The following is a 71,574-nucleotide window of genomic DNA, read 5'->3' on the forward strand; positions in this document are numbered from 1 at the left end:
TCAGCGGTTGCCAAAATTTTTCGTTGACTGAGCCCTTTGAAAACTCACACTCGCGGCGCCATAATGAATTCAAAATTTTGCAAATTTTTAAGTTATATTGAAAATGGTATTAAACTATAAAACCATGTTTGTTCAAAATGCAAAATACTGAAATCATTTAATGTGAGCAATGAGCTCGCTGCTCTATGCACATTTTATCAACGGCGGTCAATGTCAATCTTATTGGGGTACTTCGGCTTGATTACTGCTATCGCAGAAAAACCTGCTTTGCACAAACATGATGTTGCAAATGGCACATGGAAGAATGGAAACGAGAAACGACAATTAAAGAATTTCTTTCGGTTTAACGAGGTCATTCTTTCAGACGAGAACGAACTCGTGAAATATTATAGCATGCATGATCCAAGGGTTGGCGGGGTGTCCCCAAGGAGGGGAGATGTCCCCCGGTTAAGAACCACTGCTGTAGTCTGTTGTTTTGCATCTATAATTGCGGTGCTGTACGTATGTTGTTGTAATGTCGCAGAGCAAACATTGTTATTACAAAGGAGTGAAATTTGTTGCGAAGCAGATTTAATATGTAAAATATCTGTTACAAAGTCTCGAATTAAACTTTTGTTGGTCTAATACCAGCTGCATCTTTTGCACTGATGAAAGTACTAACTAATAAACAATCTTGTTCATTTTCGAATAAGGTGGGGCACAGGGTTTACGGATGTGACAGGGGTATTCCAAAGCCTTTAAAATTATCCAGAGTTGCATATGCGGTAGACAGTAATTTAATTAATTGTTTTATTTCTGATCATGCTATTCGTGTAACATAAGTATAAGTTAAACATGCAAAGCGAATATCATGAATTCGAAATAAAATATCTTGTTCATTTTGTTCAAACAACCAACTGGTAAGAATTAAAAAAGACTAAACGTCATCAATCGATGAATGTTGATATCTCTGTTGTGCCACGGCAGCCATCGAGGCTAGGTAACAGCGTGCATGGTGTTATCGTAGGCCTACTATATTTTCATCGCTTAAAAAGAGAACATATAGTACGGTAGCTCCGTGTTATTGCAATGAAGTAGGCAGTTCGATTTTGATAATTCAGTGCAAATGGGTAGAGAGTATTTTTTATCATCAGCATCGTATAATGACAGGGGCATTGAAGAATATACATTATTAGATCAGACGCCACCTTTATACTTAACATGCAACGAACAACCTAAAATGTAAACATTGAATAAGGAAGCAATACAAAGAATATATTAAGATTCCGTGTAATCTCAATGCTAAGTGTTCAATCTGTTTCATTAGATAAGTTGAACAGCTCTGCTTCAGGGTTTCCATTTTATTTTCTGCAGCGACGTAGGTAGAAATAACATTTTAGAGTGGCAAAAGCAACTAGTGGGAGCAAACTTTTTAATATTTGAAATAAAGAGTTTGTTTAAAAGTTTAGTTACTGTACTGAATGCAGCCAAACATTTATAAAACGCTATTGAACATGTAATACAATGTCATTAAAACGTTGTAATAGCATTAAAAATTTAGTTATGAGGAGCAAGATAAACTTACAGGGGAAGCTTCTCCTAAGCTCCCTCTGTGGTTATGTTCTTGCTGTTCTAGATGAAAGTTTCTCACACTTTTGCCGAATAGCATTTCTACTTTTACTCTGAAGGTAATTTTTCTTTGCCAACAGGTATTTAATATCATGGTTCACTTTCACAGCTTAAATGAACGTGATTTTCTTTCAATCTCGTATTCAATTTTAATATAACTAACAGTATTGCAATATAGGTAGTTAATTTTGTAATAACCAAACATTCTTGTCATCAACTCCATGCAGAGGCGTAGCAAGGGAAAGGGGGGAAAAGGGGCAATCGCTTTTTCTGAAATATTTTAAATAAACAATTCAACCAGGGTTACAGCATCTTTTGTCAGAGCTTTACTATTGATTTAGCCCGAAAGTATTCTCAGAATGCTCAATTTTAAGTTTTTTTTCAAAAGTCTTCGTAAGAGGCTCTTCAGATCCCTTCGCCATCGCCGATTCGTAGCCGCGCTCACTGACATGTGCAATAATATTGATTTTCCACAACCCCCCAAAAAAAAAGAAAAAATGGTGCTGGCTACACCCCTGACTTTATGGGTAGCTTCATATTTTATAAGAATCTAAAAAAGAGAGAAAGTATATCTGGCAGCATTACATCATCCACTGTGAAAAAGTTCAGACATTCCAACTCAGTAGCTAGACGTGTTTCAGTATACACTCATCTGGCACGAAAAACTGACAGAAATAAAGTTCAGAATTTTTTTTCAGTTTAAGGGTAACAATAGCTCTGTTTGAAATGAATCTTTCAAGAGCACATTGCATCTTTAATTGTCTTTTCATTACGTGCGGCAACAAATTTTGTTCGATTGAGTTTCTGAGACTGATCCTTTATTGAGAGAAATCGTTTCAGTGTCTTTGTCTTCTTCCCCACGTTGACTTAAATGCTGTAAAAGTATTTCGTATTATTAAAGGTACAACTTGCCCAAAATCGGCCACCAAATCCCATTGTGCAGCCTCCCGTGTAGCGTGTCCAAAGTTGCGTACGTACGACAAGTTTTACGTCAAATAAAGTTACCAATTTACCAAAAAAAAACTTTAAATCCTACTTTACTCTTATTGTGATCTTCACAAGGTTTTTATTCAAATAGAATTTGACTGGTTTTACATTTCTTTTAGATTTTCATAGGTTTGACAGAATATGTAAGCTACTTTTGTATTTATTGCCTACACCAGTTGTTCTCAAACTTGTTTCGGAGTGACGCACTGGAAAGAGTTTATTGAACTCGCGAAGCACTGATGACGTAGATGTACATTGATACAGTTAAATTGTTAGCTGTGTGTGAACCCACAGGACCAAATCTACACTCTGTATCCAAATTTAATGCTTTTCTGTCAATTTTGTTACTAAATAATAAAATTTTTGCCACCTCTAAAACATTTCTCACTTTTTTAATCAATATCTTGTTGATTACAGAGAGTGAGAAATTCTATATCAAATTTAATATCTCATTAAGGATAGACTCTCCGCCCCAGAGTCTCATACGACTAAGAAATATAATATCTGGTTGCAATCACAGACCTGGAAGTGCTGTGAGTGCTGCTAGACTGCTGATTAACGTTTGCATTTTTAAATCAAGCTTTGATCAACAATCTGCTGCCTTAAAAGAATAAAGTTGAATTTACATAACTTACAGTATAATAAATATAATTATCTTTTTTATTTGAAATTTTTTAAGTTGGGAAACCGAACCTTTGTGCGACACCCTTTGAAATGTCAAACAACGCACCAGAGCGTCGCGACGCACAGTTTCAGAACCACTGGCCTACACAATTAATGCGTCCGTTGGTGGTGCGACTGTGCTCGCTGAGCACAGTAACTTTCTAAGACATGTAATTAAAACAGCCTATTTAAAGGAGACACCGATAATATTTTCGGATAGTTAATCTGAATTTTTAACTAGCAAGTACAAAACAAGGATATATGACAAAAACAGGTGCTTGCAAGTTCAGTTGTCGTTATTTGGGTTTCTGAGTCCGAGAGTTTATGCTTTTACCGCTCCACATTATCGATGATTCCAGAAGACAGAAAGCATTTGAACTTTGCCCTTATCTTCTTAGACATACGGATTTTTGGCTCCATCCAGTGGGTGGTGATTGGTACAATCGTTGATGATGTGTTTTGTGACTAAGCTAAAACCTACATTTTGTAAACTAAATGCTATAATACAATAAAAAATACTTGATTCCAACCACTTTTACCTTTTTAACAATTTCATCCAATAATTTCAAAAAAGAATATTCAATATTTATGTTGTCTTTTGCACTTGTCTCGCTGAAGAACATACCGTGCTTTTTAGCCAGCTGCAAAATATGTACAGTACGTTAAATACTAGGCTAAGTTGATTTTGTTTTCATCAGCACGTTATTTCATCAGTATTTTTTTACAGTACGTTAAATTCTGAGTTGATTTTCGTTTTCGTCAGTCGTAAAGCTTTTTCTGGTCTCATTAATATAAATGATGCAGTAGACGTTGATGTCGCTCAGTGGTTACGCGCCCGAATCAAAATCAATTGGCGCTGGTTCGGCTCTCGGGATGTGCGCTTGAGCAACGCATTTCAGGACTGCTATGTATTCAGCGGCACCTAGTGAATGGAATAGTTCCCCAGCAACAAAACTTTAACAACCATCGGAAACATTAATTTGAGAATCTCGGTGACCGGGCCTGCGTCAGTGGTTCAAAGCCTCTACAAGTATGCGAAACTGCCACGATTAAGCTCTCAAAGAAGTTTTCCTAGGCCGAGGATAAAGATCAAATCAATCAATCAAATCTCAGTTCCGGTTTCTTGATGTTACGGGTTACACAAGGATCCTACATTTTAGGATGCAACTGAACGATTGAACATCACAAGGAAATAAAATCAGCTAGGTTTGGGAACTTGTATAAGTTGTTGATAAAGCTTTCGCCACTGTAAAAACGGCTTCTTCATTATCTTATTCAAATAGGATATATTAAGGGTTTCTGAGCTGTCAAAAGTAGACAGCTTTTTATAATTGTTAATCAAAGACCCTAATACAATCGGAAATACTATTACATGTATAGAAATTTAATGACATAAACATTAGTTAAGTCTTTTTTGATTTCGAGAGAAAAATTCATCACGTTCAAAACGATTTGTCAAATATTCAGGCTTGCAAATGTTCAGCAGTATTTCCTCTGTCCTTCTGCCCCGAGCCAAGGTATCTTGGGGTGACACTAGACCGATCGCTCACATACCGCCACCATTTGGTGTCAGTGCGCAAGAAACTGACATCCCGCGCTGCACTACTGAAGCGCCTGGCAGGCTCTAGCTGGGGGGCAAGGGCTGACACTTTGCGAATAGCAGCCTTAGCCCTTGTCTACTCTTCTGCAGAGTACTGTGCACCTGTCAGGTGCTGCAGTGCTCACTGCCACAACATCGACACTGCCATAAACAGCGCCCTGCGCACAGTGACCGGATGCCTGCGTCCCACACCATTGGACAATCTCCCCATTCTCGCTGGCATCCAACCTGCTGAGCTTCGTCGCGAAGAAGCCACTCTGTCCCTCGGTCGACGGGCACTGGAGCCTAACCATCTTCTCCACCACAAGATCTCTGCCTTCCCAAACGAGCACCCCCGCTGACTGAAATCAAGACACCCATTCGTGCCAGCCGCTCGGCTTCTGATCAACGAAGCTGATGAACAAGACATCTCTGTGGCTACTTGGGCGGACCATAAATGGAATTCTGAATGGAGGTCAAGCACCACCAGACTCCATTCATTCATCCCCGACGCCGACACACGCCCTATCGGCCTGACACTACAGAGACAGGCATGGGTGCGCCTCAACCGTCTTCGTACGGGCGTCGGGCTTTTCCGCTCAACCATGCACCAATGGGGAATGGCCTCTTCCTCCTCCTGTGAATGTGATGCCGAGGAACAGACCGCAGACCACATCATCAATGACTGTACCATCTTCAAGCCACCTAACGGAGTGGAAGGTCTGCGCGTCATGGATGATGAAACTAAAGACTGGCTGCTCTCTAGCAGCCTTCCAGTGTAGTCCGGGAACATCGTGAATCTGGGGTGGTAAAAGGATAGACCCTCGGCCCCAGAAGCTCAGACGACGACGAGCAGTATTTCGATGCAATTTTTTTTAATTTGGTTCGAATAGGCTTTTTAAGTTTGATAAAAATGAAATCGCTTCAAGCGTAGTCTTGTTATTTAGACTTTTTTCCGCAATCTGAGTTGTCAAAATCTATCCTTAAATGAAAGAAAGAGTTCTATATACTCCGCGATAACGTTTATCACCTTGCATCACGACACATGTTGTCTCACTATAGAGTATTTTAAACGATCCTTGCGTATCCTACTCAGCGAACAATCCAGTGATTTTTACATTGATTCAACGTCTGCAGGTGTTGAGTCAATGTAAAAAGATTGATTTGCTGATTTGGTGTAAAGGGATCAAGACCTGCCACTAAGGAAGATGAATGGATGGAAAGAGCTGCCTTAGCGGGTGCATGCTGATGTGTGCAAACGTTTTCTCTCAAGCAAGACACATACCCAATGAGGATATGCGGTGGAGGATGCTGTGTAATTTGTGTTTCTTTGAGGAGGCGCTGAAATATGATTTTTGAAATTTGCAAGCTCCATTTGGAGCAGTAGTGAATTATGTTTACAAGCATGGCGTTTACTCCTACAACATTGTGTCGGCGTTCATCGAACCCCAACTAAAACTGCACTATATGCAAAGATATTTAAAAAAAAAACGAAATGGATTGTTCAATACTGCAATGAAATGAAACTCCACGGTGCATGCGCTTGATTGCGTGCACGCATTGTAATGTTAATGTGTCTTTTGTAATGGTAGCGATCTGACAGATTCTTAATTTTGCTTTAGAAGAAATGACCAACAAAAAATTTTCTCGGCTTTTCCTGCAAGCCTGTTTTCAATCGGCCGTCACCGTCTTGTGGACAGCATTTGATGTGGAACTAGTGTGGTAAAGTAGGTCAGAATAGTTCACTGCCAATTTTCTTGCTTTTACAGTCATCGGTCTACTGTATACAATGTTTGATAGACCATATAGCGTAGTATTTCTCACTTTTTTGGCCTCAAGAAGTTTTGTTTGAAATTTATACAACGCCACACAGTAGCGTAGCCAGGATTTTTGAAAGGGGGGGTTTTAAGAAGCCAGCGGCGGGGGGTCTGGGGGCCTCCTCTAGAAAATTTTGAAAAATTACTTTGAATTTGGTGCATTCTGAGAGCATTTTCAACAAAAATGTGGGTATGAATATTCCTATAAAATGGTGCTGTCCGGTGGCATAGCAAAAGGATAAGATCATGTTTTCTTTGGCATTTTTCAGAAATAAAGCTAAGTCTCTATGTTTTCTTGTTGCTAATTTCTGGCTGAGATGTTTGAATGTTTGGTATTGGAAAAACTCGCTCGTTTAATGCAATTTTGTTTAAAATTAGGCAATTTTTTCTTTTTACTGAAAGCATCATTCTGAAACATAAAGAGACTGAAAGCATCATTCTCAATATCGTGAACCCCCAACCCCCCCCCTCCCTTGGCTATGCCACTGACGCCACATCCACAATCTAAACTATGCTCCTTGGCGCTGTACGTGTACATGACGATGATGGTAAAATAACGCGATACTTTCAGTCATAATGTTCAGTAAAATAGATTGTTCAGCGAGTTTTGAATTCATTCAAATTTTCAGCTTCCTTTACATTACAAATAGGTAAATAATTCCAGCAACTGGCCGGAAATAACTGATTTTGTTTACTACGCGAAAGCATGCGTAAAAATAGTTAGCAGCAAATGCTAAAAATGGAAAAACAAAGAATAGGCTATATTAGCCTATTACCTGTGTATTTAATCTCCATAATTAAGACTGTAGGATATGTTTTATTGCATCCCAATGTTTGTGACAGTTTTAATACTTTTTGGTGAAGTGTTTCCATAACTTATTTTATAAAAGTTAGCTTCTTCACCTTTTCTCCTTCAATTCTTTCCACTTCTCGTTTATCTTCCAAGTCGCATTTGTTACCAACCAACATCTTATCAATATCTGATCCAGCCCACTGTAATTTAAAACAACGTTTAATGAGGTAGGTGTGTGGTACAAGTAGCACCTTTGAACCCTGGGCAGTCGCCATGGATTGTTACACCATAGGTCTCGGGGAACACTGGTCTTGATCACACACCAAACTAACAAGTGGGTCCACGTCCCACCTCATGGGCAACAACCTCGACTGGTTGGCTAAAACTTGTTAGAAATCCTGCTGCCTTGCAGGAAATACTTTTTTTAAGTAAAGGCTAGGCCCACCGCCAATAACTGTGGTTAGCGTCAGGAAGGGCATCCGGCTGGAAAATCTATGCTCCAAAATATTATTTAAATGCAGCAAAAGCTAGAAATGGCCCCTAGTCCCCAGCAGCCCTTAGATGGGCAAGGGGTGCGAAGAATCTCTGGGTTCCGAGAAAACAAAAAAACATTGAAAAAAGATTATGGTGTTAGAATCGGATGCTGAAATGTGGGAAGTTTGTGTGGTGAAGGAACTGAAATATGTGAAGAACTAAGAAAAAGAAGGGTGGATATATGTTGCCTAGAAGCAGTAAGATGGAGGGGACAGTCAGCGCGGTTTTTAGGTGCCAATGGGAGGAGATATAAGTTATGGTGGTCAGGAAATAACACGGGAATCGGTGGTGTTGGTTTCTTGGTAAAAGAGGAATTGTGTGAGAAAGTAATAGAAGTTAGAAGAAGGAGTGACAGAGTGATGACAATGGTACTTGCTTTTGAAGAGGAGATAGTGAGGCTAATCTGTGCATATGCACCTCAAAGTGGTAGGGATTACTTAGAAAAGGAAAGTTTTTATGATGTTTTGGCAGAGGAATGGGATTTACGGAGTTCAAAAGAGTTGGTGTTTGGATTAGGAGATTTTAATGGACATGTTGGAAAACAAGCAAATGGGTTCGAGGGCATTCATGGAGGGTATGGTTTTGGGGAGAGAAACATGGAAGGAAGAATGCTACTTGAATTTTGTGATGAAAGAAAACTTTGTATTGCCAACACATGGTTTAAAAAGAAAGAGAAAAGGAAGGTGACTTACAGCTCAGGAGGACATGAGTCGGAAATTGATTTTATTGTGGTTGGGCAGGAACAGAGAAAGTACTTGAAGAATGTGAAAGTAATTCCGTGGGAGTTGCAGCATAGTAGGAACTTAAATATGTAGGAGACTTAAATATAGTAGGAGACTTAAATCTGAAAAAAGTGAAAAAAGTTGTGAAGAAAGAACGAGTTTTTGTGAGAAATGTGTGGAAACTGGAGGAAAAAGAAACGAGAATTAAGTTTGTGAAAAGAGCAAAAGAGCTGGTAAACATGAGTGCGCAGGACTTGTGGGCTTCATTTCAGAAAGGTGTCCTAGCAGCATGTGATGAAGTATGTGGGAAAAAGAAAGTGAGGAGAGATCGTGGAGACACATGGTGGTGGGATGAAGAGGTGAAGCATGCGATTTCACAGAAAAGAGATGCATACAAGCAGTGGCGCAAAAATGGGTCAGAAGAGAATAAAAAGAAGTATAAGAGTATGAAAAAGAAGGCAAAGAGGGTTGTTGCAAGAGCTATGAAGAATGGTGCTGAGGAGGAACTTAATAAAATGGGGGAAAGCCAAAACAAAGTATTCAGACTCATAAAGCAAATGAAAAAGGATGGGAAAGATATTGTAGGGGGAAGATGTATAAGGAGTGGAGATGGAAAGTTGCATTTCAGCCCGGAAAGCAGAGGAGAAGTGTGGAAGGAACATATGGAAAATGTTATGAATAAGGAGAATGTATGGGATCATATGACAGAGGTTGATCTGGTGGAGGGTCCAGTGGGAAAGGTGACTCGTGATGAAGTGGTGGAGGCAATGGGGCAAATGAAACTGCATAAAGCAGCCGGTCCATCAGAAGTGAGCGTAGAGATGATAAAAGCAAGTGGAGAGTTGGGAATTGAAGTAATGCTACAACTTAGCCAAAGGGTATTAGATGGAGAGGGAATGCCGGAGGAGTGGAAAGCATAGTACTGTTGTTCCACTGTTCAAGAGAAAAGGGGATGTGAGAAGTTGCAGTGCATATAGAGGTGTAAAACTACTAGAGCATGGAATGAAAATTGTGGAGCGAATACTAGAAAAGAGGTTGAGAACACTGGTGAAATTAAATGATATGCAGTTTGGATTTATGCCAGGAAAAGGTACAGTGGTTGCTATGTTTATATTGAGAAGAATGCAGGAGGAACACCGAGAGAAGCAGAGAAAACTATATCCGTTTGTGGGAAAAGATTCTAAAACGTTTGCTCGCAAAATCGGACAGTTTATGAAAAGTAAATTTGATGTGGACGTTTTTCCTGTTTATAAAACATTCAAAATCAGTTCGTATTTTCAACTGAAGTCCCAGACGCCTTCGCCTCTCTGTTCAAATGTCGTATACAGTTTTACATGTCCGTGTGATTCGGCAGTGACATACATCGGTATGTCCACCAGACATTTGACCACGAGAGTACGGGAGCATTTGAACTTTAGAGACTTAAAGAAAAGTGCCATCAAAGACCATATTATGGAGTGTTCCTTTTGCACAAATCGAAAATTCTCTGCTGACTCATTTAAAATTTTACGCAAAGGCAAATCCCAATTTGACACAAAAATTCAGGAATCGCTATTAATCAAACGCTACAACCCAAATTTAAACAAACAATTATTTGCTGGCGGCGCGTCCATTCTACTAAACATTTACTAAGTTAGATGGATCACGTTCCCTGTGGTGCTAATTCGTTTGTAGTCATGTTGGTTGCCTTTTTCTAATGTAATTTTGTTTTTCGTCCGTCTGTTTGTTTTCCACACTATTGCTTTTAACCGCTGCGTATTTCTTGATGCTTACAATTAGTTAGCTAGTTACCTTCAAGAAGTTGAAATTTATTGCATTTTATCAATATTTTCAGATTCCTGATGAGGGCTTAGGTTAAGCCGAAAACGTTTGAATGTTAAACTATTTTGTAAATATGTAAAAAAATATATACTGTTGTAATGCTCAACCCTGTGGTATTGTTGTGTCTTGCCTGCCTTTGGTATAAAAAAACAAACTCTCTCCCGAAACTATAAAACTATATATGTGTTTCGTCGACTTAGAAAAGGCATTTGACAGAGTACCAAGGAAAGTGATGGAGTGGGCAATGAGGAAAAGAGGTATACCAGAGGTATTAGTGAGAGCTGTGATGTCTATGTATGAGGATGCAAGAACAAAAGTGAGAGTTGGATCAAATTATTCAAACGAGTTTTTTGTGAAGGTTGGTGTACACCAAGGATCAGTTTTGTCACCTCTGATATTTGCTATTGTGGTTGACGTTGTAACTGAAGGAGTGAGGGAGGGCTTATTGAGTGAAATTTTGTATGCAGACGACCTGGTCTTGACAAGTAATAGTATGGAGGGACTGGAGAGAAAGTTTGAGAAATGGAAAGAAGCATTTGAAACCAAGGGTATGAAGGTGAATCTTGAAAAAACAAAAGTGATGGTGAGTGGAGCAGAAGGAACAGTTGTTGAGAGCAAAGTAGATCCCTGTGGAATATGTGGCAAGAGAGTGATGAGAAATTCAATGCAATGCAAGGATTGTGGAAAGTGGGTACATGCAAGATGTGCTAATGTCAAGAGAGCCGCAACAAGATTGGCGAAGTGTTTTGTTTGTGGGAAATGCAGTAAAGGAAGGAATGAAGTGGAAGGCCATGATGATGAGTTCTGCCATGGCATCGAAACAGTGACAGACTTCTGTTATCTCGGTGATCGGATAGATGGAAGTGGTGGATGTGAAGCAGCGGTGACAACAAGGGCAAGATTGGGCTGGGCAAAGTTCAGGGAATGTGGGGAAATGTTGTATGGCAGAAAATTTTCACTAAGGATGAAAGGAAAAGTATATCGGAGCTGTGTGCGGCCTGCAATGCTATATGGTAGCGAGACATGGGTATTGAGAGAGAGTGAACTAGCAATCCTGAGAAGAACAGAAAGGTCAATGGTGAGAGCAATGTGTGGGGTGAAAACGAGAAGGGAAAAAAGGACTGAAGAATTGTTGGATATGCTAGAGATGAGAGAGACCATAGACCAAATTGCAAGGGCAAATGGAGTAAGATGGTATGGACATGTGATAAGGAGGGAGGAAGGAAGTTTTCTTAGAAAGGCACTAGATCTAAAGGTGGATGGGAAGAGGAAACGCGGTCGTCCAAGAAGAACGTGGAAACAACAAGTGAAGGATGAATTTAAAAAAGTCGGACTGAAGGAGGAAGATGCAAGGGACAGGGTGAAATGGAGAAAAGGGATAAAAACAATTGCTGCGCGGAAACAATCGGCCACCCCCACTAGTGGGGAACAAACCGACGATGGATTATGATGATGATGTTTACGCTAATTTAAAGTTGTAGGCAGTAGCCTTGGCAAGGACACCCAGGGATGCTTTTGGGCCTAGGCCAGAGTAGATTTTAGGGCTCCGTAAAATTTCCAAACGGCCCAAGAACTTGAAGCATTCTTTGGATATCGTGCATTCTTCATAGAAGTTTTAGGTTTGGTGGTCGTGCTTAATTTACTTTCATCTACGTAACCTTTAAATCTGCATCGCATGCACGTTTTAAACTTCTGTGGTTTTGCCACCTTTTTTTGTTGGTTTTGTTCCCGTACACTATTTGTAACTTTATCATTGCTGTTGCTTTCCGACAAAAAAATTAAATTGAATTAAAGGGTTTGAAAAGGGACCCGAAGATGTCATTGGTAGCCTATTGGTACTTGGTCCAAATTATCCTTTCAAGTGCTCTGGTTAGCCTATATACAGTACACATCTTCAAGTTAGGGTAAATAACCTTAGGGTACCTAATACTGACTAATTTTTTGCTATGTCATGAGAGAAGTGACCTACCCGTGCTATGTTGGTTATCCAGCTGGAAATATGATCATACGACTTTCGATTGGTGATGTCGTATACAATAAGAACTCCCTTAGCTCCTCGGTAATAAGCTGTTGTAATGGAGCGAAATTTTTCTTGGCCTGCCGTATCCCTGGTAGAGTTGTATCAAAACATCATGTAGTCAAATTGCAAGTGGACTGCTGTCAGACCGCACACTTTATAAATTTCTATTTTTGCTTTTTCAAATCAAATTCAGAAATTTCACTTTGTTTTTTCAATATTCACTGCATGTCTGTTCAACACATTAATGGTCTACTAAATGCTTACCATATCTGGACTTTTACGAGCTTGTTTTGGACCTTTTGCATCCTTATTTTGAAATCTATTCCTATAACAGTAGAAAAAAGATCATGCAAAGCAAGTAGGCTAACTAGCCTGCAATTACTGTAGTTTGAATTCGGTCTTAATTTCAATACATTGGAGCCCGACGAAGTTTTAATTTTGAAATCTAAAAGTTTATTACTTGTTAATGATGAGATTTGGCACAATTTTTTAGCTTATCTTTTATTTGAACACTCCAGTCGATGTCGCGTCGTAAAAGAAGTAAAAATGTAATTATTGTTAAAAATCAAATCATATTCAATAGCCTATATTTAAAAAGATCAGAACTGCCATTGTAGTCTTGGCTTACCTGCTGAAAATAATGAAACACCACCTAGTCGAAAATCAAGCAAAGAATAGCCTAGCGCTCTAGCCTGCAAAAGCTTAGAATCTAAGCTTTCGCAGAGGTGTGCAACCTTTGTTACAGGAGGGCCAGATATAAATAATTGGGTGAAACCGCGGGCCGCACGTTTATTTAACATATGATTTCTAGTAGTTGCAGGCACAAAAGAGTAGTTTTTCTTGTTATTCATGTTATTCTTATATTAGGGGTTATCTCCTTCCAGAAATAATAAGTTAGGACGCATAAATTTCTGAAGAAAACTGCTATTCAAATTTATTGTCACACTGTCTTTAAACGAGCTCAGTAAGAAGTTTGCAGCTGGCTTCTTTTCCTGACGGCTTTTTCCTAATTTACTTTAATGGAAGTGATCGCAATTCGAAGTCCATTTTTCAAGTGTTGGTCTGTCAGAACCGATCAATAGGGAGATTTCATGACGCCCGTTTTAGAAAAAAATGTTCGCACAAATACGTTGAGCCAAAAAGTGCCATTTTTGAAGCCATGGATTTTTGAAATGTGGAAAGTCATCTTAGTTGAAATGTTTTCGGTAAAAATCGCCAAGATTCATTTTTAAATACTTTGCTTTCAAATCCTTTTTTTCTTGAAGGTCAATCAGTTCAAATTGGATATCAGCTGGTGCTTTGTCAATGTCCGTGTTGAATGGTGAAGAGATTATATCAAACAAATGTTCATGAGATTTGAAGTCCTTGAAACGAGCCAAAAATTCATACAACAATTTTTCAAATTTAGTTTTCTTCTCCGGATGCATTCCATAGTCTCTCAAAGTTGGAAAGTGGAACAGATGTCCTGTCTGTATGTAAGCTTCCAAAGTCGTACTTTGTTCATAATGCCTTTTATGTGACCATACATTTTTAGAAATAATTGATTAAACTACCATTCAACGTTTTATAGGCAGAGAAAACTTTTTCTCGAACCGTAGAAAATTTCATGATCAGATCACCGCTTCAATGCGTGATGGAAAGCTACAGATAAATCTGCATCTGGCATTACAGCGTGCAAAAAACAGTGTTGCAGAACGCGTTTTCGAATATTAAATTCTCATCAGTGCAACTACGTTTATGAACGCAATAACAACGGTTAACTTTAAACTCAATACAATACATTACAAACATTATAAGGACATATTCTCAGTGTTCAATTGAATATTAATAAATCCAGAGACATCAGAATAGAAAATTAAATACAATGGATTGGCGGTGGCCGGTGGGAGACTTCTAAAATGGTTAACAGAAGGTGCGAAATCTACAATATTCCACTCCACAATGAATTGTTCAAATGTACCAGACTAAACTAAATTACCGTATAAACATGTTTCGCGGGCCGCACACAATTCAAAATTGGCACATCTTCGCGGGCCACATAATTTTTCTTCGCGGGCCACATTTGGCCCGCGGGCCGCACGTTGCACACCCCTGGCTTAGATGAATAGACAAAGCGACAAGGAAACAAAAGAGCCACTAAATCAAAACATTGACTTTTTGCTCTTGAATTTCTGTGAAGGCAATTAGTAGGTTTAATCAAAATATAATATTAGAGGTAATTATTTTTTGAAAACTTACCAATTGTTGCAAGGAAGTTGTAGGAAAACTCATCATCAGTAAATCGCCTCATCACGCATGTCTTACCTACATTTGTGTCTCCAATTATAACAAGTTTAGTCACAAAATCTGCTCTTCGCTTACCTCCATCCGTAGCCATGTTATTTCTGCAAAAAAAAATAAAATACGGCTGTGCGTAGTAACCGGCTGTGCGTAGTTGCCTATAACCTTGCACTGCAACGTTATAGGCAAAATTCTTTCTCTCAATCTACATTACAACGTAACAAACTGCTAAAAAAATTAATCCCAGCAAACCCTCGATAACTTGTCTGTGGACGCTTGACCGCTTACTTCTTGTGCACAAAGCAGCAACAAAGGTGCAAGTGCAACGTAGGCTATGGCAAGTTACTTGTACAGTTGTTATTTATATAAACCTCTTCATCAGATTACATACCAAACTGCTTGTTTAACAAGAAAATGACAATACTTTAAAGGTCATTTTAAGCTAGCCTAACTGCACTAAACCACTTGTCTTCTAACCTACATGTTGGGTTAATTGGAGCAACACGACGACTCATTTAAGCAGAAGCAATGCATTAAAATGATTTATGATATCAAACGCCGTGAAGTTTTCAAACGCCGTGATTGTTCAAATAAACCTTGTTGTAGAATCCTTCTGCAATCTCAGTGTGGGCTATCTGATTGCAACCATGGTTTTAGTCAGACGTAAAAATTAAAAAAGCTTTCAGAGACCCATCAAATACTCACAATGGCTAATGTCTTCTTTATGTAAAACAATTCTTAAATTGTTATCAAAATGCTACACGCAGCAACAACAATGGCCGTGCAGAAAGGTACCAGCTTTTTCAGTGGTTAAAAATTAAACTGGTTATTTATCGTCTCACAGAATTGACAGAATAAGAGAGCAAAAGGTCAACACAAGTGTCAAGTTATTCAACCTGACTTTTTGCGTACCCTAAACAATAAAACATGTATAGCATGTAAAGTGTATTGGAATAGTCATGTAAATTTACTTCTAACACCATGTGGAACAAATCAACGCAGTTGTGTTAGGCTATAGGCTACTCAGTTGATTCAAGTAGGCTATTTTGTGACTGTCCGAATTAAGGAAGTTTGTAACCAAATTTTTTTCCTTTTTACTTCAAAAGAAAATAGCCTAAGTTTAGCATTGCTGTGCATTTTAAAAGCAAAATTTGGCCATTTATTTAGACATAGGTGAGTTAGCCTACTACTCAGTTCAAAAATATCTCAAAATTTAGAAATATTTTGGTTCCACCAAAAAATTTTTTTACCAACTAGGCCTACCAATTGTGGTCGAAGTGGAGGTTTTTTTTTAATAAGTTTTATTAATTGATGAAGCGAATCTTTATCGCCGTAGCCTACTGAATCAACACGGTTTGAAAAGCTAAAACGAGAACAGACATAAAAACTGAATTTTGGGCATTCCAGTCAAAGCAATCACCAACTGTGACGTCTGCAATAGAAGTTGTAGTTAATTCAGATTCACGTCGAACGATGAAGAATAAAAAAATAAGATAGGCTTCGTATAGGTGTTGGGGAAAAGGTTTAACCCCTTCTATCAGCATATGCCACTGATCACTTGGGTATCAGCTTACGTTCCGCCTCATGTATTTTGTCATGAGTTTACAAACGGCACGATTATGGGCTTTGTTTGCTGTTGCAAGATTGATCAAAGGTCGTTTTTACACTTTCTTTATTGAAATGTTGAATTCAAACAACTGTTAGATTCAATTAACGAAGACTAATTTATACTAAACACAAAACATAGGCTTAGATTTTTGGAAATTCGGATGTTTACAATAAGTAGCCTATGGTTTCTCGGTGGAAACGTTATATGAAGTGGCGGGTTATTGTAAGTTGTGTAAACTGACTGCTACGCAATCAAGAACTGGCTGAGAATGAACGAGCCTTTCATGAAACAGGCAATGAAGCGTGACCAAAGAGACACGCATTCGTAGCTACAAAAAGCTCACAACCAGACGTAACATTTTAGTTGATGAGTTGAAGTTTTTTACTTTCAGCAGTAGTTATGGCTATATTATGACCTCACTGCCACCAGGGTGCAATATTATTTTGCAAGGATGTATTAATTATGCTAACTCGATAAATATGCTCCCTGAGGGCATTAATACATAATACAATTCTATTTTGCTGTCAGAGAACACAGTTAAGCAGCAATCCGTGTGGCTTGTGACCAACTGGTTTCATGTCTTGTGGAAACGTTCGTTGGCTTAACTTCAACATCAACTCAGCATAGAAAAACCAGTTAAAAGACAGTTGTTCAACAACAAAGACTATGTTACTTTTTGCAGGATTGGTGAGCCGCTCGTAAGTAGAATAAGGAAAGAAAATATCTTTAATCGACTTTGCACTTTGACAACAGACTCTATTTGTCTGCTAAGTTGCAAGTTGTGAGGCGGTAGGCCTACATTGACCAACTAAGTCGACTGTATCAAGGTAAGGCTGCACTGCGCGTGGCGTGATGAAATCCTGACTACTACGCTATAGTATACCAGATAAGGAGTATGGTACAAGTATGGTACACTATGATAGCCCACAAGTGTAGGTTAAGCACAGCTACTTACTACTTCAATGACACTTAAAACATAGCTTGTTTTTATGTATAGCCATTGGCCAGACAGCAAAACATCTCTCCTGTGCATTGATTTAACATCCGGAGACGTTGAATCAGTGCACTGTATGACGTAAACTATTCCAGAAAAAAACGCATATATAGTATCGCAGTCTGGTATAAAATTCGATATCTGGTGAATGGTGTTTTGAGCGGTAAGTTTGTGGCAAGAGTTGTTAGCTGTTCATTGGAGCCAGAGTGGGAAAAAGTGCTATGAATAATCTTCACTAAAAGTTAATAAGGGTCCATAGATCTGTCTTCTGAGAACATTCATCAAAAATTACAGTTTACAACGGACCCATATTCACCTTGTGGTGTCTGCCGTAGGTCCGGAATTTCTAACCAGTGTTGCTATTGGATTGTAATATTGTTTTAGTACGCTGCCTACGGTTGTTTACCACAACAATTTGTATAAGGCAGCTACAGCGCACATTGTCGTTTATTAACTATTAGGTGGTTTTAGGGCTACAAACCTGGTTTGAAGGAGCAGTGCCGGTCTTTGGGGTGTGCAAACCTTGCGATCGCACAGGGCCCGCAAATTAGAGGGCCCGCAATTTACTCAGAAAATGCAGTAATTTTGTCATTTCCAATGGAAAAATTCAACAAGCGAATTCAACAAAGGAATTAGCAACAAGAAAACATAGAGACTCAACGGGTGCAACCTATTTCGTCCCCTGAACATTTCGCACCGTGAAAAGATCAAGAAAAAAAAAACAACAGAGCCGAAGTAGCTGATCGGAGTTGCCGCAAACATTTCAAAACTTCTCTCAATCTTTTCAGGGGACGAAATAGGTCGAAATTTGAGTTTGTTACTCCGATTTCAAGGTACGAAATCGGGGTACGAATTTTTCAGGGGACAAAATAGGTTGCATCCAGACTCAACATAGAGACATAGCTTTATTTCCGAAAAATGCCAAAGAAAGCATGATCTTATCCTTTTGCTATGCCACCGGACAGCACCATTTTACAGTAATATTCATACCCAAATTTTTGTTGAACATGGTCTCAGAATGCCCCAAATTCAAAGTAATTTTTCACAATTTTCTGGGGGTGGCCCCCCAGACCCCCCGCCGCTGGGTGTTCTTCCGCCGACCGTCAAACCACCCCCATCCCCTTTCAATATGTCTAGCTACACTACTGAATTGGATCATTGTCATTGGGGCCCGCAAAGCATATTCCGCACAGGGCCCGAAATACCCTAAGACCGGCACTGGAAGGAGGCTCCAAACCGCCTGCCCAACAACTACCACTGATTGGAGTGCACTGAAGTTGCCTAATGTCGAAAATCAAACAAATAAATCAATTACATCAGCTTTTTTTTCTGATTGCAACGTAAAAAGTGCTGATTCAAAATGATTTCTATGAGCTTTTTTGGGTTTGAATGGGACAGAAAAGGTTTAGTTTTGCTGGGTATCGCTATACTCAAAGAATGCTTTGTAGAACAAAAGTTTTGGTTATAAACACCATGTAGTGTAGTGTACCTTGCCAAGCACCAGCATGCGCTAGAAAACGCTGAACGGACGCACAGAAGAAGCCTATTTGTGAGATACAACACAGGAAACTAAGCAATGCATAGTTGTCGGTAAATAGTCACGAAGTTTACATATCACAATAAAATAACATCAAAGCTTAAGAGGAACAATTGCAGACGGCTACAAGTATGCGTATATGCAGCAACATATGCATCGTACTTTGGGACAACGCCGCGTAAGAAGTATTAAATGTTATTGCAATGTGTAGCAGTTTCTTTGATGTTTGTTATCTCTAGTTATAGTATAAACCAATAAACGTGGCGGAGTTTCGAAAAGTTTCCCGTTATCATAGCAACATGGTGCATATCATGTGCAACTAGAAGGCAGCGGAGTTGCATGTTTACACTATAAATTTAGCCTACTAGTTTATCGCTAATAGCCTATCCCCAACTTAATCGCGTTTGTTAGTATTCCATTGTTCACTGTTGGTGAAGTTATGTTTCTGTTCGCAGTTTCAGTTTATGCAGGTTGTTGTGAAGATGTTGGTTTAGCTGGTTTGATGTTAACTTTGAATTGTATTGTAGTGTGGATATGTATTTTGCAGATTTGAGTTTTAAGTTGTTGTAAGAGCAGTGGCGCCGGCAGGGGGGGGGCAGGCGGGGCAGCTGCCCCCCAATGTTTTGGGCATCATCTTTTTAATTTTTTTTTTTTTATTAATACATATTAATATTATTTTTTTAATATTTGGATCCCAACCTCAAGTAAGTCAACTCAAGTTGCAAGGGAGGGGGGGGATGGGGAGGTAAAAGCTCTCTCTTTAAAAAAAGTATGGAAAACCTTGATGACTAAATTGTACAGTAGATAAAAAGATTTTCTACAGAAGCAAAGATAAAGACTTTTTAAAGTTTTAACTAACGTCACATTGATGTAGAAAAATAACAACCTGTTAAATTTTTGATACCTCACACTCCCATGACTTCTTCCGCGCGCATTTTGGCATTAGTTGCTTGCAGTGATTCTTTCACTTAAACAAAACGTTTTGTTTCAGCAGTTTTGAGTTGTTCGATTCTTAAGTTGTAAAGGAGACTCAATTTCTCCAATATTTATCATTTATGTTTCTTCTTTAATCTCAGCAGAGTATAAAACTTGTAAAAGTTTTTCATCCATACGACGTCATGAATGAAATTATATCTCAAATCGGTGTAATGACGTGACATCATCTAAACATTTTACCGAATAATAAATTAACAAATTCGATCGTCAAAAGTGGTTTGGTGGTGGTAAATATTACGTAATGAAAAAAATGTGATAAGGTTGGAAGACATTACGTCATGTATTTTCAATACAAATATGAAGTTTGAAATTTATTCTTTTGTTCATAGTCGTAATCCTCCTTCAAAGCGGTATTACAAAGAACAATTTTCGATAAAGGGGGCATCAAGAATATGTCGACATGACTTTTAAGGTTTACGTCAGCTCCGGAGATCAGTAAAATATAAGGTTCTCATTATCGTGATTGTAAGCCGCGGGAAATTTTTTCTCTAAAAAACAGATTCCCGGGAAGCTAAACATTTTTTCCAGCCCTGGTAGAAAGCAAGAGAAAATAAATAATATACCACTGTCTTGCATGTCTTGCACCAGTGGCGTAGCCAAGGGAGAGGGGTTCGGGGGTTTCAACCTTTCAAATTGAATTTACGGATGTTAATACATTGTTTGCAAGAAAAGTTTTAGCCTATGATGTAATTTCTCGTCAAACTGTGCAAGGATGCAAGCCATCTGCAACTGCTGAGATCCCTTGTTCGATCTAGATTAACATCTAAACAGCTATTCGTTATACAAAACTTGAATATATCAGAAATAGCCTAAAGTAACTTCATTGTCTCAAAGCTTTTTGTTTGACACTCATCAAGATGTATGACCTCTATGACGTTACATTTTCTAAACTTTGAGTTGACTTCAGAGCATAAAAGTTAGTGACTTACCGGAATAAGATCGTTTTTTGAATCAACCAAGGAGAAAATTGATAAATAATAAAACTGTAATAATCTCGCAAAAAAAAGCAATCTACCTATGTCTCTAAAACAAAGTTTGCCTAATTTTAAACCAAACTGCATTAAAAAAGCGAGTTTTGCCAATACCAAACATTCAAATATCTCAGTCTGGAATTAGCAACAAGAAAACATAGAGACTTAGCTTTATTTCCGAAAAATGCCGAAGAAAACATGATCTTATCCTTTTGCTATGCCACCGGACAGCACCATTTTACAGAAATATTCATACCCACAATTTTGTTGAAAATGCTCTCAGAATGCACCAAACTGAAAGTAATTTTTCAAAACTTTTAGGGGAAGGCCCCCCCAGACCCCCCGCCGCTAAGTGTCGCCTTCGGCGAACACGCCATCGGGCTTCGCCCGCCGGCTGTCAACACCCCCCCTTTCAAAATTTTTGACTATGCTACTGTCTTACACTGTCAATATTTTGCCCCCCCCCAATGTTGAAGGTCTGGCGGCGCCACTGTGTAAGAGCATCGTGTGCTTGTACCAATAGTGTATTGTTTAATACAGTGAAGATATTGTTTTACAACAGAACATAAGTAGGAGGATTTAAAATTTAAAATATGTAGAGCATCGTACCTCCCCATTGTATCAGCAATATGGGGCAACATGACTGGCAGTTTTCTTCCCTCCTTTGCGCTCGTTGCGTTCGCCAACCCCCTTTAAGGCGCATGTAATGTCACGATAGTTAAATCAGTCTGAAATCACTGAGATGAAATGACTGGAAGTTTTATCCCTACTTACCCTCTTTATGACGTATGTGATTGTGATGTTACTGGAGTTTAATCTAATATTCGAGGGTTAAATAACAGAACGAGCCAAGTCACCCAAAAGTAGTTTTGAGAAAATGGCATTTTAAAATTTTAAATTTAAAATGAGATATGAATTTTGAATTTTGCTGTCTGGGGATATTCAACTCTCACTGATTAATGTTATCTCGCAACAGCTAAACGATCATTTTTGGGGTAGCCTACTTGCGTTATTCTTTACAAGTGACAACGTTCAAGAGAAATTGCATTGGAATCGTAAATCGTAATACGGTACTACAGTTTTTAGTAATTTAAAATGAGCAGTCAGTTCTGAGAAACCTGTTCAGGCTAGAACTTAGCTCTTTCTGTCAGTAAAAATACGGGTCTTGAGAAACACTTTCCAGTATCTAACCACAAAAAATGCAAAAACGGACTTAGCTCGTTCTGTTATTTAGCCCTCGATATGATATTGCCAAAATATAGAGCAAACAGAGCGTTTGGTGACATGTGCACGAGGTATGTTTTGCGCTGAGCTTTATACCGTACTTCGATATAAAAAGCTACCGAAACGTTTCTTCCGTCAGCGCTGTTCTACGTAGATGTTTTGAATATATTTGAAATATTCTTGTTTTGAAAGGTTCTAATGTGACATAAAGTAAATGCACTTCTGAAAAGTAGTAATCTCATAATGTTTTGCAACAGTAAACGGATGTAAAAAAGTGATATGCGGGTTGCGTTGTAGTACTGCCATGTGAAGAGGTTTTTCTTACATGAGAATAGCGGGAATCAAACCCGGATACTGTACAAGTTAATTCGAATAAAAGTGAAGTCGACTTTTGTTTACACGCAGATAAGGTCTCGTTTAACATTTAAACGTTTTTGGTGATGAAGCATTGAAAGCATTGGAATCTTTACTACATCATATTCTTAACATTTTAGCATTTCGTAAAGATGTCAGCATAAAAATTGAAAAGTTATCTAAAATAAAATGGACGAATTTGCGGAAATTGATCTTCAAGAACTTGTACTTAAAATAACTTGCGCTGCTGCGATTGGAATCGTTGGAGCCGAAGCATTTCGAGCTGTTTTCAATCGCTGGATTGTAAGACAACCAGTTTCAAGTATGTATCTGTCATCTGCAATTAGTTATTTATAAACTTGTTCTAACCTGCTTTTATCCCAGGCATCAATAGTTTCCTATCATTTTTAGGTTGTAAAAAGGAAAAATTTTATTGGCTCGGAGGGCTTTTTGATCAGTCACGCAGTGACGCAGTAGTTCTTATTAATTGCTGTGGTGCAAATTACTCCTGGCCAATTTAGAAAAAAATAAAACATTTGTCATGTAGCCTAACACATAAATTTAGATTTTACTTTTGAAACACATAAATTTAGATTTTACTTTTGAAACACATAAATTTAGATTTTACTTTTGAAGCACATAAATTTAGACTTTACTTTTGAAACATGCACATAAATTTAGATTTTACTTTTGAAGCTTTGCACACCTCCGAAAAAAAATTAAGGTTGCGCTGAATTGTGCTTAAAGTGATTAAAAACAGCCAAGCAAGCTAAAGCTATCGACCCACTCTTATTTTTTAAAATAAACAATTCATTATTTCCTTGTTAATTTTTTAAGCTTTATAAAGTATTACTGGCAAAATAAAAAAAAATTATCAACTTGTTTTGTTTTTGCAGGATTCCAAAAGTGGTTGCACGATTGCATTCATGCTGCATTATCGGCCTTCATTTTAGTCGTTCTATCTTACGAAAAAGCTTTATTTATGTCGACTGGAATGGAAAGAACGTACTATATTTATACTTTTTTTTTGTGCATTTTATGCTTTCGAATATTTTCTACTTCATCACCGTCTCCTTGCTTTCCATTGATGAGAGATTGGACCTACATCAAACAAGGTGCTATTACATTGGTCAATTTGTAAGTTCATCTCCTGCATGTAACAATGTTGTAGGTGAATTTTGGCCTCCTGCTGCGTGGTAAGGAGTACCGCCAGTTTCGGTAAAGGCAAGTTAACAAATTTTACGCTATGAAGAGATAAGGTTCGAAGAACTGCAAAGGTAAAAGTGTTCAAAGTTGGCAGTTCAAGCCCAGCAACGACATAATTGTAATCGAATAGAAATAAGAGCGATGTCACTATTTAGACACCATCTACAATGCAAACGATCTCTTGTAGTTTGTCTTTTTGCCACTGTCGGGTGAATGATTTCATGCTCCATCCACTGCTTTTAACCAGTTTTTCGTTTTTTTTTTTTTGTATTTGTAAAATCAGTAGAATTTATTTTCAAAACAAATTTCAACTTTGTTTTCGTAGGAAAGCGCTGACTGCTTTCTCTTTTCGACGGACGTTCAGTTTGAATTTTGATGCTTGCTTGTGGATATCTGCCACTTCATGGCGTGCAATGTTGTCAATGTTATAGATCATTAGATGTAAAAACAAACTGATCTGAACTCGGAGTGGCTCTTTTGCTTGACATGTTCTAATATTGTTTCATTGCTCGAAACAGTAAAGTGTGACGTTTATAATTGGTAGGTTTCAGTACTCTTTGTTGAATTGCCGGGTTTAAATTATTGGGTTTGGACTGTCACAACAACTGAAAAAAAGTTGCTGGATTTAAATTACCTGAACCATGGCCACCTGGAGATGCGGCCTGATTTGTCACATTTTGCAGATTTTGATTACAGCTACTGCTAGTGTTTGACTGACATTTTTTGAGATGTTTTTACTTTTTGCGCTTTCCTTATGACATAAAACTTTTTTGTTGCCTTGGGGAAGCAGTAGCAAATGAGAAAAAGTAAGTTGAAAAACGCTAAATCAGACTGTTATTGAAAAATTAACAGTCTGACTAAAATTTTCGAAATCAAATTTTCTTTGTTTTTCAACATGTGAGGATGTTAAAACCTACTGTGTCATCTGGGGAAAAGAGAAAAGAAACCGTAAAAATCTAATTTTTAGAAAAATTTATTTAAACGTTCGCCCAAAGTTAGAAAAACCTGGAAACTTCTGCAAAATGTGACAAATCAGGCCGTATCTTTAGGTGGCCATGCCTGAACAAAAAGAATATCAACGCAATCAGGCTATGATCATAATCAGATATGTACAATAAGAGTAAGACAATATGAAATGATACAATATGGCGATATGAAAGGGACTGACAATGTTAAAGTAACCAAAGTGAGTGGCATGAACGACGGTCGTCACGGGACGTGCCATGGCTAAATGAAGCTGATCTCCCGATAAGTGAACAAAAAATAACAGGCTGATCTGGAGTAAAACACAAGCTTAAATAAAAATTAAAAAGAAAGCCATGCATCTATTTTTTTACAAAGACAGGAAATCTATAGTCAAAAGTCTACAATTACGTGGCATTGCTAAAATTCTATGTTTTTGTTAAGTTTTCCGCCCTCTTCAATTGCACCTTCCTAGTCCTACTACTATATGTTTGTGGCATAGTATAACTCATATCAGAAGTAGTGGGTTAATTTATGTATTCCTTAAACTTCTTGATAAAAATAAATAAATTTTGGTGAACTTTTTTGTTCAGCTGGAATCGTCTTGGACAAAAACAAGAAGCAAATGAAAACTTTCACTGTGACGTCACTATTCCGCATGTTTGTTGCGTATCTGAGAGCTGCCGTGCCGTTTCTTGTAGGACTGGTATGTCCCGTTTGTAGTTCGACAGTTGTAAATACGAATTAAAAACGTTGACATAAGGTACCTAGCTGAAGCATGGTACACAAAGAGGCACATAATGCACAGTGTGGTGGTCCCTTGGAGTTTTGTGACTGTGCTACTGCTAGCTATACGTGTGGCCCTATACTTTACTCACCACCAGGGCGGTTGAGACGCTACGTTGAGCCCGGTATCAATAAGAACCTCGGGCCCCCAATCAAGATCTTCGGGTACTAAATCACATTATATTCAAAGAATACAGTGATTTCTTTAAGTTTACGACCCCTTGAAAACGTTACGGGTCCTTAAATGTATCCCAGACCCGGAACCAAAAGTACCTCTTGGACTCCTTCCCCGTCAACACCACTGCTTACCACCAAAGCACCCGTAAGCATATTTTTAATTTTTCATGGTTTTATTTTTTTCTTCGTTCATACGCAGACTGACATATCGTATATTATCAATTTTTTCCAGACGCATTTGTGACATAGAAAATAAGAAGCAACCATGAAGTTTTTCATTGAAGACTGCCTTAAGCAGCCGACGCAAAGGTCTTTGCCGATGTGTTGAATATTCTTTTCACAACAATAAAAGAAAGGTTATTAACTCCTATACTTTATTGCAGTTTCTAGGACTTTATGTTGCTCTGAGCTGGTTAAAGATTTATTGGAGTTTCGATGGTTGGGTGACTGCACATCACACAAGCAGTCTACCTCTCCTCGACAAGTGCATAGTTTGCTTAAATACATCTGTGTGGAAGGTGAGAAAGTAGACTGTTGCATGAAATGATATGAGAACATTGTGACGTTTTTTCCCTACTGAGATTATTGGATTTCAGCACCACGAGAACTCGTTTAACCAAATTTATTTAGTATTGCTCTATGTCAGTAGTGAAATTTTAATCGATTTTAATAGATCGTGGAAATTTTTATCCTCGAACTGAAAAGGAAGTTTTGCATACTTATAGAGGCTTTGAATCACTCACGCAAGCCCGGTTACCGAATTTGACAAAGTGAAGTTTCTGCATGTTGAAGTGTTGCTATCTGTAAATCATTCCATCCACTCTCTCTCTGTAGGTATCATGGCTGATACAGCCCTCGATGTACAATGATCCTCCAGTTTGATCGATCTCGTGCGTCTTGCCAAATTTTAGTAGGGTTTTTGATTTGTGATTGAAAATTGTGCAAAAATGTGAATCTTTGAGCTCCTCTTCACCGTTTTCCTATTATTTTTCCACTTAAAGATAAATCTTCAAGTTCGCCTTTCCTTATGCTGTGACCCAAGAACTTCAGTTGCCGCATTTTTATAGATCTCATTATCTGCTGCTCCTGGCCCATCTGTTGGAGAACTGCTCTGTTGGTTCGAAAAGCTATCCACTAGGTGCTGCTGAATAGAGAGCAGTTTTCTTAAAAATACTTGACCCAACCGTACACCTCGATAGTTAGTTTGTAATCATGCCCGAAAAAATGCGTTGACTGTTCGCACTTTGTCTTGTTCATACGTGATTAGGCCTACAATTGACACCAGTTAAACTATCAATGAGATTTTCCCGTCGAAAGAGCTATAGCTTGGCCAGGGCCGCTGAGAGAGAATTTCTGCTCGGTACCAATGAGATCTTTGGCCCTAAATCAAGACACTTCTAAGAAAATATACATTATTTCCAAAGCATATGCACTTGCAGTGGTTTCTTCAATTTTTCGGGTCTCTTGGGAAGATTACGGCCCCTTAAAATCATTCCGGGTCTAAAAGTACCCCCGAACCTCTCTATCAACGCTACTGAGCCTACCAATTGTTGTGTACGACTGTGCTTGTTCTCACAAACAACCCCCGCCAAGAACCAGGTTGGAGTAAGTTTTAACCAAGTGACTATTTTCAGTCATTCTTTCCTTATTTCTTGTCATAGATGTGGGAAAATGTCAATAATTCTACAAAGCATAATTTAGTTTGTTTTAGCTCATCGTTTAATGATGTTTTTTTTAACTTTGTTTTGCAGGGATTTTTTATTGAAACTTCTCTCACCTATTTCTTTCTGGTGTACTTCGAATTTGTCAACAACTCGTTGCCGCTTGCAGGCGCTAGCAAGCTGCAGTCCGTTATCTTGAAGAATTGCTTGAACAGTGGAGTCATTGTTATTTTGATGTATATTTGTAAGTATCATTCAGTTATGAATTGTATCCTCACGTCAAAATACCTGATGAAGCTTAAAATAATCATGTCAACTTTTTTACATGACCAGAACATTTTAATTGTGTGACTTTCAGGGAGGCTTCTTGACTCAAAAACTATCATGGCCATTTCGCAGCTCCCCTCTGGTAATCTCATGCACCCAGGGCCGTTGCGAAGATGAATTTGGGGCCCTGTATCAATGAGATCTTCGGTCCCTATATTAAGACATTTTTTTTGAAAAATGCACTATATCTAAAAATACGCGGTGGTTTCTTCAATTTCTTTCGCCCCCTGGAAAGGCTACAAGCCCTTAAAATCATCCCGGACCCGAGTCCATACTTTATGGATCGCCCCTGTAAACGCTACTGCATGCAAGTTAGCGTATTTCATTTGATGGATACATTTAAGAAAGTGTGATGTTTAATTCCGTGCGGGGTCATTTCTTCGTCACATGGGTCGAGAAAAAGCACAATACGACGTCGTCCGAAGGGAAGAATTGAAGAAACACAAGCAGGACCGCGTCGTATAATATTTGATCAGCTTCTATAAATAAAATAGGAAGCACTGTAGGCCTACTACAGTAATTACTTGTCAATATTGTTTCATGTGCCAACTTTATTTTTTCTGACGTTGCAAGGTCTCGGAATACATCTTATGATCTTCAACAATTTGTTTTTAATTTCAGTCATTAACATTACTGGCTGCTTCGCCAATCCCTTCCATGCTCTTTTCCTCCAACGTCATTGCATGAGCGATATGATGATGACGTCAAAGATCTTGTTTGTTTATGTCACTGGACCATTCTTGGCCACGATAGCCTTTCTATTGCGTAATCACAATCAAAGCAACAAAAAGGCTAAAAATTCGGTGTGAAGTTCTTACAACGTCATCGCGACGTACCGATCATTGTATTGCTGATTGGGGTCTTTCGTGGGATTAACGGAACATACTCACCCTCGAAAAACTCCAGTTAGTAAACAAGTCCTTTTTTGGACTGATTTAACGCGTACAGTCTTTTAATTAATCTATACAAGGACCGATTAGCTCGTTGAGATGTGCCGAAGTTGAACCACAGTGCCTTTGCGTTGAATTTGAATGCTTTTCTAGAAATGTCCGTCTCTGGATTTACAATTTTTTTTGTAAATCTGGCTACTGCATTAATTATTATCATAGTAGGACAACTGCATCTGTACAATCGTTTTCCAATTTTACTGCAATGTTTTGCATAGTCTTGCTTCAAGCTTCAACTGATAGTTAAAAGTTTTATCTCATGAAAATCTTGTGGCAAACATTGTGCGGTTTCAATCGATTGTGTAGGTGAGCGAATGTTAACATATTAACGGCATTTGGTTGTCAAATAATGGAGCTATCATTCAAATAAAATCAATTATGTTTATCTAATAACATTGTGCAAAGTCCATCTTGCCATCTGGATGGTATGTAAGTAATGCTTTGTATGATGTAACAGTTAGGTACTGTTCAAGTTTTATCTATTTTCCTATTTTGAACAAGTGCATAAAATGATACAAAACTTAATATAAAATTCCTTACATAATACATATTGCGTTTTAATTACGTTTTTATTAGTTTTTGCGCTCAGCAGGGTAGCCTTTTGATTGTAGCAGAGGTTGATTTAATGTGTTGTTGTTTTTCACAGGCAATGTTTTTTTTTGCCGTTTAATCTCAATCTTTTGCCACCGGTCGTTAGCTTGGAGCCGGTAAAAATATACAGCTGTAAAAATTCCAGGCAGCAATTGTACTACAACGTTTTGCTTTCGCAATTTCATTGTCTTTCTAAAATCACCTCTCTGCGGTTTTGTCTCACAAGCCAAACATATTTTTATGCAAATATGAATTTTAATGTCAGACTTTGAATTACAATTTTTTTATTGTCAGCTCACTATGTGCAATGTATTTGTGCTCTTTTGTGCTGTAGCCTACGTACATAAATTACCGTAATTACGTAAACTTGATATTACAACCTGCGTGTTGCACGTATCTTGTTCCGTTAACATGATCAATGATGATGATAATGTATTTGCGGATGCTGGTTTTGTGAGGTTGCCATGAAAGGCATGAAGGATTTTAAGAAACAAACTGGCGATAGTGAATAAAAAAATTGTTCGTTTAAATTTGGATTGTAGCGTTTGATTAATAGCGCTTCCTGAATTTTTGTGTCAAATTGAGATTTTCCTTTGCGTAAAATTTTAAATGAGTCAGTGGAGAATTTTCAATCTGTGTAAAAAAATCGTAGCAAAAACGTTAATAGGCTATATTAGCTCGCTTCTGACTTGGTGGTTCAGTTTGTGCAAATTTTTTCAAAAATACAAAACTGTCAGAATTGTGCTTCATGCAGAAGTGTTGTCAATCAAGGTAAGCCTTGGAATCTTTGTAATAGCTTTCCAGTGTTGTGCATAACATTTGTATTTTATGTACCTTGCTGCTGTAACACTGAGTAGTCTAACAACCTACACCTTTTGATCTTGACTGACGGCATCTGTATCCTCGAATCGAGAAGCTTTGAGAGCTTAATCTTGGCAGCTTCGCACACTTATAGAGATAGGCTTTGAACCACTGATGCAGACCCGGTCATCGAGATAGAAAGTGTGAAATTTTTGCTTGTCTGTGAATTATTCCATCCGCTAGGTGCCGCTGAATGGTGAGCTGTCCTTGAAATGTGTTCCTCAAGCGCACACCCTGAAAGTCAAACCAGCGCCGCCTGGCCCGGACGTTTCTGTTCATGAAATCAGGCACTTAACGAACTGTGCTATCGGGGGGGCATCTTGCAAAGACTGTCCCTGAATAGACCAAAATTACTGAAGAAAATATTTCAGATGGCTGCATTTGTTCAGTTTAAAGTTAACGCTGTTACGTAGATTTACAATAAGCGCATCGTTCAGGTAGGCTACTAGTATTTAGCCTACCTGAATTGCCAAAATTGTCATTAATGCTTCCTGTATCGTTGCACGGAAACAGACATTGCCGTCGGCTGCAGCGTGGGTCAGGTGTACGTCGGAAGGTGTACAGTACACCGATGCATAGCGCTTAAGTCCGCTTTCCCGCAATGCAGGATAAAGATATGAAAAAACTCTCCTACAGAGTTAGACGCATGGAAAAGTTGTTTTTTATTTCTACTGTAGATGTTCCAACAATTACGAAAAAATATTCCATACAACGTCACCACACTGACTAAAAGTAAAATAAATCTTCTGTTTACAAAAGTTAAGAGCTTTCGAGCTGTTGGAATATCGTATGTCACCTTTGGGGAAGACAGGACATTGTTGTTGCATTGTAAAGCTAGCGATAAAAGTCATACAGGGATTAAAGAAAAGCAAAAAAATGATGTCACATTTTTTTATTTGAACAGCTCTTCCAACACTAGGCTACAATCCGCATAGTGCATATCACTCATAACCATGACAAATCATAAAAAATCACTGAATATACTGCAAACATGCTAAAACAGTTAAAGAATTCTATAGCCAATGTACAAAGAACAACTTACAGAAGGCTTAAAGTGATAAAACAAAACCTTGCGACACAAAGAAAGGCCGCACAAAGATTTTTTTTCAGCGGTTTATGTCAACATTAAAATACTGTTCTTCAGGTAAAATCATCTGCGCTATGACTAGAGCAGGGGTTCCCAAACTGGGGTACATGTACCCCCAGGGGTACATTTCGACTTTTCAAGGGGTAGCCTACATTAGATTAAGTATAAGGATATTCTTTCCATAACTTCTAATCTCATCCATCACATTAGCTAGGATTGCTGGGCTTATTCAGCCAATACATGATTTGTTTGATTGATTGTAGTGTTTGTTTAACCTTGGATTACATTGTTATGAATAACTTTGTGTGCTTTGATTGGTACAAAATATCATGTATGCAGTCTTCTAATGCAGCTCTACTGTTAATTTGTTGCAATATCTAAACTTTCTAAAGCCAAAAATATGAGAAAATTTTGGGGGTACACGAGCGAATCTATAAATTGACCAAAGGTACCGATGAATAGAAAGTTTGGGAACCCCTGGGCAAGAGGCTGCAAACTTGAATGACTTTTGTTGGAGTTGATGAATTGGTTGTTGTTTAGAGTTCAAGTTTGCATTCTTCATTTTCAAGTGTTTTCGAGTTTTGTGACTTTACATCGATGTCAATTTTGTGCTCAATAAAATAAGATTATCGGATAACAAAAACGTTCTAGGTTAGGCTAGGCTATTAGCTTTCTGTCTAATTTACTTTCATCTTTACTAGCCTAATATGCTTGTTGCAATAATCATAAAAAGTTTTCATTTCTCTTTTTAAATTTTCTGAATTCACCAACTCGAAAAAGAGTGTTTTTGACGACTTTGAGCGCGGAGATTCTTATTGTCAGTGTTAAACTGCAATACCGTGTTTCCAGGCCTGAAGTAGCCCAATCGCTATCTTCAAGTTTTCATACAAAAAGCGCTGTAAATCTAGATGGACGTTTGGGCTTAAACATACAAAAACGCAACATAAACTGTTTCCAACTTGACTAAAGTATTGCGATAATATTGTTTGAAAACGTTCAAAATAAAGTTTTAACCAACTAATAACTGAAGCAATAACCAACAGATCGACCTACTGTTTTCAACAGTAGAAAAGGGCTAGTTCTAAAAATAAAATTATAGCAATTTTGAAAGCACATGAATGTTCAACTATTGAGCCTCCGCTTCTAAATCTGCGTTCGCTTGTTTAGTCTGATCTGCCAGTTTGTTTTCTTGCATTGGTGCATCAGTAACATCCTCTAAGGGATTGGTTTCTGCGGTTTGATCACAGGCTGTAGCATCTCCGTTATTGGCTTCCTCTGGGCCAGTTTCACCTTCAGGTTTGTCGTTTGATTCCGCCTTGTCTGTGATACTCACTTGCTTGGTATTTGAACATCCCATTTTAAAAGATTTCAGCTTGTTTAGACAAACGAACTTAAACAGTTTTGAGATCTGTTTTTCAAAAGTCAAAGAGTGCAATAAAACAAAAACAGCACAGATTAAAAAATTGACATAGGCCTACTACACTTGAAACAGCAAAATCAGAAACTACTCTTCAGAGACACAAAGTCTTTTCCAAGCGTTCCTGGACTTGTTGATGACGTCAATGTTAAGATCATTATTGTAGGCTACAAAATGTTACAATGTCTGTTTGAACGAGAGATGAAAGAATCTTACTTTTTTCTGTCAAACACCGAAAAGATATTTGAAGTCCGAAATAGGCATTAGGCTTACAGTTAAATTTTTTAAATGAATAAAATTAGAAATTACCAAAGACTGGCAGGCTGCAATTGTATTTTCAATGCAAACATACAGTAGCTGTTACTACTTCTTTTCATTGTATTATCTCCAATGTGTGTTAAAAGCACTTCAAATGTTTCGATGAGGCAGTTAGGCACGGTAACTATTGTTTCTACCACTTATCTGTTTTACCAAGTGGCAAGCAAAAACAAGATCAAAATTGCTTTCAATGCAATTGATTTGATTTGGAAATTAAAATCGAACCTAGATCTGATTTAATTGCTAGCTCTTCTTAATTTGATAGTCACGTCACCAGGGTTGTTGAAAGGATAATTCAGGCCCGGTACCAATGAGATCCTAGGGCCCCAAAACAATACAGTGCTAACAAAAACGCACTGTATCCAAAAAAATATGAGGTAATTTCTTCAAATTTTCGTCCCTTGGATAGGTTGGGGGCCACTAAAATTATCTGGGTCGGGTCCAAAAGAACCCCCCAGACCCCCTGTTAACGCTACTATTCATGACAATATAAAATGTTTTAATTTTCAGCATACTTTGAGCGCCTTTGGTTAGGCCAAGTGAATTAACTCAACTTTGCAACTGCTTATGCAAATAGGTTTTAAAAAACGCTACTTTACATTAGTGGTTTCCAATCTGATGTTTGTGGAAAGCCGGGACTACAGTACGGACTACTCTGTTGTCCCGGGTAGAAAGTACCTCTATGAGTCCATTAAAAAGCTGAATCAACAAGAAATCACTTAAATATTTTATTAGTTTAGCTTTAACATCTGGATGGTTTAGTTTCAAAGTTGCAATAGTAACAAAATTTAACTGAGTTCCACATTATAACCTTGCGGATTGCAAGCGTTCCATCCTTGGATTAAATCAACACCTCGCAAGTCGCAAACATTTAAACCTAGTAGTCGGCTAGTTGCCTATCAGGCGTAGGCCCACACAAAGCAATGTATCTAAAAAAAATCTAACAATCACTCCGCTTATCCTTAAAAGTCACCTTTACACAATACTTTTACAAGTGAAACACGCCTATCAACTTTCGTACGAAGCAGTTGGTTTTTCTTGTGTAGACCTTGTAGTTTTGCGGTAACATCTTACAAGTAAAACAGATTTAGATGTTACCTCAAAGTATTTCGTAGGTATAATAAAAACTCAGACAAATCTCAAATTATTCTGTTTGCTGAAGATTTCACGACAAGGCCATTCACTGCCATTTCTAAGCGAACACGAGGGCATGTTTAAGCAAGTTGTGTTCTAGTTACCACCAGAATACGAGTCACTTGAACCTGACACCATGGCAACGTGTTGACAACTGCTCTGATGGTTTTCATAATCTCACCGACAACGTGATTTTGAGTGATGCATTTGTTTAATCTTTGTCAACTCAAGAGTAAAAAATGCTCTTGAAACGAGATTTTAAATCAAATTGGTTTTGTTTCTTCAGAACCTCTTCAATTTCCTTTTTGGAAGTAGTGGTAACACAATAACCTTTGCTTTATTCGCTTGTTGCTTCAGTGCTACGTTCGCTGCTGAACTTTGTGCGGAGTGGGGGCTGTTCGACACAAAAACATTTCAGAATATTTTGAAATGTTTCGTTTCGAGGAGAAATTTTTGCTTTCGTTTTGACTTAAAACTATTTTTTTTTCACTACGTTTCAGAAAAAGCATTTTTGAGAAGAATTCCGTTACGACTTAAAAAAGTTCGTTTCGAAGAGCCCCATAGGCGTAGGTTAGTTTTTGAGGGTGCAAAACATTCTTGCCCAGATATAATTAAATGCGCCAAATATTGTTGTGACAAAGGATAGACCAATTGATTAAAAATTCTACACTGCTTCCAATAGTCTGGTATATACTGTAAATGTAATCTGTCAACTACCAGTATTGCCCAAATAATGCGAAAGCACCATAACAGTAGGCCTACAAATAACTCAATACAGAAAAAAAACATTTCACATCAATAAGACAATAACAGGCCTACATGTGCTTCAAAATAAAAATTGTCATTATGATCTAAAAGCTTAACAAGTTAAACGTTATTTCTAAAATATTATAAACCAAACTTTGGGACCACATTTTCAACTGAGCATTTTGATATTGTAAGTTATGTGGTTAAAACATCTCTTTCAAAGTCAGTATTGACACATTTCGATTAGATATACTTTTCATATAGTTTGCAAGCATGTGGATATTTTCAGATGTTGAAAATAAGTTGAAAAGTCATATCAAATCTTTTGAACTAAACTTGCAGGCTACAATTTCAACTGAGCATGTTGATATTGTAAGTTACACGTTTGAAGCATTACTTTCAATATTGGAGCACATTGGATTGGGATATACTTTTCAAAAAATTTCTTAAAACAAATTTCCAAATTTTCGACTAATTGAAAAGTTTGGGGGTGCGGTTGCACTCCTTGTATCTCTGGCTCCTACGCCCTACGTCTGTGTAGAACCCTAGTGTAGAATAATGTTAGAAAACGTCCACGACAACAAGCAATGACACAAATCAAAAAAAAAAAAAAAAATCTGCCTAATTCGTTTACCCGTTAGGCTACCAACTTCATGAAGGTAATCACTCCCATTTACTTTTTTTTTCATGTTAGGTTTGGAGCTATTGTCATGTAGCCCTAGTCTGTATTATTTTAAATGGAATTACTTTCTTGTTACACAAAACTTGCCTAGTTTCTAGGGGTAAATTAGACCCCGGTGGAGAATCTTTGCTGTAGGCCTAGCTTATTAATTTAAACTTATTATCTTTTGTGTCGAAAGAAATTATCTTTTCATGTCCTATATCTGATACCATTAAAAAAGTAAAATCTAAAACAATCAAAATAAATAAAAGATGCTCAGTTTCAATTTCATGGAAAAACGTTGGTGCTGTTCAGAGCTAAACAACTTCTATTTAGTCGTACTTTTTTTTATCTTTTTCTAAATATGTGATAGTCTGCCACTTTGACATAGCAGCAAACTCCATTTTTGTCTAACGTAGCCTACGCTGCCTTTCTTCATACAGCTGTAAATATAATAAGTTTTGAATGAGTTTTAATATAAGATCTTGCTTGATTCTTTACAATTATTTTCGCTCGGTGATGCTTCAATCTATTGTCAATTGGATCTGATAAGAAATAACCACAAACGACTCAAAGCAATGTCTTTTCTTCAGCTGACGAAAAAAATTCACCACAAAAAGAAGCAACTTCTACCTCTCCCAGGTTGCTGACTAAAATCACATTCACTTACATTGCTCTGATAAAACGATTCTCATTTTTGAAACTTTAAAATCTTTACAAGGTTACATTTGAAACCAAACAACTCCGATTTTTTGTTGTAATGCTGTTGTTAACTGCAGCTTGAAAGTCGAAGATGAAAACTGTAGGCAGGCTACGAAATACACTTCACGCTTTTAATCTTTTTTTCAAATAGCAGTTCAGTATGAAGACTACACAGCCACATCCATAGACTTCGACGGTTCGTTATAACAAACGACAAAGCATTCAAATGTAGTTAACAGAATCTGAGTGCTTAAATCGACAAGAAAACGTTATCAAACGTCGCATTGACATCTTATTTTGTCTCTACGAGCTTCAGAACAACTTGTGAATTTAAACGTCGCTTATCCACTTATATCTTAACTACAGACCACTTCTGAGATTTCCAAAACACTTTGAATTCAACTACTAATATGACGACGTGAAAATAAACAGAAAAACGGTTGTCCGGTCGTCATGGTTACCGGACGTAAACAAGTAAAAACAAAAAAGTGATCCATTTTGTTCTGTTCACCACAAAGCGAAGCAGAATAGATAAAAACAACAAGTTTTAGTACGGAATTAAATCAAACACAAAAACTATGACCAAGTGATTTCAGTACCTTACGTAAAATACCACGTAGGCTACTTTGTGTAATTTAAATTGAAAGGATGTCTCGACAAGTAGTTGTTTTATTGAAGTATATTCTTCTTCAATTGCCTTGCCTGAACCATGCATCGACGGCCTCGTATGAATAATTTAAATCAAGTATTCCTATGACATGTTGTACAGTATGAATGATTGTTTTGTTGGTTAGCGCGTGACTTCTAGAACGAAGAAGCTTCAAGTTCAAGCGGCACTGGTTCGACTTTCGGGGTGTGCGCTTGAGCAACGCACGTGAAGCGTTCAGCGGCATCCAATGGATGGAATAATTCCCCGGCAACAAGTCTTCAACAATCGGAGACTTCACTCTGTCATTCTCGGTGACCGGACATGCGTCAATGATTCAAAGCCTCTGCAAGTATGCGAAACTACCAGGATTAAGCTATGTAAGAAGCTTTCCCAGTCTGAGGATAAAGAGTCAATCAATCAATCGTTAAAATGTTTCAGATGAGTTTTTCTTTGTTTACCAGGTGATCTCTTTTCAAAAATTTAGATATCAATGCTCCACCAGGAGCTAGTTCTGCTCTTGGTGGAGCATTGATATCTGGAAGAACCGAGAAAATATTGGATAGCTGTAGACACGGAAAGCAAATAGTTGATAAACGGCTTTCCTTATGTCGGAAAGGACTAAACACGCTCCGTAAATGATCGCGCTTCTAATCGTGTTGTAATGCAACTCATGAGCCCTTATCTGAATAAAGGGAGCAATGTAACAACTGACAATTATTTTACTTCTGTGAAATTAGCCACTCAACTGAAAGAAAAGCGATAAACAAAATCAGAAGAGAAGTGCCATTACCTTTAAAAAAGAGAAAAGAAGAACTTCATTCTTGCAAACTTTATAAACCCGGAGATATTACCCTGATTGTGTACCAGGGGAAGGTGAAAAAACATGTGCTGCTACTTAGTAGGCTAGGCTACAATGCACAAGGGCATTACAATACCTGATAATGCAAAAAAAAACAGTTGCTTCGTACAATGAAACAATGTTCGGAGTCGATATACTTGACCAAATAGCTATACACTTGCAGAACTGACATACGAAGGTGGCCAATACACAGTTTCCAAAACACACCGGGTTTTGCTGCTATCACTGCCTGGGTTCTCTACAAAGAGATTACCAATGAGAACATTTCTCGCAGAGACTGTAGGCTATGCGCGCATTGGCGGAGGAGTTGGCTGAGCCACAAGTGCAGAAGCGTAATGGCGTTCCAGGATAAGCATCATTCGCCACTAGCAATGAAGACGAAAAACAGCAGAAAAATCTTTGTCAAGTGACGATTTTGTGTAAGAGAACCCGCTCTGTTGGCGTGTACACTCACTGTGAAACATCTTTATGTGGAACTGGCACTGCACTAGTACAGCGTGTCTGCAAAACGTACACTGTACTGTATAGTCAAGTTCAGCTTTATCGACATTTTTAATTGAACTGTATTGTACTAGCAAATAAATATTTGTATGTGTCATTATGAGGGTATGGACAATTTACGTACAATCAAACTGCAAGACAGAAATTTGAGGTTAGCATAAAAAAATTCATTCCTCAGTGATACAACCTTCAAATAGCACCAACATGCAAGTGAAACTCTCATAGGCTATAAACATGTTGACAGTCGATTTAAATTTTATTAGAAAATTACAACACAGCCTACATAGCCTACCAGCAAATAATACAATAAATGTTTGTTTTATTTCACAGTATCGAAAGTAGTCCAAAGGGCGTTTTAGGTAGTAAAAAAATTGGGCATTTTACTATAGTGGTAAGTTTTGCGTTGTCCACTTATCTCATAAATTTGGTTTGTTTAAACTCCGGTTCTTCCCCAACTATTTTTCAGAGCCGCTACTGCACTGTCGGCATATTTACTTTTTTTTTTCTAAAAAATTTTTGCTTAAAGTTGTTTACCCTTTTCTGAAATTATAATTTTTCCACACATTGAAAGGGTTTGCAGCCATTATAATCTAACGCTTTTTAGTCTTATTTTTAAAAGCATCACTAAACATAAAGGCCCACTAGTGCTTTTCGAGGGGGCAAGATGGTGCTCACACGCCCTTAGTACAACACCCCCATTTCTTCCAGTGCTTCATTGGAGAGATTTTTTTCAGTTGGAAAAGACGTGGTGAAGCGAAAGCCGGCAGGACTTAGTGACTCGCATTTTGGCAAGTTTGTGTTTTTGAAAGATGCATCATAGCTATATTTCACCTATAGAACGTATGTTCTATAACGACGTTGAAATGGCAGTGTAAACGAATGACGTCATTCATTTTCAAAGTTGTTTTGACTTTACAAGGTAGTTGAATAATTCTTCCTAATGTCGGTTTAAGACAAAAAAGCGGGTAGCGGTATCGCGCACTACTTTGATCGAATGGTAGCGGTAGCGCGCGCTGCTTTTATCGAATGGGAGCGGTCGAATGGGAGCTGTTGGACAAACTAAAATTTTTAGCAAAACTGGAGATTGGATAAGAACTACAGTTAGAGCAAACAAGTTTTTACCGAATTAGATTAGAATTAAAATTACCGACATATCGCTCTAATTTATCGAATTAGTCTATTAGACAACTAGAATTATCTAATTGTCCAAGTCTGGTTGTAGCATGTTGAGTGGTTCGACGACCTTATAGGCTTCCTCCAAGTAATCGCTTTCCACCTTTTTTCATGTAAATTATTTTTGCTGTTTTGTATTGCTGATCTAACGCATTTTGTTTTAAGTCAATATGCATTTCTTACACTTTCATAGTAAACTGAGAAAACTTTTTTGAGAGCTTAATAGTGACAGTTTCGCATACTTGTAGACTAGTAGAGGCTTTGAACCACTGACGCAGGCAAAGTCACCGAGATTGACAGAGTGAAGTTTCCGATTGTAGAAATGTTGTTGTCTGTGAATTTTTCTATCCGCTAGTGGCCGCTGAATGCAAAACAGTCTTTGAAATACGTTGCTTGAGCGCACGCCCATAACAGCAAAGTTTGACATATTCGGCTTTGAGATGCTCTGGTGAGTCGTTTTTAAAAAAGCGTTATGATCTTGTATTAATTTTCCTATCAAAATAGGAACTTTGCGGAAAACCGTACTCAAATATAGTGTTGTCAGCTCTTAATAACGTTTCCAGTGTAAGTTTTAATAATACGCCCCTTGCACATGGACAGCACCTTTTTTGATGTGCAAAAACGTCTTGCTAAGTCATTACTTCAAACTTGTCAGAACTGCAACAACCCAAACAGCAAATCAAGCGACTGATTTGCTGTCTGGGAACCATTTGTGACTGACAGTGCCTCATTTAGAGATCGTGGACAAAATCGGCTCGTCGCCATTTTTTGCAAATTGGGAACCACTGAGTTAAAGTCATTTGTGAAACTTTACTATGTTTAAAGCAATATTTTTGCCAAACATTACATCATATCATTTGTCCAATGTGGACGATAGATGTGGAGCATTTCAGCGGTTTAAAGAGATCCCCTTTAAATTTTCCATGTCAATAGTTATTTGTGAATAACTTTGAAAAGCAACTCTACAAGGTGTGCGATAAACTCCAAATACATTTAAATTTACCAATTTATCAAGCTACAGTACGTATTTTTACTGTCATGTTTGACTCAAGGATTATAAATACTCATGTCTTACCGCAGTGTTTATAAAGTTGTATTATATTCTAATACGCACTTTCTCCAACTCCAAACTGGTGACAAGCATAGTGTAGAAGTCGATATTTTCAAAAACCTTTATATTGCGTATAAAAATGATAAGATAACAAAATAGGTTGGTCTCAGAATAGCTTTTGTGACGTAAGAACACAAGTTATGGGAAATGGGTCTTTACCTTCACAAATCCCATGAGCGTAACGAAACAAGGGTGAGGTTGAAGATTCTTTTATTGTCAAGGAAGATTGTTAATGTGACGTTTTCATACGTATAATTACGGTAAGCTCATCACTTTTTATGGAGTTTAGTGAGATGTGTGTGGAACAGACAAGAATAGTCACGAAATATTTGAAAGGCAAGAACTACGTAGGTCAGTTCTTTATCAAGAAAAAGTCAGCTGCGCTTAAGCAAACTCTGTATTACAGGTACCTATTCACAGAACTGTGCTAGAACTAGCCAAGAGCATGCGTTGACTATAATGCATTAATCAAATTACAGAAGATAAAGCTTAAAACAAATCATCTAAATTGTGTTACAGAGTAGTTGTGATCTGTTTATGTTCTTTCAAGCGAAATTGCTAGTAATTCACCAGCAAAAATTTAAGAAATAGAACTTCATCAAGACATCAAACAGCTTTTAAATTTTTATTTGTCTCCAAAGGTCGTTTTCAGAATTCTAAATCCGATTTCACGAGTTTGTAGCCTTCTGTCTCTTATTGAGGCACGCCATTGGGACATCCATTGTGCAAGTTTTGGTGTGAAAGTCATTTATAGTCATCCACAAGACAGAAAAGAATTTCGAGTTAATCATACTTCACTGTAATACGACACATTTCTGTTAACATAAAAAAGGAAGATAACAGATGTTTTAAGTTTGGGCTTTATCTGGTCTATCTTTCGATTTGTACCAGAAAACAAAAATTTGGTAGTGATGCAAATTAATTTTTTTGATTTAAAATTTTGAAATGAATATTTTACTTTATCTTAAAGACTTTTTTGTGTCAAGGAAACCAATTGGATATAAGGTAAATTTTTGAGTAAAAAAGAAAGAAACGAATTAATCTGCTGATTTGTTTTGGAAAGATATGACGAATACTTTCACATTAAGCAAAATCTTTTTCCATAAAATTGTTGGTAAGTTCAAAAGTGATATATAACTATATATCCTACTCGTTTTATGTAAACTGTGCATTAACTTAAAATAATGTTCCTTCTGCGTATAAGTGCTACATTCTGCCAGCTTGAAAGGGGTTATTGCATGAAGAGTTTTGAAAATCAAGTTACTGAAGAATCATGGTAAAGAATAAATTTTCTTTAAGCCTATTTGCCTTTTCTGCAAACTATTCTTATCAACTGTTCTTAAGCTTATCTTTAAACTATTCTTTAAATCTATTGTTTCAAATTTGTTATAATTATTGCATAGACTGTTTGCCTGTTTTGTTACTACGTTAAAATAGTAGAGCTTTTTGATCAACGTTTGCAAATTCAGGTGCTAGGTTCCTTCAAGCCGACAAGTTGAGTGATAATAGCTTTTTCGCTCAATTACCTTCCTCATGGCCTTCTAAATAGAAGCATCTGGACTGGAAACTCAGTGGGCAACATGAGGCCAAACAGTTGGTACAACAGTTGGCCAACAGTGGGCCAACAGGGTTAGTTACTTGGCTGTTGGCCCACTGTTGGCCAACTGTTGTACCAGCTGTTTGGCCTCATGTTGCCCACTGAGTTTCCAGTCCAGATACTACTATTTAGAAGTCCATGCCTTCCTTGTTGACTTTAATGTAACTTCTTTTTAATTTCAGGCATTTTCTTGCTTCTTTTCACACTTCCAGCAAAAATCGCCGGGCAGTGTGCGATCAATGGTGACATTATTTTGGGAAATGGTCCTTGCAACTATCAAATAACTGCAGTAGCAAATTTTTACATGGTATGACAAAACAAACAGATATGTGATACACATGTAGGTTAGGTAACAAAAATGTTCAGTCGTTTCGCAACCGTTTAATATTCAACCAATACATAAAAGGGTTTATAACTTTATTCATGGCTTGTCACTTGAAATACATAAGCTAAGATTAAACCAATATTTCTAAATTCCTAAAATAAAAGTAGAAATAGAAAGACTATTTTCACTTGTTGTCAAAAACGTTTAAAATGTAAGAAACAACAAGCTTGTCTCTCATGAAAATACGTAGCTACATGCTGTGAAGTGTGGTCAGAATAGCGCAGAGTACCAATGAAGACCAGTAGAACAATAGGCTGTTGTTGTTTGCTAGTTCACTCCTTCCGTAGATGCCTCCAGACATGCTTGTTGTCGCATGTTTGTTCGCCCCGATAGCTCAGTTGGTTAGCGCGTGACTTCGTGAACGAAGAAGTTTCAAGATCAAGCGCCGCTGGTTCGACTCTCGGAGTGTGCGCTTGAGCAACGCATTCTAAGGACTGTTCTCCATTCAGCGGCACCTAATGGATGGAATAATTTCACTGCAACAATCGAAAATCTCTCTCTATCAATCTCGGTAATTGGCCTTGCGTCAAAAGCCTCTACAAGTAAGAGAAACTACCAGGAATAACCTATCAAGGCTTTGTCAGTCCGAGGATAAAGATTCAAAACCAACCAACCATGCTGGTTTTATCAATCTATCAGCTGGTCTGTCGCACTAGCAGGATTGTAGCCTTTACAAAACGTTTTTTACAAATCTATGAAAAAACTCTCCGCAAGTCAAAATAAAAACTGAAGTTTCTGGGCAGCCGATTGTAGCATCGAATAGACAGCGATGGACACGTGTTTCACCCATGAGGCTGGGCTCATCAGTATCGCACCGTATTCTTGCCACTTGGGTAATCAATTGAAGCTTTTTGATGAGACATTTCGGTTAATACTAAGTTCTGTTTGCTTCAAGTCAGTCAATTGACTTTATAATCTTTTTATCGTCTTAGAACACAGATCTGACCACAATGCTACAACCTCCCATCCTTGTTACAAACAATGATTTTGTTGTTGTTGGTTTTCATATGGTTAACACAAGCAGGTCAACTGACCATTTACTTCTGGAAACTTGTTGGGCAACTAAAACTAAGGATCATGTCACGATCGATTTAGATCACACCATCGTTGATTTTCCTGGGTGAGATAATAGCCTAGACTTCAATATTGAAAAATAAAAATAAAAACGTAGCCTATCTGTTGCATGTTATTGGCCCTCAAATGAAGTGAGTCCAATTTTTAACTTCAGTTATTTATTGCAGTTGTTTGTGAAAATATTTATTCTTAAACTGAAAAAGCCTCTTTTAACGATAGACCTGCTACATGTAGGCTACTCTTTACGATTGCAATGTTATTCTTTACGATTGCAATGTTATTAGTTTCAGATTATTCTATCATCAAGTTGTCGCTGAATGGTCAAGCGCTTTGCTATGTCTGACTCGTCAACAGAGCCTTCCGGGCAAAAGTTAGACGAGCAAATATTGGGCCCAATATTTCAGGCAATTCGAAATTGATATAGAGAGTTCACACCAAGAAGCAGCGTGCTAAATTTGTGGCTCAGGCTACATTTTTAATTCTATTTTAGTCACTTAAAAACAACAATGCTTGCTTTGAGAGAAAGAATTTTGCCAAAATTTATTCTTGGTCATATTTTATAACGTACCTATTTCTATTTTAATATAGATGTCCAAGTCGAAAATATAAAAGTGTCGTCAGCGTTACAAACAATGGAGTTAGCGAAAATGTCACCATTCGTTTTCCCGTCTTCTTCATATACGAAAATGAAAAAAGCTTCTATATTCACTGCTCTGTAGGAGCATGCGATAACTGCCAACAGACTGGGGTTAGAGTTTGGTTTCATGCTTTTTGAGTTAATATGACTTTTAAAAATAAAATCCTAAGGTACATAAAATGAGTTGATTTGGGTGCGTAAAATACTTGTGGCAGGCAATTATCCTTTTGAAGTGTTGCTGCACTTTTTTGTTGATAAATAGGTAATGGATCCAAAACGCTTTTGGTAATTTCATTCTTTTTTTCGCACAAAAGTCAACTTTGATAAATGGAAATTAATAACGTTGAAAGTTTGTATTTTAGACGTGTTTTTGAGCAAAATCAAATGTGCTGCAAGTACTTTGTTTTTTCATTGTATGATAATAACCATGTTTTATAATACGCTATGATGCAAACAAATTAATAGAAACAGCATAGGTTACAAACAGCATCTTATATTAGCAAAACTACAGAAAATGCAAGGCCGTTTGGTTTTTGTCATTCTCTGCTTATATTTTTGCAGTGTGAATCACAAACACAAGTTCAGCAAACTTTCACAAGAACTGCAGCAGTCGTTACAGTTGGACCGATCCAGCGAACAGACATCACAGAACCATCGTCACCAGTTGGTCCGCAAAGGCCAGCGCCAGGTACGAAGTACGTTACGCAACATTATAGCCCAGATCCAATTTTCAAACGAACATATGTGAATGAGCACAAAACTAATTCATCGGTCAGTCAGACGTTGTTGTTGTTGTAGAACCAAACTAAAGCCTAGTCAGGTTTGTTTAATAAAATTGGGTATAATTTTTCTGTTTGGGCACAAAGCAGTCTTAACCAGGTGGCCCACTTTATATCTTTTCCTTGGATAGGCTAACTGTCAACGAATAACAATTTAACAAAGTGGTAACAGATAACATTTTGTATGTTATTCGGTCTGAGGATGCGGATTGTCATGGTGCGTGAAACGTCAGTGAAAACAACAGCTTGTAGGCCTATGTTTCTGCTTTTTCTTTTGCATTCCTCTGATGAACGTTGCAACCGATGCTAGAAAGATAACTATTGAAATCTGTTTACATGAAACAGTAGCCTCATGAAATGCTTTTGGGTCGCATGTGGTCCACTGGTGTAGGTAACGCCGGCAGATAGATAGTACCTATAAGTTTTTTCATCCGGTCGTTTGCTTTACTACTTTTGAAGATTAAACATTCGTGTCAATTCAATCTAGCTATATGGGCTTACTCAACACGCTAAACCCAGCTCCAATAACTTAAATTATTCTTTGAATTGTTGGATAGAGTAATATTAGTAAGCTTCAACTGAAACAGCCATGCATGGTGTGCCACACACCATCCTCTGTCCACTTAATAGAGAAGGTTGTGCACATGGCCTACGCTTCTTAGATGATAAGACAAAAGACTGGTTCTAAATGTAGGCTAGGCCTACTCTTTGAATATTTGTTTCCCACGGGCAAACATCGAAATCTTGAAGTTGTAAAAGGATGCACTCTCAGCCTAAGAGTAGTAAATGACAACAAATTAGTGAAAGATTTTTACGCTGTAACAAAACAAGAAATTTGATATTTTTGCTATTTTTTTATAGTAAGAGTGATTCGACTTAACTCAGGCTACCATATTTGCCTCAGGCCTTGTTGCTGCAATTTGCGTCTTAGCCATCATCATTTTCCTGCTGATTGTTGTTGTCATCGTGTACATATGTTATCCTTTGTGTGAACAAAGACAGTTGAAGGTAAGCAAGGCATGAGCGTTTCAAACTTTTTGCGTAACTGTAACATAGCAAAAACGTTTAAAAAAAGGTACAACATGCATTTTATTACAATAGTGTAATATATAACTTAATTTTTCTTATTAAAGTTTAGGCTACGGTTTATTTGCGGCTGTGCCTGTAGTTACAGTACAGTACTTGTCGCGTTAACCATATCATAGGCCTTAAGCTAATAGCCTATACTAGTAGGCTAATACTGTACATAGTTGCTGCGAATGCTAAGTACCAAACCTAACTAGTTTTAGTGCAAAAAAGACAACCAAGTTATAGTTACCAGTTTCCACATAATTTCAAAGAGGTCTTACAAACTTACAGAATAAACGTCTTTGTTATTGTAAAGCAGTAAAAATCAAATTTGATTATAATAACGTTTTTCGTCCAGAAATCTGAAGCCAAAGGTCACAACAAGCCTGTCATTCTAAAAAACAAAAGACTGCAATCCACTTCCAGGTGAGTTTAAAAAGAAATAAAGTAAGCTTAATCTCACTCGAATGAATTGCTAAAGAATAAGAGTTTCACCTCGTTATCAACACGAGGCTGAGCAATCACTATCCCAGTAAGCAAAAGTTTTCTTTCATAGCCTACATCGTTTCTATGTCGCCAGACGATGTACCTAACCAGTGCACCATACTACTTTTTACACTTTAGAAATAATTGCGTAAATATTTTCTGTGCTATTTCATCAAGTAATATGATTACAATGTTATTTAGCACTGCCAACAGCAATGGATCCATATCGTTCGTGGAGAACTCGTACGTGTAATTTTGTTGGACATCTCTACGTTGGATGCTAGAGCCAACAGCTTTTGAAATATTGTGTTTTAAGCAATCATAGAGGTTTCTGCCCATTCATCACTTTGAAGCTCATGTTTAGTTGAGGCCTTGGGGCTGAAGTATCAGCAAAGACAAATCAATCATCAGTGATGTTGAAATATGATCATTTTTTCGTTTTGCTTAGTTACACGGTTTTGTTAATACGAAATAGTATTATTTTATTCTTGCATTTGTTAGGTTAACTTGGTAATGGTAGGTTAACGACGTGGCGGAAACGTTTCCACCGCGCTAGATACGCGTAGGCTTCCCGCTTGCTGTTTAATGTTTGTGCAGCATTATCATTGTGGCGTTATTTGTATTGTTTTTTCGATACATTGCAAACGTGATATAATTATCTAAGATTGGTCATCAAAATATCAAACGTTATAAGTCCATCATTCTTTTGTTTCCTTCAATTGTGCGTCACTTCATAAACTAAGTAGGACTATGGTCGGACGAGTTGAAGCTTTGGTTTCTCCAGGAAATCACATTGTGATGAGGTTGTGGTCACAGCGGTAAACCATAATCTCTTCGTGGGAAAATTGTAACATAAGATTCCCGAATCCGTTCGTCTGTATGTAATGACCGAAAAAGAAACACTCCTTCGAAACGTCTTTTCAAAATTGTATTTCTGTAAAAATAGCCTCAAAGCTGTCGAAATTGGATGCAACGCCGTACACCACTAAAACTTGTCACTACAGAACAGATTACTTAGATAAAAGACGGAAAATTTGTCCAGCTAGTAAGCACCAAGCAAACAGTTAAAAATATGCGACTGACTTCCAACAAACAATTTTAAGAATGACTAGAATAATTTGCGATTTCTCAAATGCACGCAGACAGTAACTGTGACGCAATAATGAAAGACATTGTCACGCAATTTAAACCGGTGTTCAAAGGTAGTGATGCAATATTTCATCAGGTCTTACGACCGATGGTGCAATATTTGGACATTTTCTAGCAATTTCCATGACGTAAGATGCCAGCTAGGTTAAGTAGACCATAACGGTTTTTATATGACGTTTGATTTGGTGAACAAAATTGTCGGGAACATAGCGGCCCCTAGTTATGACAGTCTAGCATGGCATAACTAAAAAAGAATTGACGACAATTGTGAGCCAATGAATAAAAACACACAATACACAAATTGTTTGAATCACTCACGTTTAAGTTAATACGTAAATACAAAGGGCATGCAAAGAATGAACAACAATACGAATAATACACGACGATACATGAAATTGGTACCATAGGTACACGCTAAAATGACGCTATATACAATGGTTGCGATAATAACCGACTGTTCTGGGCTCAGACAAGTGTCGGCCACCGCAGACAAAACCAGGCTCAAACCCTAACACTTAAGTGTTCTTTACGGGGGCGAGGCACGAAATATCCCTCAACACGTAGTCTACTTTCACTTTCCCCGTACTCTCATCATAGTTGCAGACGGCAACTTTAGCTCTACGAACCACAGGCTTCCCTTTCCTAATTTGTGGAACTACCTCATGCACCCTCCCAAGTTGATACTTCCCACGTTTACTAATGTCTTGGAGAGAACCTACCACTACAAGTTGACCAGGCTCCAAATTCTCGGCCATTTTTAACCATTTTTTCCGGCCCTGAAGCCCTGGCAAGTAAAAATCGATCCATGTACTCCAAAACTGCTGAGAACGTGACAAATTGAACCGATAATCCCTTCTTAATTGGACACGGTCATGTGGTTTCCCGACAGCACAGTATGGGTCTAAGTATGAGGTCAAAAGTGAGGCAGGGGTGATGACAGTAAAATCCCTAGGGTCGTCACTCAAAGGTACCAAAGGGCGTTCGTTCACGATCCGAACGGCACTGCTGGTGTACGTAAGCAGTTCAATGAAATTGGGCTTACGTATTGAAGAGTCCAAAATGTGAAAAAAGTATTTAATCACATCGGCCATGAAACCAAACCTTTCAAGCCGAAATCTAGCCAAGAGATCTGCCAGAGGGTTTAACAAGTCAGGACCAGAAAACATTACATCATTAACACAAGTTCCTCGAAATTCAGACTTTCCATCGTAAACAATGCGCTTTTTTAATTGTGACGTAACAAAGTAAGGTAAATACCATTCAAATCCCTTTACATTTCCTGCTTCACCAGCACGCTCAATATAGCCATTAGCTTTAAGATCCTTCATGGTGTCAGTAAGGAAATCACGAAGTTCACGTTGTTTTAAAGCCTTCTTCCTTAAAGCAGCAGCTCTGTCTGACGCCAACACAAAATTGTTAGGTAAATCAATATCTTCCTTCAACGGTACAGGTATCTCAAATCGACCATCTTTCAACTCAATATTCGGTTCGACAAGTTCTCTAGCCAAAATATCATTGCGAGACAATTCACAGGTTTCATTTTGCAAGGTCAAATCCTGAATGACTTTATTCAGGTCTGCTATTTCCATATCACGAGACTCAATTTTGCGCTGAAAGCCAGAGATGACATCCGACTCTGAAGACGTCTGCACTCTGCACACATTTGCAACGCTTTCATCCAAGGGTGACTTACCACCACAAGCCAACCAACCGAGAGGAGTGAGCAAAGCATGTGGTTCACTACGATTCTCACCAACACGCTCTTCTTTAGCACACATCAAATAAGCGTTGTCGTTGCCAATCAGTACATCTACAGTACTACAATCATTCAAATGAAACATATTCACGTCATGAAAATGACGGAAACTACTTAAATCCTGCTTATGTGGTAAAGTTTTAACATCGTCAGCCCAAGCTGGGTTAACCACCGAAGTTATATCACAAAACAGTTCATTCGTCTCTAACGACTGAATGTTGAGTTTAACAAGGTCAGCACAAGTAGGTTTCTGACCAGCCAGAGTATCCATTTTAAACGACGCTTTGTCATACGGTTTAACGTCAAGTTCGCAGACCAAATCACTCGAAACAAAAGTCAACTGCGAACCAGGATCATGCTGACAATACACCAACTTCGATTTGCCAGTCATTGGATTCGAAACACGAGCAGCAGTAATGCGGTTAAAAGCTGCTTTAACATTTCCAATCTTAACATTACGCACAGGAACTCTGGCACCAGCATCATCTTTACCGACCGAGTCCAGAGAATCACGTGACGTCACATAAAAATCATGCAGAAGAAAATAGTGTTTCCTATCGTTGTTAGGGCCACACTGACGACAGTTGTTTGCATGAACGCAATCCCTAACCATATGCTGGCGCAAACAATTCAAGCATTTGCCAGCTTTCACAATGACATCTCTCCGATCTTTAGGTGTCAAGCGCAAAAATTCTTTACAATTAGACAAAAAATGATATTCAACTTGACCACGTGACGAACAATAAAAACATGCCGGTATGTCTCTACGTCTGGCCACACCACCGCGCGGTGCGCCAACAGCAGTCGAGTACTGCGAACTCCTGAAATCACATTATCATGGGGTTTTACCGACGTCTGCCTAACCGGACATGAAGGCAATTTTCCTTTGCCAAACTTTTTAAAATGCTGCGACTCACCAGAATCGCCCATTAGCATAATGCTAAAATCAGTCGACTTGCGCGTTTCCTCCCGTACTACAAATTCAAACAAACTCTGAAAAGTAGGCTCATCAGTACCACCATACTGATCACCTAAAAAGTCAAGATAACGCTGCTTAGCGTCAAACGGGAGTCGCTTAGCCAAATCCAAAACAAAACGTCCTTCCAATTTGTCACGCTGACCATAAGCTTACGCGTAAAGCAGACACTGCGACAATTCATCTTTAAACTCTTTCAAATCACTGGAAAAGATCGAAGTCAATTTGCTACCATAGCGATACTTTCTAATTTCCGGTTCGGCGAAAAGACCTCCACGAACCCCAAAACGCTGGGACAAGCGAGCTAACGACATTTCTATCCTGTCTTCTTCTGACAAGCCAGGAGTGTCGGAAACCAAATTAGCAATCGTTTGCGCAGCTGTTCTAACACAAACTGCTTGTAACAAAGTCAAACGAGTCCCCTTAAAGAGCGAAGCTGCCATCAAGGCCGTAATACGATTTTTAAAGAAGACAAATGGCATATTATTACCATCGTAACCAATCAAGGCCGCCTTATCGAAAAACGTCCTACTATTTTGGTATTCAAAAAAGCAATCCTGCTGTTGAGAACTCGATTTAGCGGGAGAAGACAAGCTATATCCCTTAAGGGGCTGGTGGGGCTCAGTCACATGCACAGCCCGATCACGATCCTCACAAACGTTAAAATCAGGAGACGCGTTACGCCTCTCACAATCACCCAAATTACGTGTAGTTGGGCGATCAAAAACTAGCGGCGCAGAAAACTGTGAAGGGGGCAAGACATTACTTCTGATAGCGGCCCCGTGACCTGTACGCCCTGGGGGAGGAGTTAGGTTATAATTCACAGGCCTTGGCTCTACAGCCTTCGGAAGAACCTTAGCCGCGGCCCCGAGACCTCCTGAAACAGCTGGAAAACGTGTGGATTGCCCTGGTCCACTCACGGACTGAACAGGCGCCTGGAAAAGGTTATGTAAATTAAATTGCTATTGATGTTCACTTCTGGAATGGCTAGAAGAGCCTTTCTTAGAACTACGCCGGGAGCCCAACTCTGATCGATATTCAGCTAAAACTACCTCTTTACGTTGTTCAGCCCTCAACTGAGCGTCTTTGAGTGCGAACTCAGCAGCTCTAGCTTCGGCTCTCGCGGCAGCCTCAGCAGCTCTCGCTTCGGCCTCAGCTCTCGCGGCAGCCTCTGCTCGTGCGGCTTCAGCAGCTCTCGCGTCGGACTCAGCTCTCGCAGCAGCCTCTGCTCGTATGGCCTCAGCAGCTCTCGCGTCGGCCTCAGCTCTCGCGGCAGCCTCAGCTCGTATGGCCTCAGCTCTTGCGATGGCCTCAGCAGCTCTTGCTTCGGCCTCAGCTTGGATCTGGAGCTCCTCTCGTCTTAGCTGTAGGTTAATTTGTGCCACTATCCGAGACGAACTCCTAGACATCCTAGTGCTTATATTTGATGCGCTATCCTCAGGATGTATGTCAGCATCCAACATATCTGAGAACTCACTTACTTTTTGTTCGAAGTTATTTTTTAACGAGTTAAATTCGGGATCTACCCTATCACGAAGTTCTGCCAAGATTGCAGAGTTAAAAATTTTAGTCAAAAGAGCATGGAAATGCCGTAATTCCTCTTCTAAAGTAGAAAACTTAGATCTAAAAATTTAACAGTTCCTGCTTATCACTCAAAGAACCTAGGGCTACAGAAAGTTCCCCAATTTGAGTCAAAATATCTCGTCTAAGATGCCGGGCCTCTCGAACTGACTTAGCCTCATCGTTACTGGGTCCCTCCCCAGAATGGCCTGCCCAACCGCAAAGAACACCATCAGGCTTAAACTCAGTCGAGTCGACGGCGGTCGAGTCCCTGTCGCCACCGAGTGTAGACATATTAAATGTTGGGGCTAAATTTAACAATTAAAAATTTAAGTTACACAAACACACAAAATTAAGTTATAAAAAACTTAACTGCAAAGACCGTAAAAATACAAAAAGAATTTAAATGCACAATACCGTAGCTGTACGGGTATATGAAGTCCTAAAGTCTACAAAACTTGCTTGGATTCGTTCACTTGAATCTTCAAGCACAGATCGATTGTCTTTAATCTTTTTTCTTCAAATGAATGTCAATGTTGTTTTTTCTTCAGAACCAACAAAGAAACGCCTTTAATTTTTAACTTGAAGTTCTTCAGTACCAACTGAAAAGAAATGTCTGTAATTTTCTTTTGCTTCTGTAGACTACCAACCAACAAGATCTTCTTTTATTATTTTGCTTTAACTTCTTCTTGACCTACCAACTGACAAGAACTCGTCTTTTATTATTTATGCCTTCAAGTGCTTCTTGGCTTACCAGCTAACAAAAACGTCTTTTATTATTTATGGTCACAGCGGTAAACCATAATCTCTTCGTGGGAAAATTGTAACATAAGATTCCCGAATCCGTTCGTCTGTATGTAATGACCGAAAAAGAAACACTCCTTGGAAACGTCTTTTCAAAATTGTATTTCTGTAAAAATAGCCTCAAAGCTGTCGAAATTGGATGCAACGCCGTACACCACTAAAACTTGTCACTACAGAACAGATTACTTAGATAAAAGACGGAAAATTTGTCCAGCTAGTAAGCACCAAGCAAACAGTTAAAAATATGCGACTGACTTCCAACAAACAATTTTAAGAATGACTAGAATAATTTGCGATATCTCAAATGCACGTAGACAGTAACTGTGACGCAATAATGAAAGACATTGTCACGCAATTTAAACCGGTGTTCAAAGGTAGTGATGCAATATTTCATCAGGTCTTACGACCGATGGTGCAATATTTGGACATTTTCTAGCAATTTCCATGACGTAAGATGCCAGCTAGGTTAAGTAGACCATAACGGTTTTTATATGACGTTTGATTTGGTGAACAAAATTGTCGGGAACAGGTTGAAATTAGCTTTCCTAAAAGACTGGAGACAGGGCCGTTGACAGGACTTCTTTGGCCCGGTACCAATTTATTTTCGGGCCCCCTTCATCGACAAAGTTATGAATATAAAGGTTGTGTACAAACTTTTATTGATGTCGTTTAAGCATAGTCATTTAACAAATCTTGGGCAATCTTAAAATTTCTTGAACCGTAAAACTTACTATCTCTATCTAGCGGTTGCTTTTTAAACTTTTATTTTCCATATGGCGCTAGAGTATTACTTCCCGATTCCATTGATGTTTCACTGGTCATTCTAGGCTCACCAGAAGAGAATTTACAGCACTGCAGACAGTCAGAAAGTTTTCAATTTGATTTCGGAAAGTTGTTTGGGCCTAGGTCAAACATTTGCTGATTGCTGCAATCGGAAAAGCGGTTTTGGTCTAATTTTTAGTGCAGAAATAGGAATAGTAATCTTCTTACCTGTGCCATTTCATTTTTTGAGTTTGAACAAATATTAGTCTGTTTGTTTTGAAATTCGTGTTTCGGGTAATATTCGTGGTTAGGGAAATCACTATATATACTAGATTAAATTCTTATTTTACTGTTTGGTGGCAGAAGTGGTTATTTTACCACCAGAAAGCTGAAGTGGGCCCGGTACCCAGAAGGGGGCCCGGTACTTTACCATCTGACGGCTGAAAGGGCTGTTTTAACCTCTGACGGCAATTCCTTTAGATCTGAATATATTAAGATTTTGATAATGTTTGAAGTCGCGGATAATTTTTTAAATCCGGGCCCCTTAAATATTCCGGGCCCGGGTCCAAAAGTACCACCTAGACCCCCCTGTCAACGCCCCTGACTGGAGAGGTACATCGTATAGGGAGTGTCAAGTTTTTAAGGGATTTTCTTGTTTGTCAGTGTAGCCTCTTTTGCGTAAATTGAAGTGTTTCAACAAGATTTATTTTTAATTTAATGACCTAATTAATTGAATCGTGAGCTTCATACCAGCCTTCTCATAGGTATCAGAAATTGCAATTATGATTGTAAACAACAAAGCAAAACGACTTCAGAATCTTATATAGGCTACTGTACTTTATAAGCAAAAAATTAAGTTTGCATTTGAGAACAGATGAAAATCACGAAGATGATCCCAATTAAACTTGTGTTTTTCGTCACATTGATGTGTTTTGTCAAACGGGGAACTCTGCAGCAATGCCGGCAGGTGATGGTTTGCGATGAAGATCAAATAAATGCTAGAAAAGGAGAAAGGGGAGAAGTTGGAAGGACAGGAAAACCTGGACCTGTTGGAATGAAAGGAGCTAAAGGAGAGGATGGGATTGGTCAGAAGGGAGAGCAAGGAGAATCTTGTGCTATTGGCTCATTCGAATCAGAAATGAGAGATAAGTTTGTAGGTGAATAAATGTTTCTAAATACTGCAAAGAGTATAAGCACTCTTAAAATGGTGTGGAATTATATGCTTTTTGGAAAGCAAAGAAAAGGTTAAAAACTTTTTGTACGACTTCGAGCATGGCTAGTTTATTTTTGCATTGTAGTTGGGTTGAAATTAAGAAGTAAAAAGGCATAGCGTAAATTTTTAAAAGGTGTTTCAAAATTATAAACTTGTTGACTTAAAACATCGACATGATTTTTTTGACAAAGCTATTGGGCCGGAGCCGAAGAAGCTTTGGCGTTTTCGGAATCAAAGTCGGCCAGTTATAAATCGAGGAGTTGGGATGGTATATTTCTTCTCGATTCCACAGCCCTATCAGGACTGAGTTTTGGAGTCCCAGGGATTCTGGCGTGAGTCGGAGTCGTATTATTTTTGCTCCACAGACCTGGTTTTTAACACATGTTATATAGAGTAGGTAGAATAACTTGCAATCTCTGAGTCCTGCAGACTTGCAGAAACTTGTCATACCGTAATGTGACATGGGTAACTCGGGATGCTGGTTTCACTAACGAAAGCATGATTGTTCACTTTTTAGTTGCTGTTGGTGATCGTAATCAATGTTTAGTAAAGAAATAGTGGTACAGTAGCCTACTTACAACATCGACTGCCGCCAGTTAACACAACAGGATTTAAAATGGCGACTGCTCACTGCTCAGCATTGCAATTTGTCAGAGTGTATAGGTTACATTATTTGGCTTGTTTGTTCATTTGCATTTCACTAAAGAGAAGTATTACAATAAATTACAAAGTAGGCTAGTCTACAACAGCTTCATGCAACTGGAGAAAAGACTGCAAAAGCGTAGTGCTTAGATAAAATGAACTAATTAACTTTGAACAAAACAAGCATAAAAATTTAAAAGTCTACCCTTTTTTTTAACTTAACTAACTCAAACTTAAAATACGCATTATCCGCCCTTAGCTCAAAAGGTAGGCGTCCGACTCAAGATCAAGAGGCACTGGTTCGGTTTTCGGGGTGTGCGCTTGAGCAACGCATTTTTAAGGACTGCTCTCCATTCAGCAGCACCCAGTGGATGGAATAATTCCTGGGCAACAACATTTCAATAACCGGAAACTTCACTCTGCCAATCTCGATAACCAGCCTCGCGTCAAAAGCCTCTACAAGTATGCAAAACGTACAAGAATAACCTATCAGAGGCTTTGTTAGTTCGAAAATAAAGATTTAAAACCAACCAACCAGAGGTAGTCAGTTCTCATAACAGAGGTTATATTATAAACACTAAAACCTTTCTATGTCTCTACGATTCGACAAAATGGTGTTAAAAGTGGTAAGGAGATCCTCAACTGCTTTGAAGACAACAAAATATAAGTTTCGTTAAGAGAAAAAGGTGGAAAACCATTGCACTGATAAAATGAACATCGATAGCTTAAACTAAACGACAAAACAAGATCACTAATCATAGCGCATTTTAATTTCACTCAAGAACTGAAATCCCTGATATCACCGGAATCTTGTGTTACATCACTGGTTTATGGAAGACAAAGATTACGTTCCGCCAAGAAGCATTTTGCGATAATGGTTGGACGGTGAGAAATACAGGAGCCTATAACTCATTTCGGACCGTGGCCAACTAAAGCAAGAAAAAGCGAAGATCTTTTAAAATTTAGTTCTTAGTATGAACAGCTATCATGAATTAGGCTATCGGTAGATTCACAATTAATAGAAATAACGTTTTTTCAAATATTTAATAAAATAATTAAAAAAGTAATAGCGACTCGAAATTATTCTATTGTTGTAATTAATTAGGCTACTCAAATTTACAAAAAACAAGTTCTAATTGACTAGTAATAATTATATTCAAAATCAATGATTACCTTCAAATGTTTTTATGGTCTAATCACAAATAGTTTCGGCCGTGTTCAAATCCATTTTTTTATAGCCTAACATAGTTTGTTATAGAGACAAAACAACAAAAATTGTCAACTTTTATTGCAGGTATTTCAGAGACGCTTGGGCAGCAATCCATTGGTCAGTTTTGACCAGAGTTGGACAAATTACAAATACGGATTTGGCTACAAAAGCGGAGATTTCTGGTTGGGTAAATTACAATGTTAGATTTGATTGATTGATTGGATCTTTATCCTCGGACTGGGAAAGCTTCTGGCAGAGCTTAATCCTAGCAATTTCGCATACTTGCAGAGGCTTTGAATCACTGACGCGCAGGCCCGGTCACCAAGATTGACAGAATGAGGTTTCTGATTGTTGAAGTCTTGTTGCCGGGGAACTATTTTATCCATTACATGCCGCTGAATGGAGAGCAGTCCTTAACGTGCGTTGCTCAAGTGCACACCCAGAGAGTCGAATACGACATTTATAGCCTGATACCAATCACCGCGTTTCACAAACGTTTGGGCTAGCCGACCGAACAGCAAAGTTTTTTTGCTATTTTTCTTTATGAGCTATCTACATTTGAAACCTATTCATAAAACAAGTCTGCCACGTCAGTCAGCTCAGTGGTTAAGCGCTCGACTTCATTCGTAGGCATCTTGTGGATGGAATAATTCATAGACTAGAACATTTTAACAAATCGAAAACTTCACTCTGTCAATCTCGGTAACCGAGCCTGCGTCAGCGGTTTAAAGTCTCCGCAAGTACGCGAAACTACCAGGACTTACTTATCAGAGGCTATCTTGGTCAGAGGATGAAGATTCAAACCAACTAACCAATCAGCAAGAGGCTACATTCAAATACTTGGTGTTTTCTCAGGACTCGAAAATTTGCACACTCAGATGGCGAACCTCGAGTGTCAACTCCGAGTTGATATATGGAGCAGCGATGGCGGCTACAAATTTGCTGAATACAGGTAAAATGACGATGTTATGAGTAAGCTTCCTTTTAGCCTAACTTTGATGAATGATCGCCAGGGCCTATGAGAAGGGGGTACGGAGGGTACGGCGTACCCTTGAGGGCCCAGGCCTGTGTTTGTTGGGGGGCCCGAAATTGTGGTTTTATAGTTTACGCGCAAAAATGTTTGGCTAAAACCACCCTAAACGACTGATTTCAAGCATAAAAGTTGTTAGCCTATTCTTTATAGTCCTGGGGGGCCCGTAATCTAGCAAAAGGGCCAAGAAAGGTAATCGAGTGCTTTGCAAGCAAATTAGGGGCCCAGAGTGGTAATTTAATGCTTTACGTGCAAAAATGTTCTGTTAAAAGCACCCTAAATTAAATCATAAAATTTAGTTATTTTCCTGTCCTAGGGGGGAGGGGCATAGCATACGCGCCGACTTCCGGGGGGGCCGGGGGGCGGCGCCCCCCGTAAACTTATGGTCGAGGGGCAACAAAAATGGTTATTACAAGTGGTGTTTCAAAGGTAAAACACTTCGCGAAAGAAATTTAGATCATTTAAACGGACTTTAAGAATGCCGAAAGAGAAAAACAGCCTACGTTGCTCTTGACCGCAAAACAGCAGCTGATCGCATGGCTTTCTCATACGATATGGAAATTTCACAGTAGATGGTAGAGTAACTTACGCTGCTGGAATAGTCACGTAACTATTCACTGCAATATTAAGTAAACCAGCTAAATTAGAAGCGCTATTTTCAACGAGGTCTTCCCGCTGTGAGATCAATTGTGATTCAACAGAACGCATTGTTTAGTTCGCAATGTGTAATTAAATCGAAAACCGATAAAAGAAAAGGTGTTTAATGGGCTTGGTAGCAGATATTGCCTGCATTAACGACGTCTCTTACCACTATTGTCACCGAGCTAACCTGACATCATTGTTTTATGCGGCCGCTAAGGTTTGACATCGACTTCAACGATCATCGCATGTTATGTAATAAGAACAATTATATCCTACACGCAAAAATAAACAAATCGATCTCTTAAACCTCTTTCTGTTTTGTCTGGTGAGCTTAGCATATTGCTCAACAAGTGCATAAAGTTTAGAATTGACAAGAAATCATTAAATTTGAAAATTAAGTTCGAATCACTGCAAATAAACGTATCCAAAACTTTTACTTAGGACGACGCCATTTCAAACTCCGTAATCTACGTCGGCAATGATTTTGCGGCAGTAAAAATGCGTTTATTTTGAAAACTGCCGAGCTGGAGACAATAGCTTGTCCCGTGTACAAGTTGAACCTGTCTTTTTGAGGTGACAGTCACTTGCGAACATCTCGACCTATACTCGAGTATATAAAAGACTGTAAAGACTTTCGATAAAAAACAGAAAAGAAAACACTTCGCCGTTGTTAGCGCTTTGAAGGTAAGCAATTAGCAAAACGAGCGAAACGAGGTTAATAAAACTGATGGCGGGTTTCCAGTCTGCTTAAAATCATGATTTTTTGCGTTTTATTTCGATAACTTCACTGTCTTGGTCGTTGTTATTCACTCCCACGAAAAGGAAATAAATCGGCTTGTTTTCCAACTGTTCCAATTATGAGCTAACAATATCAAAATTTTTACGACAAGGCGTACTACATGCGTAAAACTAATCGTTTCAAGCAGCGGTTCTAATAAATTCGGTTGGCGACCTAGGTGTCAATAAACAAGACAGTAAGCCTAATCAAAGACTATTTTAATGGAGTAAAACAGCGGTATGTTTATGACGTCATCACCTTTCTCGCCCCCCAAGGTTTTTTGAAAAGTCGGCGCCTATGGGGCATAGTGTAGTAAAAGCAGGTTTGAGAAAACCCAGGTAAAAAGCCCGGGTGTTTTTTTGTTTTTTTTTGTGTTTTTTAAAAACTAACTTATTTGACAAAGGTAGTTTCACGCTTATTTCACTTCAAAATGAATTTCGGAGTTAGAGCAGGAGCCGGAGCATACTTTCGGAGCAGGACCGGAGCCGGAGTTAAAAAAAAGTGACTTCTCTCGTTCAGCTTTGCTAGTGCTGGGCATGTGGTGAATGCAAAAGTTAATGAAGAAAGGTTTGGATTGGTCAGATGATTAACTTGATTATGTTTTAACAAGATGTTATGTTTGAGCCTTGGTAGAGAGCTTGGCTTGTACCAGATAGCCTACATATAACATTCAGTAACGTCAACGGATTTAACATTAAACACACAAAAAAAACATGAAAAAACTACTAAATCCAACGTTTTCGACATCACATAATGTCCTCTTCAGAAATAATTATAAGCTACATCAAAGAGAAATAAAAAAATGAATTTAAAAATTTTACATTAAAGATGTACAATAAGCGACACCTCTCAACAGCAGTACAGCAGCATCAACAACTGACACACGAATTCAATGCAGGATACACAAATTGGCGAGGAACAGATCACATGATATCCACAACACAAAATAATAGTTTTATTGCAGCCTGATGCTATGATTGCGCACAGATGTCCAATTGTCCAGTAAAATGTTGTGTGGTGTGCAATACGCCTAAGCAAACATCACACTTTTTGCCCAAGACAAAGGGGGCCCGGAGTGAGAGGGGGGCCCGGAATGACTCTTCGTACCCCTAGTGAAAATTTCTCTCAGAGGCCCTGATGATCGCATAGCCTACTGTATTGCAACGTAACGCAGCATATTGTTTTATTCAGCACATTTACCATTGCAAGTGAGAACGACAAGTATAGAATACACGTAGATGGATACAGTGGTACGGCCGGTGGTGACTTGATATACTCCCCTCGTCCCGACAGAATTCACAACAATATGCAGTTTACTACAAAAAACAGCGATAACGATGCACAGTGAGCAAAACTTTTGATTTATTACAAAGATATAAGTAGGATAGTTAAAACACTGCCGTGATGTAAACTATGCATCCATAGATTTGGCTAGTATTAGTATGCTTTTGTGTCCTTTCAGCTTGGCTATTTTATACCAATAATTGACGTAGGCAACATAAACTAAGTTCAGTTTCTTTTTGTTTTTTTTATAAAGCCCTTTTTAATTTTGACCATAAATGTTATAATTGTTGAAACGACCGATTAAATTTAAGTTATTTTTGAGTTTACGATAAATTGAAGAATTTGTAATAATTGCAGCGACAATGCAAACTGTGCTGCTGCAAACTCGGGAGGTTGGTGGTATAACGCGTGCACGGAATCCGTTCTCAATCGGGAGCCAGGAAGCTTGCGATGGGATGACGATACCTCGGTCCAAGCTTCTGTCATGAAGTTTCTTTGTGAATAAAATGCAAGCCTATTCTTGCAGTACATAAGAGAAAACGAAGGTTAAAGATGTAAATGACAATCGTTGCATTTATAATGAATTGACATTTACTGATGCACAGTTAAAATCATTTGTCTCATGATGGTGTATTTGCAGCACATCGGTTTGTATAAATTTGGTACCTTGATCAAGAGATGACAGCAAAACCAATGATTTCAGTGGTGGTTTACTTGAGCTTTCCGAATGAGAGCATCTACGATCACCAGACTCTGTAATTTCATCTGTTCCGTAACAAGGAGTTTGACGTTTTCTTCCCTTATAACACATTCTGATTTTTTCCCATATTTCATCTTTGAAAGCGCAAGTGAGAATCAATACAAGAATAATCAAACAAGAAAATAATGTCGTTATGCCTGGGTGCACAGTAAAGTCACGGTAATGATAATGATCCTCAGGTTCGGTTGCATTGGAGGAACTGAAATTTCAAACAGACATTGCAGTCGGCTGCAGCGTGGGTCAGGTGTACGTCGGAAGGCGTACACCGATGCATAGCGCTCAAGTCCGCTTTCCCGCAATGCACGATAAAGATAAACAAACAAACAAACAAACAAAACAAAACATGTTCTTTTACACTAGAACTTATTACTCAATGGAAGTGAGATCAAGCTCGTAGACAGTGTCAAATATTTGGGTGTTTTTCTTGACACGGCAATGTGTGACGACAAGGATATAAATCGACAAGTGCGATCAATCTACTGTTCTGCCAACAAATTAAAATCAAAATTTTACAAGTGCTCCAGTGATATTAAAAATGTTCTATTCCGTTCTTATTGTACTCCAATGTATGCATGTCATCTGTGGGAAAATTATCATCAACGTGACATTAATCGTCTGCGTGTTGCCTTCAATAATGCGTTTAGAATTATACACAATTTGCCTAAACACTATAGCGTACGTGAACATCAAGTCTTGTGTAACATCATAACATTTGATGCATTACTTCGTAAATATGTTTTTTCTTTTGTTGGAAGATGCGAAATATCGTCTAACTCTATTGTTGCCTCCCTGATGAGGTCTGATTGCCATCGTATATCAAATTACCGTCTTCATTATAATAATTCTATGTATGCTATTATCTAGTTTTGATGGCTGCCATGTCATCTGATTGTTTTTATCGTTCTCAATACTTTCAGTTCTTCTAACTTGTAACGCTACCGTACCATTGTCTGTAAACTTGTAACAGTAGATAGGCCTAGCCTATTTATTGAGATTTTGTGCATTTGCAGTTTGTGTATTATTTTGTTATTTTTTTATGTTATTTCGTTGTTGTTGTTCGTTGTTTGTGCATTTGCAGTTTGTGTATTATTTTGTTGTTTTGTTTTGGATATGGACAGCTTTGTCTGATGCAAATAAATTATTATTACATTGCATTTCAAAATCAGCCATGCGTAGATACAAATGCAGAAGTGTTACAAACGACAGGTGTTTCCATACTTTCTGCATTTTGCATATTTCATAAAATTGTACGAGTTAGCCTACGTTGGAATGCATTGGTGAGACAGTCTTTAGAATGTCTCTATTGACGGAGGCCAAAGACGGGACGGTTATTCTGGTGTCCTTATAAACAAAAATTTTGGGCTTCAAAAAATTTCGCTGATCAAATTGTGAAAAAATAAAGCATATTAGAAACATAAGGCAATGAAAACAATTCATGATTTAAGTGGACTTTAAAGTTTAGATTCAATTTAGCACATAATGTTTCACAGGACATCCAAATACAACTTATGCTACGTTAAACAAGCCGAGTAAGCAATCCCTCGCAATGCCACTGTACTTACTTACGATTCTCCGTTGAAGTGACATTGTTTTCAACTAGGGACTTGAAAGATGAGAAAGTGTTTATAGGAAAGTTCATCATTAATACAATGGAATGTAATTTGTTTGTACAGCAGAGTAAAAGATAAAGAGCTGCTTCTTTACCACAGCTCTGGTAAGCTCGGCCTAAGAAAAATTTAAAAACATGAAAAGACATGTAGTTGGACGTAAGCTAATATCAATAGGCTACTTTATCAGAAAAGTAAGCTACATGTAAATAAGTTGAATAGCTTATTATTTTATTAACGCTTTCGCTACCGTATCATCGTTGGTTGTTTCATGAGTATTTTCATTGCTACAGAATAGTTATTACTGTAAGCCTGCTACATTTAGATACTGTAATATCATTGATAAAACTCTTTTACGATGAGGAAGCTTTCGTAAGTTGAAACATAATTTAACAAACATTACTTTATTGAATAAGCGTGTTTTTACATTACGTATAGTTTATAAATATAAGTTATTATTATTATGTAAACTAAGCATGTTTGCTGTAATAGTGTTGAATGAAAAGTGACAATAGAGTAATAATCGTTTTTCTAACAAGGGATTTGGTGCACCAGTTTACAACCTTATATTTAACAAGATAGCACAATGCTAAACAACTAAACAAATGATTTAAGATTCGCCAGACATCAAGTCTATTTGTAGACACTATTTTACATCGATGGTACCTGTTGGAAAACAGTTACAAAATATTATGCAGGTTTTTTCAACCGTAGACACTACAGCAGGGAGCTTATCCAGCAAATAGCCTTGGGAAGGGGTTTCAACAAAACACAATGATGTGCAGGTCTACATTAATCCGATATTACAAATACCTTTGAATATACTTTTCTGGGCTTTAGGGTGGGTGGGTGCGATTGCTCCAATCGCTGCACTCAATCACTCAATCAATCGCCCGTCACTGTACTACAGCTATGAACCTTATGGTCTTACCTCAAATGTTAAACACAACTCATAATTGGTATTGAAGCAATACAAACCAATGACCAATGACTACTGACCATTGTGAATTAGGATATCATCACAACCATTGTATAAATTTTCAAACGTCTCGCAGAGTGTCTACTACAAATGAATGAATGAAAAAACAAATCGAAAACGAAATAGGGGGCAGACCAACAAGAATTTGGACTAATGATCAAGACCAGACAGAATTTGACTACAACACGCAATGAAAACATCTTTGAAAGCAGAAAAACGTGGCGTTTTATTGCCTCCACCTTCGGCAAGATGAAAAGACATGATGAGTGTTTGAGAAATCATAGTAGGCTACTGTACATACGTACAAACAAATTACGAAAATGAAAAATAATATTTTTTTCGATAAATAAAAAATAAAGTTTAGTTTACAGCCTCGGTAAGAATTGTAATAACGAGCTCATTTCACTTTTTTAATAAATTCTAACAGCTTTTAAACATTAATTTCTTGTCTAAAAGAAAGGGGGTGAATTAACACATAATACAGTATATTAGCCTAATGAAATGCTAGAATTTCATCAAAGTGTAATTCTATTCTTCTAGCTTAATAAATCTACGATTTTCCTTATTAGTTTTGGAATGAAAATGCTTTTTACTCTATTCATTGCCTGTCAATGAAATGTCTTTATACTAAATTTTGCATGCCCTTATGATGCCTGCTGCCTTCCTCAAATTCTTTATAAGCACTGGAAAAGGTTGTACCTTTATCGCTAATTTCATACAAAGATGTTTGCAACAAACAAAAAGACAAGGTGAGTGGTGGCTGCAGCGGATAAGCTCTTTGCCTGTAAGCTGATCACTTTTTAAATTTCCCACAGGAGTTGCAGGTGACGTGTAATCGCTAAAGTAATTCGCTTTTCCAGTGTTGGATCGATGTTGGACCTGATGAACTTTACAAGCACAAGTGGAGGTTTTTGATAATATTTTAGTCAAAAAATATCTTTGCTTTACTGCGTACAGCTTCTGTTAAAAGTTGCTTGTGTTCTGTCTGTTGCAATGTTGCTAAAAATCAAAAAGCTAGATGACGTAGTCAGATAATTAGCTCACTATCTGACTACACAGCTCTGCTGATGAAACTGAACCTTTTTTTTTATTTGTCTGAATGTTTGCGATTGTAGCGAAATTTTTTATATGAAAGTAACACGCAATGGCGTTATCAAGAGGTCTAAGGATATTTTCGAACCCGGTGTGATTTTAAGGGCCGGGGTCTTTCCAAAGGTTTATAAATTGCAAGAAAACACGTGTATTTTTTGGGTTTTAATTTAGCTGTGCCACTTTTGCATCTATTTCTGATTCTTTTTTTTAAGGACGATTGCTTAATGAAAAAATACACTTCTTTTCCTTATAAACGCATAACCAATTTCCTCTTCCTTGAGGAAACGTATTTTCAGAGGTGCCTTGTTTAAGGGTCTCGGAAAGGTCGTTGAGGTACCAATGAGATTCTCGGGTTCCAAATTAAGACACTGTAAGTAAAACGCACTATACGGTAGGCCTATATCTAATAATAATAATCATGCTTTAATTTGCGCCCATTGCGATAATATACAGTAGGCTACACTGCGATCACAGATGAGATACAACAGACGACAGGAAGCAGCGAAGTGACATATAGTCTTCGAGTCGGCTGCTCCCCTAAGTTTGGCTTGCCATTAAGTGTCTTGTGTAAGAAGACGCTGTAGTTTCTTAAAGGTACCAGGCTCTTTAAGAAGGTAATGGGCCCCTAAAATCATCCCAGGCCTAGGTTCAAAGGTACCCACTTAACCGTGTCAAAGGTACTAAGTCCGGGCCTCTCAATAGCAACAGTCCCAAACTTATTTTTTCAACGGCCCAGTGATACACATTCGGCTACATTGTTAGATTTTTTTTAAATATCTTCAATTCAACTACTTTTATAAAGCAGTTTACTGCACGGTAGGCTACTTCTAAGACAACCTATCGCTTGAAATTGAGAAAAAAATTTGATTTGTTCACTCATCAGTGCGTCATTGACCACTGTACGCAAAATAATGAAAGCTAAACTAATTAATTATAAGAAGATTGCAGATGGATTTGATCGCGTCGTTGTTCTATGAGTCCTTGAGAATCTGATTAGGCCTACTCTGTTCTTATTTGAGGCATGAATCTATCGAAGCTTTCAATACCGACTTTCACATCCGTGCTCACAGCATCATTATATACGTAGACATTAAATTATTTGCTTTTCTAAACAACAAATTGTGAAAAAATCCTTCTCAACTAGTAGTTTGATTGAAAAAGTAAAATGCCAAAACAAGCTTCAAATGTAGACTTATTGTAGTCAACTCACTTGAGTTATCAGGCCATCTATAGTTAATATAAAATAATAAATATTATTCCAATTAAAAGACATTGTTTGTTCGTAAATTTTTGCACATAAAGGTAGTTTACACTTCAGCTTACTGCAACAGCGTACAATAATTCAAGTGGTTTATATAATGCATGAATTAAAAGTAGGTCTAGCAAACCATGATGGTTTGATTAGTTTTTATTTTGTAGCTCTTACGTAATTCGCTTTCTTGAAGGTTAGAATATAATGAACTCCCAGTTCAAAAGTCTTGGTTGGAATAAGTTAAGAGCAAAGCAATGTTGATCATATTCCAGGCAAGATGGCTTCTGCGGCTATTTTATTCTGCCAAGCAGCCACTTTTTTTTAACCAGTTAAGCGTGTATGACACTCTTTTGTGTCATGGTGTTTTCAGCCGCCATTGCGTATAACACTGATTAATGTCATGGAAATCCATTGCACCAGTGCGTATGACACAGACGCTTTACACTGGTACTGCGTATGACAGACACTTTTGTCATCATTGTGCATAAGCATTTAAATGCGTCTTACTGCGCGATACTGCACGACTACAGCTTGCGGCGTTTTGCAAAAAAATAATTACACACTGGGGGAACAGACCCAACAAATAAAGGTTAAGTTTACAAGTCTGAAATCCCCGAAAGGGAAATCTTCCAATTGATGAAACACTTTTTCTATGCATGCCTTTACAGGAAAAGTTTCCAAATCAAATGCAGTATTTTTAACATATCTTGCCTTTCAATGTTTTTACTCAATGTATAGGCTATTTATTTATCAAACTTTATTTATCGCCCGCCCTATTAGCTCAGTGGTTACGCGCCTGGCTCAAGGTCACGTGGCGCAAGTTCAATTCTCGGGGTGTGCGCTTGAGCAACGCATTCAGGACTGCTCTCCATTCAGCGGCACCTAGTGAATAGAATAATTCCCCGGCAACAACACTACAACAATCGGAAAACTTCACTCTGCCAATCTCAGTAACTGGGCCTGCGTCAGTGATTCAAGGCCTCTACAAGTATGCGCAGGGCCGGATTTAGCTGATGGGGGTCCAGGGCGCTTTTTGATCGGGGGGGAGGGGGCGCAGTACAGTAGCATTAGTCCAGCACTACACTGCACAGCATTTTGCAGAAACTTTAAAGGCTGAAAGAAAAAAATAATAATAACATAAAGTCACATTTTTTCCACATAGGAGGGCCCTTTAAAAGTCGGGGGGGACCGGGGCACCTGCACCCTCTGCCCCCTAAATCCGGGCCTGAGTATGCAAAACTGCCAGGATTAAGCTTAAGCTCTGCAAGAAGCTTTCCCAGTCTGAGGATAAAGATTCAATCAAATCAAAACTAATTAAAAAGACCTAAAAAAAGTTGTTCAAGCTATGTTAACATCTCTAATCGTTATCAAGGGGTAGACTTATCAAAAAGTGTCTTTGTTGTAGGAAAGTAGGGTAGGGAACTGGAAATCCTAGCTATAAGCTGCAGTGTGTTTTGCTTTGACTGAAAGTACAAATGCTTAGAACTGGCTTACATAGAAGAACTGTGAACTGCGCTTGTCCTTTTCGCAAAGCCAAAATATCAAACCTGTATGTTTTAAGTTGCAACATTATTACCAAGCATTAAATAACTTGGAAGAGTAAACTTCTATTTAAGTAAAGGTTTTATTTGTCAGGCGAGATTGCGTTTTTGATATCATCTTTCTTTTTGTTTATGCTGCTCTATTCTCATTTGGGCCAGCTATTGTTTGATCTTGTCTGTAGTTTGATGACATTCTTTCTGTTAGTTTAAAGTAGTGCTACTCAAAGCAACAAGATCATCAGATTATGAGTTGGTTTAGTTTAGTTTAAAAAGTCTGAATATTTGAAATTCGTGTATCATAGGCTATTCCAAATGAGAAAAGATAGATTATGTATACTGGATTAGCCTATGTACAGCTCAGGCTACTTCAACAAACAGATAACGTTTACACAGAGCCCACTGTGGACTACAAAAGTGTGCCAGAATGCTATTGGTTTGTTTGACTACATGATCGTAGGCTATTTCTGTTCAGCAGGCTAGTCTACATTTCTTTGATCAATTTGCAGGCCGAAGTCTGACAAGAAGGTAAAATAAGTTAAACAGCTTATTTGAAAAAAAAAAAAAAATGGCGGGCACAGCTAGACATGATCAAGAGATGGCGGAAAAAGCTCAACGCCTTCTTAAAACTACAGTAGATCCTGTGGAAAAACTTCGTCTCCAGTGTCTTTCCAGAGGATCCAGGTAGGCATTGTAGCCTAGGGCTACGTTACATTATGTTCTCTTAGGATTTGCTTTTCTTCTAAGAAAAATAAATTGTCCTCCGAGGACCCTCAAAGATGCTCAAATGTTCTCCGTTTTAGCACTTTGAAATTTTTTGCTTATATTTTAACTGGATTTTAGTTTTACCCAGGCTATGTGACTTTTCTGCGACAACTTGTGCTTCATTTTCAAAAATATACGGTTGGCCAAATGTAGGCTAGCATGTTGATTTTTAGATTCTCCAAGAAATTGGCGTAGGCCTAGGCTACTTTGTTTACCTTAGTTGTTTAGACGAAGTTGATTAGCCTAAATAGGTTTGCGGCCCATTGATAAGGCTGGTAGCCTGCTAGCGTTTATAAATTGGTAGCCTGCAGCCCAAACGTAACAAAAATGCTATAGGTTACGGTCTACAAAAGACACTTATTTTATTGATTTTGGCTTGCAGTGGTATCAAAGGTTTGGGAAGATGCTTCCGATTAATGGATGACGACAGAAGCAGAACATTGGATTTTCAAGAATTTAGAAAGGGGGTTCGTGATTACGGAGTTGATCTGGGCATAGACGAAGTGAAATCGATGTTTAGTTCATTCGATCGCGATGGAAGTGGAACAATTGATTTTGACGAATTTCTCGTAAAACTCCGACCTCCTTTGTCAAAATCAAGGCAGACTTTGATAAGAAAAGCTTTTCATAAGCTGGACAAAACAGGTAGGCTACGGAAAATGAAGTATGATACAACCTATCCAATATAGCCTACCCTTTGTTTAATTTAAGCATAGACCAGGCTCACATTCCTTCGACTTATCCTGTTTGAGTCAAAAACAATTTTGACTTCTTGCATGGGCGCCGATCGTTCTATAAAATTGGTGGGGACATTTACTCGGAAGGTAAAAAGGAGTGACGAATGAAACGAGCTCGAAAGATCGGGGGTCTGTTGCGTCTAATGCGATGTATACATATTTTAATTGTTAGTTTCATCATTGGACAGCAGACGTCCAAACACTCGGCAACGAGTCTCCGGCGAATTAAAAACGAAGTCCTTGACGAGGTCATGGAGGTTGATCGAATTCAAAACTTTGTTGTGCACATGGCAGACAATTGCATGATTTAGCCGTTTCTGTGTCATGGTAGATCGTAACCAAGTTTTGACACGTCGCAAAGTTGAAAATGACTGTTCAGCTGAACACGACTGGGCTGGTGAAATGAGCAAAAGTCGCATAAAAAGTTCCACCTGCAGAAACATTTGCCGAACAGCGGATCGCATCTTCTTGAATATTATTCGAAAATCTTCCACCGAATTTCCATTTTGCTGCTTTCGAAAGAACCATAGTTCTTGTGCAAGGGACTCTGTGTCAGAGAACTCAGGATAATTGTCCACTACCACAGGTGATTGTAGCTTTCCACTAAAGAGTGATTCTTGTAGAATTTAGTAGTGCTCAAGATCGGTCGACTTGAAATAGTCAGTAACATTTTGCTGCGCGCTGTCCATGACTGCAAAATACTCTGACCGATATTTCGTCTCTAGTGTTTGAAGTTGAGGAGGTTGACCATGTCCATGCTGAAGATGATTTGGGATCTTTTTGAGACGTGACAGTTTCAATGACTCAAGGTTGCAATCCTCCATTAGCCTCTCAAAATCTACAAAGACGAGATGAAATTTTTCTTCACTGCGTAGCCTAGATGGCGGAGTTCATTCCCTTCGAGCATGCCAGCTACAGTCACCGTGCAACCTTGCAAGGCTTTGGTAAAACGTTTCGGACACTGAATGACAGACAATGCCGCTAATAACCCAAGCGTATGCTAATGGTCCTGGCGTAACCAAAACAAATACAGTTTGCGAGTTGCACCAGGGTTTCCCCGCATTATAAAACATTTCTACTACGGTCGGGATTTCCTCGCATAAAACAAAAATTTTGTCCCCTCCTTTTAATAGATTTTAAACGTCTGACTAATAAAATTGTGACATTTGGTAAATATTTTCCCTTTCACGTTATAAAAATAATCTAAAAAGATGGCGGGGACATGTAAAAAGATGGTGGGGACATGTCCCCGCTGTCCTATAGGGATCGGCGCCCATGACTTCTTGTGAAACCTAGACTACTGAGTCGGTTTGAACAATAATAAGAGGTTGGTACCGACAACCACAGTCTATTCTTTTTGGTTAGCAAAAACAGCAGACTTTAATCAAGCGGAGCTGGTTCGACTCTCGGGGTGTGAGCTTGAGCAACGCACACTGAGGACTGCTCTCCATTCAACGGCATCTAATGGATGAAATAATTTCTAGCAACAAGACTTCAACAATCAGAAACTTCACTCTGCCAATCTCGGTGACCGGGCCCACGTCAGTGATTCAAAGCCTCCACAAGTATGCCAAACTGCCAGGACTAAGCTCTGCAAGAAGCTTTCTCAGTCCGAGGAGAAAGATCCAATTAATCTTTTTTCTATGATTTTTGAAAAACTTGATTAGACGTGGGCGTATTATCATCTATGATGTGACTGATCTAGAAAGATCTCCTAATAAAACGTACCGCAATGCAGTATCAGTGAGCTGCACCTTTAGGGTCGTCATTATCATTTAACTCTCGAAGTTTGTTAAATGAACTCGGAGCACAGTCTATGATTCCGAATTTATCGGAGGGAAAACACAAGTTCACTGTGGGTTATTTGTGTTCAGGTGACGGTGTTATCACAGTAGAAGATCTGCATGGCGTTTATGACGCAAGACACCATCCCAAGTACATGAATGGGGATTGGACAGAAGACCAGGTTTTTCTTAAATTTCTAGAAAACTTTGACACGCCCGGAGATCCAGATGGAAAAGTTACTTATGAAGAGTTTTATAATTATTACGTCGGCGTTAGCGCTTCCATTGATAACGATATTTACTTTGACGTGATGATGCGTAAAGCCTGGAAACTTTGAAATTCTTCATTTCGTTATTTAATTGCATCGCATATTCAAATGTTTTCAATGTAGAAGCCAGCAAAAGAAGAACTGTACCGCATGGTATTTGATAAATGGCTGAGCCTACATGGTGTAGCTTATAACAATCACGCACGTGTTCTTCGTTTGTACTTTTTAATAGATCAAAATCAGTACAGCAAAATACAATAAATAACAGTGCGATAAGACAAATCACAGTCAAGGTTTTTTGTATGATCGAATGCCTGAAGATGATATGATGAAATGCTGGTGACTGGAAGACGGTATGGACAGTGAGCTTGTGTCTGGAAAGCTGTGAGGACAAAGAATTGCTTTACATCCAATGGACAACAACATAAAAGCTTTCATTCCAAAACGACAAGTTCAATGCGATCATAATGACGGAGCTATAAATCGCACACAAAAATATTTTAACGACTGAAGCGATAGTAGCCTGTGTACGCACAAGCCAACTCGTTAAGAGATTTTCTCAAAAACTTAAC

At 38.3% G+C, this 71,574-nt stretch overlaps 5 protein-coding genes and 1 pseudogene across 7 annotated transcripts in view; 4 read left to right on the top strand and 2 right to left on the bottom strand.

Moving 5' to 3' along the window:
- Positions 1-630: 630 nt before the first annotated feature.
- On the bottom strand, positions 631-14,904 carry LOC145786457 (ras-related protein Rab-10-like). The gene is made up of 6 exons (XM_082598114.1): positions 14,783-14,904; positions 12,809-12,869; positions 12,494-12,632; positions 7,558-7,647; positions 3,798-3,899; positions 631-2,482 (listed from the first exon to the last, which is right to left on the bottom strand). Exons 1-6 carry the CDS (start codon positions 14,832-14,834, stop codon positions 2,378-2,380), a joined length of 549 nt encoding a protein of 182 aa, XP_082454240.1. The 5' UTR covers positions 14,835-14,904; the 3' UTR covers positions 631-2,377.
- Positions 14,905-22,655: 7,751 nt separating this feature from the next.
- LOC145786633 (uncharacterized) lies at positions 22,656-29,905 on the top strand. Its single transcript, XM_082598324.1, has 6 exons — positions 22,656-22,831; positions 23,406-23,624; positions 25,272-25,384; positions 26,025-26,159; positions 27,393-27,546; positions 28,251-29,905. Exons 1-6 carry the CDS (start codon positions 22,699-22,701, stop codon positions 28,436-28,438), a joined length of 942 nt encoding a protein of 313 aa, XP_082454450.1. The 5' UTR covers positions 22,656-22,698; the 3' UTR covers positions 28,439-29,905.
- An 11,465-nt stretch (positions 29,906-41,370) lies between these two features.
- LOC145786830 (uncharacterized) lies at positions 41,371-47,132 on the top strand. Of its 2 annotated transcripts, none has more exons than XR_014291318.1 (8): positions 41,371-41,501; positions 42,167-42,291; positions 43,302-43,489; positions 44,032-44,191; positions 44,642-44,768; positions 45,721-45,867; positions 46,286-46,353; positions 46,615-47,132. XR_014291318.1 is itself a non-coding variant. In XM_082598571.1 (8 exons), the coding sequence occupies exons 1-8, from the start codon at positions 41,453-41,455 to the stop codon at positions 46,664-46,666; spliced, it is 873 nt and encodes a 290-aa protein (XP_082454697.1). In that variant the 5' UTR covers positions 41,371-41,452; the 3' UTR covers positions 46,667-47,132. The 2 variants fall into 2 exon arrangements, 1 of the variants encoding a protein (XP_082454697.1); XM_082598571.1 differs by having other exon boundaries at positions 45,764-45,867.
- A 7,213-nt stretch (positions 47,133-54,345) lies between these two features.
- LOC145786203 (angiopoietin-related protein 7-like) lies at positions 54,346-60,724 on the top strand (annotated as a pseudogene).
- Positions 60,725-68,015: 7,291 nt separating this feature from the next.
- Positions 68,016-71,574, top strand: part of LOC145786384 (calcyphosin-like protein) — an 8,126-nt gene continuing 4,567 nt past the window's right edge. Inside the window, exons 1-3 of one of the 2 annotated variants that reach the window (XM_082598027.1) lie at positions 68,016-68,131; positions 68,595-68,857; positions 70,824-71,275. In XM_082598027.1, coding sequence (XP_082454153.1) covers positions 68,016-68,131; positions 68,595-68,857; positions 70,824-71,071 — 627 coding nt within the window. In that variant the 3' untranslated portion in view covers positions 71,072-71,275. Of the gene's footprint in view, positions 68,132-68,594; positions 68,858-70,823; positions 71,276-71,574 lie in introns of those variants that run through there. The other variant, XM_082598029.1, reaches the window with a different exon arrangement.
- LOC145786383 (uncharacterized) overlaps positions 71,217-71,574 on the bottom strand; it is an 8,285-nt gene continuing 7,927 nt past the window's right edge. The window contains exon 15 of the mRNA XM_082598026.1: positions 71,217-71,384. Within this exon, the coding sequence (XP_082454152.1) occupies positions 71,291-71,384 (94 nt within the window). The 3' untranslated portion in view covers positions 71,217-71,290. The remainder of the gene's footprint in view (positions 71,385-71,574) is intronic.

The sequence above is a fragment of the Aplidium turbinatum genome, chromosome 17 (assembly GCF_918807975.1).
Source record: "Aplidium turbinatum chromosome 17, kaAplTurb1.1, whole genome shotgun sequence".
NCBI classification, from domain to species: Eukaryota; Metazoa; Chordata; class Ascidiacea; order Aplousobranchia; family Polyclinidae; genus Aplidium; species Aplidium turbinatum.

Bases quoted from the DNA above. Each gene is read 5' to 3' on its own strand.
- LOC145786457 (XM_082598114.1), bottom strand. From the start codon at position 14,834: ATGAGGCGATTTACTGATGATGAGTTTTCCTACAACTTCCTTGCAACA. The intron at 12,633-12,808 runs GTAAGCATTTAG...CAACTCTACCAG, and splicing joins CTCGTAAAAGTCCAGATATG to GGATACGGCAGGCCAAGAAA. The intron at 7,648-12,493 runs GTAGGTCACTTC...TTTAAATTACAG, and splicing joins GGATAACCAACATAGCACGG to TGGGCTGGATCAGATATTGA.
- LOC145786633 (XM_082598324.1), top strand. From the start codon at position 22,699: ATGGACGAATTTGCGGAAATTGATCTTCAAGAACTTGTACTTAAAATA. The intron at 22,832-23,405 runs GTATGTATCTGT...TTGTTTTTGCAG, and splicing joins TGTAAGACAACCAGTTTCAA to GATTCCAAAAGTGGTTGCAC. The intron at 26,160-27,392 runs GTGAGAAAGTAG...TTTGTTTTGCAG, and splicing joins TAAATACATCTGTGTGGAAG to GGATTTTTTATTGAAACTTC.
- LOC145786830 (XM_082598571.1), top strand. From the start codon at position 41,453: ATGACGAATACTTTCACATTAAGCAAAATCTTTTTCCATAAAATTGTT. The intron at 41,502-42,166 runs GTAAGTTCAAAA...TTTTAATTTCAG, and splicing joins CTTTTTCCATAAAATTGTTG to GCATTTTCTTGCTTCTTTTC. The intron at 45,868-46,285 runs GTAAGCAAGGCA...TTTTTCGTCCAG, and splicing joins GTGAACAAAGACAGTTGAAG to AAATCTGAAGCCAAAGGTCA.